At 46.1% G+C, this 72,089-nt stretch overlaps 1 protein-coding gene across 4 annotated transcripts; it reads left to right on the forward strand.

The window, feature by feature from the left end:
* Positions 1 to 7,733: 7,733 nt before the first annotated feature.
* LOC123061210 (protein LNK2) lies at positions 7,734 to 42,997 on the forward strand. 4 transcript variants are annotated; one of them, XM_044484190.1, is made up of 9 exons: positions 7,734 to 8,036; positions 26,759 to 27,128; positions 27,246 to 27,363; positions 27,440 to 27,563; positions 27,660 to 27,755; positions 37,360 to 38,067; positions 38,190 to 38,347; positions 42,409 to 42,551; positions 42,648 to 42,997. In XM_044484190.1, exons 1-9 carry the CDS (start codon positions 8,004 to 8,006, stop codon positions 42,731 to 42,733), a joined length of 1,836 nt encoding a protein of 611 aa, XP_044340125.1. In that variant the 5' UTR covers positions 7,734 to 8,003; the 3' UTR covers positions 42,734 to 42,997. The 4 variants fall into 4 exon arrangements, with proteins under 4 accessions (XP_044340125.1, XP_044340126.1, XP_044340127.1 ...); XM_044484191.1 differs by having other exon boundaries at positions 7,736 to 8,036; positions 27,458 to 27,563; XM_044484192.1 differs by lacking the exon at positions 27,660 to 27,755 and having other exon boundaries at positions 7,738 to 8,036.
* Positions 42,998 to 72,089: the final 29,092 nt, after the last annotated feature.

The following is a 72,089-nucleotide window of genomic DNA, read 5'->3' on the forward strand; positions in this document are numbered from 1 at the left end:
TCGAGAGGTGAAGATTGATATATAGGACGACAATATTCAGACACCGGAAGTGTTCCGGAGGGTACCGGGTACATATCGGGTCACCGGAAGGGTTCCGAGCACCCCCGGCAAAAGATATGGGCCTAATGGGCCAAGAGGGGAAACATAGCAACCAGCAAGGGCTGCTGCACCCCCCATAAGGGCCACACCAGAGGATAAGGAAAGAGGGGAAGAGAGAAGGAAGGGGAGGGATTCGGCCTCCCCTTCCTTCCCTCATCCCTCCTCCTTCCTCCCCCCTCCGGAAAATATGGTAAGGGGGCCGAATTGGATTAGGCCCCAAGTAGGATTCCTCCTACTTGGGGCACCCCGTGGCTGCTTCCCTCCCCCTCCCAGCTATATATACGTGGGGAGTGGGCGCCTAAAACACACAACAACATATGTTTGCCGTGTGCGGCGCCTCCCTCCACATATTACACCCTCGGTCATATTCTCGTAGTGCTTAGGCGAAGCCCTGCGCGGATCACTTCACCATCACCGTCACCACGCCATCGTGCTAACGAAACTCATCTACTTCCTCGACACCTTGCTGGATCAAGAGTTCGATGGACGTCATCAAGCTGAACGTGTGCAGAACTCGGAGGTGTCGTACGTCCGGTGCTTGATCGGTCGGAACAAGAAGAAGTTCAACTACATCAATCGCGTTTTCAAACGCTTCTGCTTTGGTCTACGAGGATACGTAGACACACTCTCCCCTTCTCGTTGCTATGCATCTCCTAGATAGATCTTGCATGAGCGCAAGATTTTTTTTGAAATTGCATGCTACGTTTCCCAACATTGCGCATACTATCATTTGAAGCACAAGAGCCAGGAGTTCATCATCAACACACCATCTATTACCTTTTGGAGAGTGGTGTCTCCTAGATTGCTTAGGTGTCACTTGGGAGCCTCCGACAAGATTGTGGAGTTGAACCAAGAAGTTTGGGCAAGGAGATCACCTACTTCGTGAAGATCTACCCGAGTGAGGCAAGTCCTTCATGGGCGATGCCCATGGTGGGATAGACAAGGTTGCTTCTTCATGGACCCTTCATGGGTGGAGCCCTCTGTGGACTTGCGCAACCGTTACCCTTCGTGGGTTGAAGTCTCCATCAACGTGGATGTACGATAGCACCACCTATCAGAACCACGCCAAAAATCTCTGAGTCTTCATTGCGTTTGCACACTCCAATACCATCCCTTTACTTTCTTGCAATTAGCATGCTTTACTCTTTCCGCTGCTCATACTCTTGTCATGCTTGCTTGAAATGTATTGTGAATGCTTAAACTTGTGCTAAAACTCCACCTCAACTAGAAGAACTTAAAAATTGTCACTTTTACTTGTTGATGGTCTAATCACCCCCTCTAGACCCCACTTCTCGATCCTTTCATGTTCACTGTTATTTTGGAACTCATTGTTTTGTTTATTCTTTACATAGATTTTTGAAGGCAAGAAACACAACGGTGATTGGCAAGAACATTAAACAGGATAATTACAGTACAACATGAGCATCTCCATTAAAAGGCACCACTTTTCTTTATCCAATGGTAGTTCTTAACAAAAGTGGGTGATAACTTTTACTATGTACAAATTGAGAACTTGTTTTCTTCATGCAATATAGCATTGTAGACACAAAGATGAACCTATTGTAATGCATTTTCCATTGTAGGACAATATGATTTTTGTGATCAATAAAGGTTCCTCTTTTCTTTACATATGTATTTTTACATGGTAACACCACTGGTCTATGTTTTCTATAGCAGGGGGTGGGGTATATGGTGGGTAGTCTGTTATGTTGCATATAGCTGGTAACAAACAGTGCAAGGGGTTGGTAATTTTGCACAGATTTTGATGGTAAGTCACTGTAATAGGCAGAATTATCAGAGAATTTTGCTGGTTTTGTTTCCATCATGGGGATGGATGGTAATTTTTGCACATATTGGGGGGGGGGGTAAGTCTTTGTAGTAAGCAGAATTTTTGAGAGATGTTGGATGATTTTCTTTCTTACGAGGGGTGGGGTGATGTTGCCTGGTGAGTTGTTCACCGGATCCCTGGTAATTCCCACCGTCTAGGCCTCTGGTTTGATGTATGCAGACTACTAGGCCTCTGGAGGAATGGTAGGTTTCTGGTGTTGATTTGAGCAGCTGGGTAGGGGGAAGGGGCAGGGTGGAGTGGGGGGGGAGAGGGTATACTTGCGTGGGAGGTAAGGGGGTAGGGGAAAGGTTGAGTGCGTTGTGGGGGGGGGTTGAGTGCGTTGGGCTTCTTTCTGTTGGGCCTGGTACGACGCTCGGCCTCGTGAGCGGGAGGGTGCTCGCCACGTAGGAGGGGGAGGATCGTATGGCAGATTTGCAATAGGGAAAATCCATCCTACCACCCAGTGGCAGTTACCCCACATATCTCATATACAACCATATTGTATTAAACATACTACTTTGTTATTATAAACATGTTCATATATATTATATATAACACATTCCAAAGTGAGTTACATGAAAAATTTGCAAGTTGACCCATGGTTTTATTATATTTGTGAAATACATATATATTTGTACGTAAAAAAACACATACTCAAAATACGATGCATACTACCTAAAAAATACTATATATGCTACCTAAACATTCTTATATACTACATACTACGCATACGTACTCTCCGATTTGATAGATACTACATACAATATACAAAACTAAAGTGGTGGTAACTACCACTAGTGGTAGATACAATTTGTCCTATATATATAGGGTCGCGCTATTCGTCATCCTGGGCGAGGAATAATTATTCTTCACCCGAGCTTTATTTTGACGTCAATGCACCGTGTTTTTAGGTTTCGTAAATTTTATCTTATTTCATACGTAAAAAGAGAACGTAAGAAATCACATACTCGTCGTAAAAAATATTTTATGATACTAAAATTACGAACGTAAAAACATACATAAAATGCGACATTTCTGGTCTTATAACCTATTTTTTTTGTTTTCTTATACTAAATTTTACGTAGTGAATCAATATGAATGTAACTATTTGTATTTCAAACGTAATTTATTTATGAAGCGATCGTAAGATTATCTCGGGTGAAAAATAAATTATTCTGCAACCTGGATGATAAATAGTATAAAGCCTACCTTGGACGCTTCACTTCATCCCCATATGTTGTGGATGTCTGCAAGCACCCATGCTTAGACCATATATAAGAAGGATATGAGGGTATTTGGGCAGTCCGCCACATCGAATTTGACTCACTCAGACCATTTTTGCTCTTTCTGTTTTTTTTTTTGAGGGACCATAAATTACCCCACTAACTATAGGGAGCTCCTGCTAGTTGGCGCTCGAACTCATGACGTGACCACCAGCAGGCTATTGCCGTTAGCACCGGATCCAGCTGTCTTCCTTGTCCGCTAAGTGGAAAAAAGATCTATTTGACCCTTTTTCCAGTACTACACAAATATATGTTATATACTCAGTATTAATTTAACTGAAAATAAATTCAGAAAATATTAAAACAACAAATTTTAAAACAGTTCAAAAATATGAAAAGGTTCGTCAAAAATGAAAAAAGTTTGTCGATTGTGAGAAAAAGTTCATCGATTTTCGAAAGAATTCATTGAATTTTAGAAAAATTCAAGATTTTGAAAAAAGTTCATGGATTTGAAAAAATGTTCTTTGAATTTGGAAAAACTTTCATCGAATTTGCAAAAAGTTCTTCAATTTTGAGAAAATGTTCATCAAATTTTAAAAAGTTCATATAATTTGAAGAAAATCATCCAATTTGGAAAAAGTTTATGAAATTTTAAAAACTTTATGAAATTTGAAAAAAATTCAAAAATTTTAAACGATTCATCATTTAAAAAAGACCTAAAAAGAACAAATTCGATGAAAAAAGAAGACGCATTTTAAAAATAAAAATGAAATAATAAAAACTAAATAAAACCACCTCGAAAATGACCAGCGAACTAGAAAAAAACCGTTTTGGGACTTCCCAAAACCAAAGGATTCCAGCGATTAAAGATACAAATAAAAATAAAAAAGCAAGTTACTAAGCACTAGTTATTTGTTGATGGCCTAATGGTAACTATGTTGGCCTCACTGCAAGTGATCGCGGATTCGAAATCCCGCAGATGCATTTTTTTAATGTTAAACCGAAAAAAGAAGATATACATGGCCGCCCAGCTCACAGCAGCTTCATGCGCCCGTTTGCAAAAATGACCTATAAAAGCAATTTTAATGAGTTGACCCAAACGAACGGCGCATTTGTCCGCTTTTTGTTCGTTTGAGTCGGTTGCCTATCCGGCGTCCGCCCAGTTTTGCATTTGGACCGGCAGTGCACCCAACGCGCTGACTCATTTCATGCTCGCATTCAACTTTTAAATAAAAATGGCCCGCTGTCGATCATGCCAGCGGCCATGTCTCATGTCGGCCTCATGCCAGCGCCGGCGTACAATGTCGGCTTCAGAAAATATCACCACAGTTTATACTGGCGCATTCGCTAGCCGGCCGGCACACATGCCGGCACACAAAAAATGATGCGACTTGAGTTCAACCACGCCATCGCGGCTCCCGTGGTCATGCCGACACACCTGCCGGCATACAAAAAAGATGGCCCTCGCCGCCATAGATCACTCGTCGTCGAACTTGAGCATGTCGGCATGCATCTTCTCGAACCATGGCCTCTGCCTTGGCGACACGGTGTTGAGATCCACCTTCATGATCTCTACCCCAGTCATCATACTCGCAAAGAGCCACTTCTTTCGCTTTGGTCTTGGCGTTGGCGGCCTCGATCTCTAGCATCTTGGCTTGCTTCTCCGCATCGAGCTCGAACATCTTGGCTTGCTTCTCGGCGTCAAGATCAAGCCTCCTCCTTTGAATCTCCATGAAAGCATCCATTTGCTCCGCCTTGAAACACCGGCGCTCCTCCTCCCTTGAGTCCTTCTTATTCATCATGCCGTCCATGCTTGCGATCAAGGCGTTGGTGGCCGCATCTCGCTTGTCCTTCTTCTTGGAGTTGGTCTTCCCCTGCGGCCATGCCAGCTCGCCCTCCCCAACATCCTCCACGACTTTCTTCCCCCCACATGCCTTGAGTGCGGCATATTGTGCCTTGAACTTCTCTTCGTCCTTGATGACCCGATAGCAATGGGAGAGTTTGAAGCACTTGCCATTGTGTTGAATCTTGAATGCCTCCCAAGCTTGAAATGCCTACAAAATGTTTCCATGCAAGCATATGGGCAAGTGATAGCAAATGAAGACGTAAAAGGATGATCTTGATGACACAAAAGAGAGCGGCTTGCTTGCTATCATACCATGTCTTGCATGCCGATGCCGCTCATGGGGCGGGCCTTGACGCTCTCAAGGGTGGCGCAAAACTTGTTGCACTCTTGTTGGATCACCCTCCACCGCTTGAAAATGGGGACCCACCCGCGCGTGCTCACAAATTGCTAAGGTGGAAACTTCTTGCGCTCATGAAATTCTCGGTGCACACGAGTCCAAAAGGTTGCATGCTTTTGCTCGGTGCCCGTCTTTGGGTCTTGTCCAATGTCTCGCCAACACTCGCAAAGAAGCTTGTCCTCGGCAGCTGTGTATACCTTCGTGCGCTTGCTCTTGCGCTTCGGCTTAGGACCGACGGCTTGGTTGGGGAGCTCGTCCTCAAACAAAGACTCCACTTCTATGTCGCACTCATCCTCTTCCTCTAGCCCATAGTTGTCCGAGAACTCGTGGTCGAGGGGGAAGCGGTCCAGGTCGATGTCGACCTGGTCACGCATGAAGGCCGCCTGATCGGGATCATAGCCAGCGGCCGACGTGAACGTCCCGCGACCGTCCTGGCTTTGTGTCTCCTCGGGATCGTAGCCAGCGCCCGGCACACCACCCTCGAAGATGAGGTTTTGCATGTAGTCCTCGTCGACGGCGGACGGCATTTCCTCGAACAGGTTACGGGCGTCCGGGAGCCCGCCGGCCGGCGTCTGCCACGCACGTTTCCTCATGTCGCCAGATGACGAGCCACCGACCACCGGGGTGGCGTTGAGGTCGATGGGCGCGGGCGTGGAAGGCGCGACCACGCTCACGTCGGGTGAGCACTCCCCGAAGAGGCGGGAGGCCTGCGGGATAGACGTGGAAGCCGGGGACCGGGTTGCAAGCCGACGCGTGGGGTGAGTCCGGCAGCACCATCCGAGGAAACGCCGATGAGCCGGTGTTGGCGGCGGCGACGGCGGCTTGGATGAGGCTGTGCTGGCAAGGGTTTACCCATAGCATGTAGAGCGCCTCCCTCGTTGCCGCCGCGACGCGGGCATTGGTGAACTCCTGCTGCGTGGCGGTGACAGCGGCGGCCGACATGGCGGCCTCATCCCTCGCGTCCGTGGCTTGCCTCCAGGGCTTCCTCTTGGCCGACTCCCTTGCCCGCTGTTCGGGCGTCAGCGCCTTCTTCGGCTTGGTCGCGACGGCGGTCTTGTGCGGGGCACGAGGCTTGCCTTTCTCGGAGAGGGCGACGGCGCCGGACGAGGCGAGGGAGGCGAGGCCGGTGGCGGCGTCGAGGTCGATGGCGTCCTCCATGGCTGGTTGGGGGTGGGGCGCGCGCGGGCGGAAGTGTTTTTGGGAAAAATGGAAGGAAATGGTGATGGCTGCCACCGATCGGCGGGCCCGGTGAGAGGAGTAGGCGCGCGCTCGTCCGTCTCGTATCCGTGCCGACGCAAATCCGGCTCAAAATTAGGCTGGGAATGGATCGCCTGCGGACGAAAAACGGACGCGCGTCCGTTTGGTCGACGCGTTGGGCCGCCACTTTTGTCCACGCCGACCCAAACGGTCGCGGGCGGACGAAATGGGTCACCCTGTTGGAGTTGCTCTAACGGGTGTCTACAACATTAATTTTTTTGAGCATCTCTACAGCATTGGCCCTGTTTGGATCTATAGGTTAGAGTTAGTTTGGGTTAGTTTGGACTCAACTAACCCAAATATATCCAAACAGGAGGGTTAGTTTGGGTTAGATGCATCTAACCCATCCAAAAAATCTAACCCATCCAAGAGGTGTTTATTTGGATTAGTTCTTCTTGGGACCACTAGAAACACATTTTTTTCTCGCTCTCCCTGCAGCAGACCCCCTCCCCCCACTTTCTCGAAGCTTCTCGTCCTCTTCCTTTCTCCCTCTCGCACCGTCCGTGAAGGCGCCTCGACGTATCGGCGCTCTATCTAACTCTGCCATTCAAGCACCTTTTTGGCTAGAGTTAGTTCAGGATTAATTCAGGGTTAGAATCTAACTCTAATTTCTAAGGCTAGTCGTAGTGGGAGTAATTTAGTAAGTAACATAGCGCTTTCTAAGAAAATTTTACTCACCCGGCATTTAGTTAATAAGAAGTGGTAACATAATATGTTACTATAACATAGCGCTTCTCAAGATAGGATGAGTCTACAAGCTAATAAATGAAGAACTCTATGACATTACTATTATCTTACTCTACAAATAACTTAAACTAGTGTCATATGCATGACACTAGTATAAACTACTTCTCACTATAACCAGCCTAACTAAGTTAGAGTATCCAAACAAGGCCATTAAATAGGAAGCGCCCTGATTGATGTGTCCCAATAATAATACGTACGAATATGGGCTCAAAGCGGACATTTTGCACGTCCGCGGGCCAAATTAGCCTATCGTGGTAAACCCCCGGGGCCAATCGGAGCGCGGCATTTGATCGAGCTCTCTCCGCCACTACCCGGATGCCGCTCCCTGCATACGTGGCGGTCCAAGCCCCACCCCACCGCTCGGCCATTTGCCGGCCACCACGCGTCTGCTGCTCCCTGGACTCGGACTCCGCTCGTCTCGGTTGAGAGAGAGAGAGAGAGAGAGCAGAGAAGACAGGGAGGGGGGAAGAGGCCGTCTGCGAATTTGAGGATTTTCCTCTCCCTCTCTCTCTTTTGTTCGTAGCCGTCTGGATATGCTACCGCTGGCACCCGGGAGATAGCACGAATCGGGCGCGGCCGCCGCTACCTGAGCTGGAGTGGAGGAGGATGTTTGATTGCAACGGCGAATCCCAGCAGCAGGTGCGCCGCCGCCTCCCTCTTCTCTGCTCTGTTCTAATTTGCGTTCTCCTCACACGGTTAGATCTGCTATGTGTTCACGACGTGTCATGTATGTTGCGTTCTAGGTTTAGATGTGGTGGTTTGAGAAGGGGTAGGAGATGCTTTCCATGGAGGTCTGAGCGTGGTTGCGCAGCAGAGCAAGTCATTTTGACATCTCTATGCTTTTTTTTTTGACGGGGGAGCAGTCATGGTTTACTACTAGTACTAGTTACGGATGTAGCCGGTAAGACTGCCTATTGCTTCGAGGAGTACTGGAATGCTGCGCCACGTGCTTGAGAGGGGAAAAATCACAACAAATATTTTGTACTAGCAGCTGGGGCGCGCCACCTGAGCGGTAGCTCGGCGGTGCCAGGTGGGAAAGCGCCCCTTCAGCTAGTTTGTTCATCTCTTGTTAGCACATACTGTTAGAGTTAGCATATACAAATGAGAGAAATCAACTATATGAACTTAATTATAAAGTCATTTGATGAACGTCAAATATCACTGATGCAAAAGTCATGGCAAAAAATAACGGTTCCAATTGAAGCAACACCCACGCTTGCCGAAAAAGGCTTTCGCCCCGCTTTATATATAAAGCACGATCCACAAGCAACACGATACAAACTCACGTCACCACCGCACACGACACACACCCAAGGCAAGATACAAAGGTGCCCAGCACCGCCACACCACCCTAACGACTACCAAGCCACTACACATGCGCGAGGATGAACCGCTTGGAGCCAACGGAGACCTCCAAGCCTCCGAGGAGAGGTGAGACGGAAAACGATGGGACAAGGACTCCAAGATGGTGCCTCCTAGAAGGGAACAACCACTGATAGCCGCCACCATCCGATCCCAAAGATTGAGTTTTCACCTGGAGCAACTCGAAGGAGTAAGGGCACCACGGAGCCTTCATGAAGGATACGGTGTCCACGGCCGCCGCCGCTGTCGGCCAATACAAGATTGGGCAAGTGATGTACCCCGGTACGCCCACCCCTCCGACGCATCCTAGCACCACCAACGACCACCCACCCGCGTGGCCATGGCCGCTCACCCGCACCCGAGGCGCAAGTTCTGCCCATGAACATCGTGCCTCCCGCCGCCAGGGCTGTCGCCCAGCATCCAGACACCCCCAAGACCATCCAAAGAGATCAACTTTGAGCCACGGGGACTGCCCCGACCGACGAAAACCGTAGCATACGCCCCGCCTTGAACGTCGTTGGAGCTGGGACGACACATACACGGACGGGGAAAGGGGGAGGTGGGGGAGCGGACGCATCCGGACCGGCACACCCCTGTGCCAGTGACGGGTGGCCCAAGCACGTCGGCGGCACCCATCCCTGTAGCCAACCTCCCCACCGGACACACCCCTGTGCCGCCCCACCGCAGTGGCTGACGCAGACCTGCGCAAAGCCACCGACACAGATCTGACCACCGGCAAGGAGGATCCCCACGGACCACCGCCGATCGCCAAGAATACTCACCTGGGAGCCCATCTGCGCTGCCGTCGTCCAGCCGGCGGAACGCCTGGAGCCCGACCAACACGCCCACCTACCACCGCCGCTGCGCCTCCACCATCACCAGCCGCGGCCACGACAGGGGCGGACGCCCGCAACTCGCGCCGCCTGGGCCCAGATCTGGCCGAGACGCCACTGGAACCCACCGCGCACCACCATCGCTGCAGCCCCTTCACACCGCTGCCCACAACCCGCGAGTCTGCCGCCGGCTGCTGCCGCCACCCGACCCGGAGGCCCGCGCCCACCAGATTGAGCGGGGGAAGGAGAGCACCCCGCCGCCGCCAGTACGTCGAGGCGGCGGCGAGGGGAGGGAGGAGGGGGCTGCTCGCGACGGCACTAGGGATCCCCCCCCCCCCCCCCCGGCGCTCACGGGAGGGGAGACGAGGACACCCACGCTTCCAAGAAGGCAAGACCATGATGCAATATGTATACAGGAGCTACCAACCTTTGAGCTGTCACCCGCCCCCGCCTTGAATCTGGGGCTTGTCGAGCCCCACTCCAATGGTCCTCTTACTCGTCGGCCCGACGCATAGGTACACCGTGCACTCCTTCCAACCTTGCTGCCTTCGCCGCACGCGCCGCCTTGAATATGAACACCAGCATGGCTGCCAGCGCCACCTTGTCAAGCCCCCCTCCGCCGGTCCTCTTCCTCTTCAGCCCGCTGACTGTGCCGGATCCCGTCCGGAGCACACCGTCCCTCCCGCTCCATCGCGCATAAAGATAGTTGAGGTACAGAACGAGGCACATCGCCGTGAATGCCGCCATGAGCTCCAGCGTCTTGCCGGAGCTGCAGTGGTGTACCGTGGCGGGTGAGCATGCCGATGAGATGACGAAGTCCACTGCAGCCGTTGATGTTGCTGCTTCCGACAACTTGATGTCGTTGTTAGCTTGTTACCTATAAATGGAAAATGAAATCTTAAGCAAATTATTTTGTGATTAATTCTAATGAATTGCTCAAACAGACATCTGTATAAATGGAGTGGAAAGCAACGACAAATTATAAGTTGAAATTTTAGAAGTATGAACCAGAACATACCTGCAAAATGTAAATGGGTTCCCTGGCACTGCACATTGATGAATGGATTGCAAGTTCTCTTTCATATTCTCAATCCTTACTTTGCAAAGCATCAGACAGTTGTATTAGTGCCGGTTCGAATTCTTTGTTGCAGTTAAATGATAAGTAGAGAGGAAGTTAACTTTGATTCATGACTGTTGACCTGAAAGTGACACCGACAAAGCTGAGTCTCCATGCAGAGAAACTAATGTGAACCTGAGACTGTAAAACAAATAGGATGAGTTGCCTGTAATTGATTGTCAACATAAAATAGTACTTTAACCAAACCACACATGGCAGTACATTATATCATTAAAGTGAAGTACATTGAAATTTTGTAAGCTACTATAAGGGTAGAGGATAAGCTCACATAAAAAACAGCAAGGTTATGAATTTCTTCAATCTCAACAAAGTAATTGGAATTCCAAACATATGAAGTCTTAGTTATCACACAGATTAGAGAATAGAATTGGGAAAGCACAAATGAAAAGAAAATATCTGAACCATCATGCAGTCAGATTGAGAATTTAGAACTAACTCACACGAGAGTGGCTCGTCAGCATTGCCGCAGAGAAAAAAATAGAAACACATGAGAATGGAGTTAATGAGCACATGGATCACAAGCAAGCTACTGAACAGATAAAACAAAGCGCAAGAGGAAGATAAGCGACAGAATGAGATGGAGAGAGTAGAATTGTGAAAGCGTCAAAAGAAAAGATCTGAACCATCATGCAATCATAAATAAAATCTTAGTTCTACATGGCCAAATCGATGAAAGAACAGAATACAGAAAATTTTATCCAATATATGAAAATTCAAAAATCACACTTTGACAATTTTACTGGTAATTAACAAACATGCGAGCACATAATCCCTTGTTTTATTTCGAAGAGGCAAAACATCTAGCATCAAGAGAGGTTTAATCATATAGTATAATGCCTAAACCAGCAGGTAAATGCAAATAAAAAGTGTGGTAGATATGTAGAAGCGTGGCAAAAATATGAAGCATGGCAAATATAAAAGCATGGCAAATAATATCAGTGAAGGAGTCCAACAATGCTCGTCATCAACAAGTCATGTTTTGGCTACTGGCCAGCTCAATCGACATGCATTAATTAACATGGATGTCATTTCAATTGGCATCATGAGGCTTGCTAAGTACAGGACCACATACCATTACAAACATCAGCACACAATATACAGAAAAAACATTACAAACGTCAGTGTAAAGTACCTGATCTGTTGTGACCTCAATTTCAGCAGATTCTCTTGAACTCTCACTCTGTGTACTGCTCCTCCTACAACAGAAAATGGCATGCAACATAACACTTGAGTTCATGTGGGGGTATTGGTTAATTCAACAAAAAATAAGATAGTAACATAGGGCAGCCAACTGATGTGCATAGTTGCAGCTACCTCTGCACAAATATAACTCTTGCATCATGTGCATAGTTGCAGCTACATTTTTTCATCATTTCACACCAAGCTAGCGAGCTCTTCACTAAAAATGAATGTAAACAAAACAAAATCATGCGCATGGTCACCACTCAAATGAATATTGACTTCTGCAGGAGCTTCACTAAATGAATGTAAGCAAAATGAATCTTAAAAAATAGTTGTGCAAATTATAACAGCTCCAAGACAGCTAGCAATCAATACTTTTTCTATGGATTTAGATATGGCAGAACTTGCAACAACTGCAAAATAAATATACAACAACTCATCTTCTCTGAACACAAAACAACACCGGCGTCAAGTCATACCAGTTACTGAATGAAGCTTTAGGGCATTATCAACCGGAGTAGCATTGACTGAGATCTGCCTCCGCTTGCGCTGCGATATGCCCAAAACCTGGCTCTGAACCAAAGTTGGTCCTCGAACGGATCCATAGCTGCTACGGGATCGCAGCAACTCCTTGCGTCACGCCAGGATGTGGTAGGTAGAGACAGAGTGGAATAGCTTGGAGAGGAAGAAGAAGCACGGAGGAAAGCTTGGGATTAGAGATAACAATATTTAGTTTACAGATCGATGTCTCCCTCTCCTCGAGCTAGGCTATATGTACTTATCATTACAGGCCACAGTGGGCCGGCCCATCAGGCCACTCACACACACACACACGGGTGGGCACAGCCCAGGTCGTTGCATGCCCCTCCTCTTAAGAAACAGGATGCCCTCGTACTGTTCATCATCTTGCCGTTGTCGCTGGTGCAAGCAGTGATGCGCACTCCCAGGTTGCCATCGAGAGAGGAAGGCCACGCCAGGCTATATCGAGAGAGGAAGGCTACGCCAGGCTATCTTGACTTGCGGCCGAGTATGTCCGCCTACCTGCACCAAACAAGACTGTAATACCTGAGCAGGATTGAGCGGTGTTGAGATCTGAAGAGCAGCCAGATCGATGGTGCTATCCTTTTGCACTGGAGGTTGTGCAGGTTTCAGCAGAGAAACGTGAACCACTGGATGTATCTTGCTGGACGCTGGAAGGGCGAGCCGGTAAGGGCATCTCCAGCCGCGCCCCCAGGAAGGCCTCCCCAGGCGTTTTTTTTGCGCCGGCGCCGAAAAAACGGCCCAGTCGCGCCCCCAGGAGCCCGATTTTTGCCGGCCTGGGCCGAAAACAGCGCCGGCGGACCCAGGCCGAACCCGGCGCGCTGGGGGGCGCCCAGGGGCGCCGGGGCGAACTGTTTTGGCGCGAAAAAGCCGCGGGCCAGCCGCGTCAGGGACACGGCGGCTCGTCTTCCCCCAACTGCCTCGGTTCCCACGAGGAATCAATGGCAAGGCTGCCGCCGGTGAGCCTTGCCATTGATTCCTCACGGGCGGCGCGTCACGGGACGGCGCGCCGACGCCTCCCCTCCCTCGCACGCGTACACACGAGCGCGGAGCGGCTATAAAAGCCGGCGGTCTCTCAGTCGCCTGTGCCCACACCAGACTCGCCCCTCGCCGCCGCCCAGCCCCTCTCTCTCCGTCTCCGTCTTCCTCTCCCGAGCGCCACCGGCAGCCCCTCTCTCTCCCTCTCTACCACCGCCGAGCCCGTCGCCATGGCAGAGCGCTTCTCCAGAGACGAGGCGGCGGCGAACGGCTTCGGCCGCCGTTCGCTCCGCGAACAGGAGTCCTGGCTCCTGTTCCAGGCGAACATCCCGGCGCCGCCAGACATGCGCGCCGGGCCGACGGGGTGGCGGCTCAGCGACGGGGGAGTGCCCGTTCCCCCGTTACCCGACGCCGTGGCGAAGCCCAGGTACTTCGCCGAGGAGGTCGAGGTCGCGCACGCCTCCCTGACCGACGACGAGCGCTCCCTCCCCCAGTACGCCGCCGGCAATCACGCGGCTTGGGCGGCGTACTTCCAGCGCCGCCAGCAGCAGCGCCTGGCCTCCACCAACGACGCGCCGGTGGTCGGCGGCGCGAAGAACAGCGAGGGGCGCCACCTGTGGTGGGGCGTCCCCGGCCGCACGCTGGATGGCGTGCTGGCGTACCTCGACGGCGGCAACAACCCGCCATTGACCTATCCTGCGACGGGGGCCGCCCCGTCGCAACACCGACGCGCATGGGCGCCAAGGAGGTTCGTCTCCTCGTCTTCCTCTCGCTCATCTTCCCACTCCTCCGGTTCTCCGGCGCTTCTCGGCGTCAAGGCCGAGCCCGCGGCGGAGACGCCAATCGGTCGGCGCACTCGCAGCGTCGGCATCGTCATCAACGAGGGCGGCCGGCGCGCCTCCTCCTCGTTGGCTCCTCCGCGCTTCGTCAAGCCAAAGATGGAGCCGGGGCTGGCGCTGGTGAAGACGGAGCCGGGGCTGGCGCCGGTGAAGGCGGAGTTCGACGACGACGACGCGGCCCTAGAATGGGCGCGCCAGGACTCCATTGCGATGGAGAAGGCGCGCCGGGAGAAGGAGAAGGAGCGCCAGCGCGCCGCCCTGCGCCGCTTCGAGGAGCGCCGACGCGGCCGCGATGAAGACGGGGTCGTCGTCTTATGCGACAGTGACGACGACGACGACGACGCGCCGCCGCCAGTCCGCCATGGCGACGCCGGGCAGGGGTCCAGCAGGGGCGCCCGCGTCAAGGAGGAGAAGGCCGACGACGACGATGGCGGCGACGGCGGCGACGACTTCAGCCCCTTTCTTTTTTAGATTAGGTTAATGTAATGAAAATGCGCGAATTTCACCGAAATTTGCCATGTTGGCCGAAATTTAACTAGTTTTTATCATAACTTCGCCGTACGGTCCTTCTTTTTTTATTTTAATATGCGCCTGGGGGCGGCCCTGGGGGCCGACGGCTGGGGACCGACTCGCCCCCAGGGCCACTTTTTGCGCCGGCTCACCCTCAGGCGGCGCTTTTAGACGCCCCCTAGGGGGCCAACGGCTGGAGATGCCCTAAGCCACTTCGCCCACTTTTTACTTCTGACTACTGATTGTTGCACATACGGCTGAAGTTTTAGGTATGCCCATTCCCCCACTGCAAACTGCCGATCTGACCGGTGTTTATCTTCCTATGCTTTCATGCGCTACTGAGCGTGCAATAGGTGCTCCCTGATCAGGCCTTGCATAAGGTTATGTTCAGCTAGCCACCCTGACAGATCAGATGACAGTGAGCTCTGGAGATTGGCAATGCCGAAGTGTTTGGGTTGGTATCCATAGAGAACTTGAAATGGTGTTTTGCCCAAAGCTGAGTGGTGGTTAGTATTGTACCAGTACTCTGCCTGGGGCAGCCAATAAGCCCATTTCTTTGGAGCAGAGTGTACCATGCACCGTAGAAATGTTTCCAGGCACTGTTGAGTTTCTCAGACTGACCATCAGTTTTTGGATGACTGGCAGAACTCATGTTCATCTTTGTGTCAGTTAATTTGCACAACTCCTGCCACAAAGTGCTTGTCAAAATAGGATCCCGATCAGTGACTATAACCATGGGAAGACCGTGGAGTTTATACACATTATCCAGGTAAACTTATGCTACTTGGAGAGCAGTGAGTGGAAGAGCCAGAGGTAGGAAATGGCCATACTTGCTAAATTTGTCAATGACCACCAGGATAGTGTCAAAATTCTTTCTCTTGGGTAGACCTCCAATAAAATCCATAGTAACCAAATTCCATGCTTCTTTAGGTACTGGCAGAGGGCTACCTCCAATAAAATCCATAGTAACCAAATTCCATGCTTCTTTAGGTACTGGGAGAGGGCTGAGCAAGCCAGGCTTTTTAATATGTTCAGCTTGTTGACACACAGTGCATTCTTTCACATAGCTTTGAATATCTCGCTTCATGACAGGCCAGGCAAACCGAGCTTTAATCCTTTGATAAGTACCTTGGAAACCCGAGTGACCTCCCACTCCACTAGCATATAAGGATAACATGATTGCTTTGTGGGCTTCGGTATTATGACCCAGCCACACTTTGTCTTTGTATCTGATGATACATTGATGTAACACATATCCCTTGTCATTTGAGCCAGAGAGAGCTAATTATTGGAGCAGTTGTTTGTCCTCCTCATATTGCTGATATCATTCAGATACCATAGTCAACCACTTAGGTGTGCAAAAGGAAATTGTATGCAGTTCACTAGGGAAAGGTGATCTTGAGAGAGCATCAGCTGCAGTATTTTCCTGCCCTTTCTTGTATAGTATAGTATATCTTAGTCCCAATAACTTCAACAACGTTTTCTGTTGCATAGGACTGCTGATTTTTTGATCTTGCAAGTGTGTCGGACTCCTGTGATCTGTTGCCAATGTAAATGGAGCATGCTGTAAATAACTTCTCCACTGCTAGTATGACAGCTAAACACTCTTTTTCATAGGTGGAGAGTGCTTGAGCTTTGGGGCCCAGGGCTTTGCTTAGATAGGAAATAGGGTGACCTTCTTGCATTAACACCGCCCTAATTCCATTGTTGCTGGCATCAGTTTCGATCACAAATGTTTTCTTGAAATCAAGCAGAGCCAGTACAGGGGCTTGAGCTAGGGCAGTTTTCAGACTCTGAAATGCAGCTTTTGTAGTAGGTGTCCAGGTGAACACTACATCCTTCTTTAGCAAATCAAAGAGACTCCTGCTGATAATGCCAGTGTTTGATGAACCTCCTATAATATCCAATAAGGCCTAAAAACCCCCTCACTTGCTTCGCATTTGTTGGTACTGGCCAATCTCTGACAGCTGAAATTTTAGTAGGGTCAGTTTGAACTCCAGCTCCACTGATCACATGACCAAGGTATTCCAGCTCCTGTTGGGCAAAGGAACACTTACTCAATTTGACATATAGTTGGTTTTCTTGCAGGATGGTGAAGACCTGTTCCAAGTGTTTTAAGTGCTCCTTCAAGGTTGCACTATAAATAAGAATATCATCCATAAAAACTAGTACACATTTTCTCAGTAACAGTGCAAACAGGATATTCATGGCAGCTTGAAAAGTTGCAGGGGCATTGGTTAACCCAAATGGCATTACTTTGAATTCATACAAGCCATGATGAGTTTTAAAGGCAGTTTTGTGTTCTTCCCCATCAACCAATCTGATCTGATGATAGCCAGCTCTCAAATCTAACCTATGTTTTTAAAGCGTCCCTAAGGCGACGCCTAGGCATCGAAGCGCTCCCCCTCCGCTTTGGAAAATCGACCGCTTTGGGCGCCTAGGCGTCCAAAGCGCCCGCCTAGGCGTCGCCTAGGCGCCAAAGCGCCCCCCCTCCCTAAGGCGGTAAGGCGTCGCCTTAAAAACATAGAATCTAACTTGGTGAAGTATTTTGCTCCTGCTAATTCATCTAGCAGTTCCTCTACAACAGGCATGTGATATTTATGTTGTACTGTGACTGAGTTGAGCATTCTATAATCTACACAGAATCTCCAGGTACCATCTTTCTTTTTGACCAACAACGCAGGTGAAGCAAAGGAGCTGGTGCTATGCTGTATAACTCCCTGGTTAAGCATAGTGGCCACTTGAGTTTCTATTTCTTGCTTTTGCATGGGGTTATACCTGTATGGTTTAACACTGACAGGTTTTGCTCCAGGTAACAAAGGTATTTGATGGTCAAACTCTCTATGGGGAGGGAGAGAGTCAGGAGCAGTGAACAGTTGCTGATGCTTGTCAATAAGTGGCTGAACTTCAGGTGGAATGCAGGTTTCTGTCATGGGTCTCTCTGCCATATGGCAGAGGTGGATTACTTGCTCAACTGCTCCAGTATTGAGGAGTCCTTGTAAGTGTTTCCCAGAAATGGCTGTGCAAGAATTGAGTTTATCTTTAACTCCTCTGAGTGTGATTCTTGCTCCTTGGTACTTAAACCTCATGACCTTCTTTCTCCGGTCAACCCACATATGACTCATTGTTTCTAGCCACTGCATTCCCAATATGATATCATAGGTGCCTAAGGGAAGCACTTTGAACTATGTATTGAAGGTGTTTCCCCGACAAAACCACTGTAGATTTGGCACTTGTGTATTGCAGGGCAGAGTGCCTCCATTTGCCACAGTCACAGTTGCTGCAGGGATTTCTTCAGTTGTGCACTTGAGTTCTTTCGCCAAATCAGCTCGAATGAAGTTGGTAGAACTGCCTGAATCCGCCAAGATTGGTAGCTGACGTTTTCCCACCATGCCTTGCAACTTAATACTCTCTTTAGAAGATGTTCCTGTAGCTGCTTGCACTGACAGTTTCATACAGTCGTCACTGTCTTTATCTGAAGGTTGAGAAACCACTTGTTCATTGTCAGACTCACTAGAAACCGATTCAGACGACTGCAGTGCGTCCCACAATTCTTCCATCACATGTAATTGCACCTTGTTGGGGCATTTGTGTCCAGGGCCATATTTTTCACCACACTTAAAACATTCCCCTCTCGCTCTACGCTGAGCTCGGAGTGTATCTACTTTGTCCGGCACTTTAGCTTGATCTTCTAATCGTTTGTCAGCTGGTGAGGCACCCATTATACCTTGATGCACATATGGTTTGGAACTGAACCGTGGCTCCCACTTCTTGCTGAATTTAGTTGTCTTCCACTAGGAGTGCCTCTTGTGTTTGTGCCAATGAGTAAGTCAAATCCACTGTGCTTGGCTGCAGCAGCTTCACAGGTGCTCTTATAGCTGGTTTGAGATCTTGAACAAAGCGGTTAATGAAGGTCTCATCATAAGACTGATTGTAAACCAACATCTTGTGCATGTGCTCCTCGAAGAGATGGGCATACTCATCCACTGTGTCAGTTTGTTTCAGTGCAAAGAATACATCAATATCTCTGGTGTATTTGTTTCTGTTGAATTTGGCGAACACTGCAACACACAAGGCTGCCCAACTGTCGACTGTGTGCATGGCTTCGTAAGTCTGAAGCCAACGAGCTGCATTGCCTGCAAAATGCATTGTTGCAAAATCGACCCATAATTTCTGCTGCACATTGTACATCCGGAAGTACTTTTCACACTGTTGTTTCCACCATTTGGGATCCACCCCATCGAACTTGGAACGCGTGGTTTGTATCTGTTGTGATGCGATCGGTGCCCGTAATCAGTGGAGTAATCTGGGTCCTCCTGATCATCCGAGAAATACTCACTGGCAGCGGGTCGGGTCTGAGATAGCTCACCGCTGTGTGGTTGGGGACGATTCTGACGAGGCCCCCGCAGATCTGTCGCCTGCGGCGCTGGCAGACTGCTCTGTCCTTCCATGCGCAGCGGCCCGGAGCGTTGCAGTGGCGGTGATGGTGGTGGCTGCACAGGGCCCGTTGCTGGTACTCTCTCCAACTGGTCCACCCGGCGTACCACTCCATCCAGCGCGCGCTTCATCTCTGCCATCGCTGCGTCGAGTGAGTTGTTGGTGATGAGGACGCGGCCGAGGGTGGCCTCGGTATGGCCCAGCGAGGCCGTGGTCGTCTGCGCAAGCGCATCGAACGCTTTGGCGGACGAGGATGCGTACTTGTTGAGAGAGTCCTGGAGCTCGTTCACCCGCTCCGATGTTGCAGCCCCCGCATCTAAGACCGCCTTGCTTTGCTGGATCGTGTCTTGCACCAATTTCTGCAGATCCGCCAGGGAGAGCTCCGCCGCCGCCATGCGCGCAGAGAGCGTCGGCTTGTTGGAGCGCGCCGTTGGTGCCGTTCGATCTGCTCGACCAGACGCAGGTACACCGAAGTGTTTTGCGCGGAATCACCCGAGGGGATCCGCACCTTTTGCCTAGACTTAGGACCTGATCGATGGATTGATCTGAAGATCGCGAGAATTTTTTGGATCAGAGGACACGGATCGATTTGGGCTCTGAGTACCAGATGCTATGGGATCGCAGCAACTCCTTGCGTCACGCCAGGATGTGGTAGGTAGAGACAGAGTGGAATAGCTTGGAGAGGAAGAAGAAGCACAGAGGAAAGCTTGGAATTAGAGATAACAATATTCAGTTTACAGATCGATGTCTCCCTCTCCTCGAGCTAGGCTATATGTAGTTATCATTACAGGCCACAGTGGGCCGGCCCATCGGGCCACTCACACACACACACACACGGGTGGGCACAGCCCAGGTCCTTGCAATAGCTGCCAGGCTTGGTCGATATCCTGGAAGGGAAGCACCCTCTGTATCCAGTTTCAGCAATCCACACATCTTCTCCTGGAATTAAGAAACACAATCAGATGAAAATGCCCTGTTTTTATAATCCATGTCACACACATCTTCTCACCAGTTAAGTAACTTCAATGGCCCCCTCACATACATCACATTAATCTTTGCTTCCACAATTCCACAAGCAACAGAGAAGAGAGACACAAATGATCTTCAGACTCAAACTACTCGCCACCATCTCCTTTGTGTTACTTCAGACTGTAAGCACACGCCTGACTACCTAAGATCTCATTTCCTCCATTTTCAACATCTACATTCTCACATCAGAAACAAATGTGCACCATCACTACATAGCTTGGTTAACTAAACTAAGCTGATCTTCGACAGGGTAAAACGAAAATGAATAATCTGAAAGCTATCACAGTTTACCCCGACGAAGTATGCAGGGCACCAAATGCCCTAAACTCGCTGCCCTCGGCCAGGCCTTGCGTGACGGCGCGAATGGGAGGGCTGGCCCCGCGAGACGGATAGATCCGACATCGCCGCCGCCCCTGTGAGTGGGACGAGGGGGATGGGAGGAGAGCAGAGTGTTCAAATCCTCTATACTCTTGCCGATGTTTATATGAATTGAGTTTCAACTTTCGAGGCTTTGTAGTCAGATTCAAACGCTTAGGTAACAGATGGTCAAAGGCCCAAACTTCTTGACCAAACTCCAGGGTGGAGTAAGTGATCAAAGGATTTTGCATAAAAGTGGCCGAGGATCTAAATAATGTACGTCAAGTTAAGTAATACAGTGTAAGCATTCAGATTAACTTCTCCTATAATACGAGTCATTTACACTGAAAAGTGATTCATTTTGGCTTAAGGATTTGTTGCCACGACATGATCCTCATATCTCCCTGCATTTTCCACTTGCAGCAAAATATGCCATCACACTGAGTAAAAGACTGGACACCTAAATCTTGAACAGTTTCGAATAATCACAACTAGATGCTCGTTGGTCTCTAAATTCAGACTGCACTGCAAGAAGAACCCGAGCCATAATCATGAAATACCTAATCAAACTGTCCCCAACATTTGCCCAAGATTGAGCATGTATTACTCTAAACCATCCCCAAGATTTCAACAAACTTAAGAGATCGCAGTTCCACACCCTGAACAAGAAAATAATCACAGTTCCATACTCCAAATCACAAGCCAGCAAGCAAGAAGATTCAGGCTATACCTTTTCCTTTCTCGGGAGCATGTCCTTGGCGTACGACGATTCCACCTGCTTGAGAAGAAACCAAGAAACGCTCAAGAACACACTCCAGTAACTCCAAGAAACAACATCATGAACGCCCATCACCTGCTCCTCCTCATCGTCCTCCATGATAACCGCCCACTGCTGTCGCAGGATATGGTGGAACTCCAGTTCCTAGTTGAACGACCCCATCGCGTCCCTCGGCACCATCCCCCTCCTCCTTGCCGTGGAGCTTGACCCAAGGCGAAGGGGAAGGCGAAGTTGAGGATGCTGCCCGCGGAGGTTGGGGAAAAAGGTGTCGGAAAGGGAACGGCGGCCAGCCTGCCCTTCCCGTCGACCCACGCCGCAGCGGAGCTTGACCCATCGGCGCCTCCTCCGGTGTAGTCGTGGGAGGGGGTGGAGGAACTGCTGCTGCCCGTGGAGCTCGGAGGAGAAGGAATCGCGACGAGCTCCTTGCCCTTCCTGGGGTCCACCACCGTGGCCGGGCTCGACCCATCGGTGCTGCCTCCGGCCTGCTCGAGGTGGAGGGGCGTCGCATGGGGAGGTGGCGGCGCGAGGAGAATAATCGAGGGGGGAGAGAAGGTGGCGGCGTCAAGCGAGAAAGGGGGGGTGGGGCGTGCGGAGGGGACCTGGCTAGGTCTTGCCCGACTGCTTTCGATCTCCTATACCCGTCTTGTTTTTTTTTTCCTATCGCTAGCACAGTAAACAGACACGTGTACCCCGCGGTTACTCGCCCTTTGCGCGACACCTAATGTGTTTGATGTGTGTAGTGTTGCTGCAATCTGGCTATCTGAAAATGACCCCATTTTAGCACCAGTTTTCATACCTACCTGAAAATGACCCGATTTTAAGCTTTGTATGGTTTTCCACCTCTCATGGTAGCTGAGTCTACACTACCTGACTCCATTTGTGAGGACAGTGAGAACTTATTACAAAACAGAGAGCTAGCAATGGAAGTGATCAAGAAAAAATTGCTGAAAGCTCAAGACAGAATGAAGTACCTTGCTGATAAGAGAACTGACAGGCAATTCCAAGTGGGTGACATGGCCTATCTCAAGCTTCAACCTTACAAGCACACCTCACTCAGTCTCCATAAACACCTGAAACTCCATTCCAAATTTTATGGTCCCTTCAGAGTGCTGCTATAAATTCGGAACACTACATATAAATTGCTCCTTCCAGAAGGGTGTCAACTACATCATACCTTCCATGTCAGGCAGCTCAATAAGCATGTCAGCCCTCATGTCATACCAACTCGTCATTTGCCTCTAGTGGATGAGAATGGACTGATCAAAATGGAGCCAGAAAAGGTACTGGAAAGGAAATTGATTCCCAGACCACAGGGGAACATCAGTATTCCTGTTGTATGTTTGCTAGTCAAATGAGCGAACAAGTCGATCAAAGCAGCAACATGGGAGGACTCAACATTTATACAAAAGTTTTTTCCCTCCTTTCAGCCTTGAGGACAAGCATTGTCCCAATTGGGGGGGTATTCTCAGGTTCGAGACTGAATCAACTGAAGAATAGTGACACTTCTACTGTCTCCGCGTGATGCTCTTGAGGTCGCGCTCAACGTTCATCCTTGATCGTAGGGCTCACATCGCTTGATACCGGTTCGCTTGTTTATGTTCATTGTCAGCCGTTGATCGAAGATCAGACGCTACACCACCTCTCTCGCATCATTGTTCAGCATCTGGCAACGCCGACTGGTTGCCTTTGTTTTCTGTTTTAGCTTTTCATCTGCTTACGACTGTAATGGCTATAAAGCCACCATTTCTTTGCGTTTGAGACCAACTTTATATAATTGTGTAATTGGGTTGTAACCGTAACCGCCTGTGGCGTGCTACAGTGCCCTAATTTCCTACTCCTTCCGTCCCAAAATAAGTGTCTCAAGCTTAGTACAAAGTTGAGACACTTATTTTGAGACGTAGGGAGTATTTCGCAATAGAAACCCTAGTAACTCGAGCCAATTTGCACTAAAATCTTCGAAGTTTCTTCTTTCACAATATAATCTAGTCAGTAGCTAGCCATACCCTAATAGAGAGAGAGAGAGAGAGAGAGAGAGAGAGAGAGAGAGAGAGAGAGAGAGATAGAAGTGGGTGGAAAGAATAGGAAGACCAAAAAGGGATTTGCTACAGTCTTCTTCGATGCCTCACTCTACGCTTTTGACTTAAGTACTGGTTACATTCGCTAGTCCTGAACCCCACACGCAGGTGATCACTATTGTTTGAGAGAGAGATAGAGGCAGGTGGGATGAGCAGGAAGAACAGAAGGGCATTGAGAGAAGTGCATATTTCAACCCCAAGCTCATGCCCTAGTCTAATTTACAACCGCAAACTCCAATACCGTCTAGACTAGGGCATGAGTTCGGGGTTGAAATATGCACTTCTCTCAAGGGGCAGTCTTCTCCGATGTCTCACTCCTCTACTCAATCGGCTTAAGTACTTGTTACATTAGTGTCCTAGTTGATTAAGCAACTTCGTTAGGAAAGAGTCCAGTCAGTTTAGAGATCGTATTAGAGTTTGAGTAGATTTACTGGCTTGTTTTGAACTGGACTACATGTTCTTTATTCTCCCTGAATATTCGTGGTCTTTTATGCATTTTGAGAATATTAATATTTCATCAAATTACAAATTTAAATAGAGGCAGGTGATAGAGTTTGCGATTTGCTAAATTTTATGATGTGAGACTAAAAAACAGTAACAACATAGTCCCAAACAAGTTGGGGTAGGCTAGAGGTGAAACCCATAAGATCTCGCGACCAACTCATTGTTCTGGCATATGGATAGCAAGCTTCCATGCACCCCTGTCCATGGCAAGCTCTTTGGTGATATTCCAATCCTTCAGGTATCTCTTTACGGACTCCTCCCATGTCAAGTTCGATCTACCCCGACCTCTCTTGACATTATCAGCACACTTTAGCTGTCCGCTGTGCACTGGAGCTTCTGGAGGCCTGCGTTGAATATGCCCAAACCATCTCAGATGATGTTGGACAAGCTTCTCTTCAATCGGTGCTACCCCAACTCTATCTCGTATATCATCATTCCGGACTCGGTCCTTCCTTGTGTGGCCACACATCCATCTCAACATGCTCATCTCCACCACACGTAACTGTTGAACATGTTGCCTTTTAGTCGGCCAACACTCAGTGCCATACTACATTGTGGGTCGAACCGCCGTCCTATAGAACTTGCCTTTTAGTTTTTGTGGCACTTTCTTGTCACAGAGAATGCCAGAAGCTTGGTGCCACTTCATCTATCTGGCTTTGATTCGATGGTTCACATCTTCATCAATACACCCATCCTTCTGCATTATTGACCCCAAATATCAAAAGGTGTCCTTGTGAGGCACCATCTGCCCATCAAGGCTAACCTCCTCCTTGTGCCTAGTAGTACTGAAACCGCACTGCATGTACTTGGTTTTAGTTCTTCTAAGCCTAAAACCTTTCGATTCCAAGGTTTGTCTCCATAACTCTAACTTCCTATGACCCCCATCCGAGTATCGTTGACTAGCACCACATCATCCGCAAAGAGCATACACCATGGGATATCTCCTTGTATATCCCTTGTGACCTCATCTATCACCAAAGCAAAAAAGATAAGGCCTCAAAGATGACCCCTGGTGCAGTCCTATTTTAGTCGGGAAGTCATCAGTGTCGCCATCACTTGTTCGAACACTTGTCTCAACATTATTGTACATGTCCTTAATGAGGGTAATGTACTTTGCTGGGACTTTGTATTTTCTCCAAGGCCCACCTCATGACATTCCGTGGTATCTTAACATAGGCCTTCTCCAAGTCAATGAGCACCATATGCATGTCCTTTTGCTCCATGTATCTTTCCATAAGTTGTCGTACCAAGAAAATGGCTTCCGTGGTCGACCACCTAGGCATGAAACCAAACTGATTTTTGGTCACACTTGTCATTCTTCTTAAGGGGTGCTCAATGACTCTCTCCCATAGCTTCATTGTATGGCTCATCAGGTTAATTCCACGGTAATTAGTACAACTCTGAACACCCCCTTGTTCTTGAAGATTGGTACTAATATACTCCATCTCCATCCTTCTGGCATTTGTTTGCCTGAAAAATGAGGTTGGAATGCTTAGTTAGCCATACTATCGCTATATCCCCGAGGCCTCTCCACACCTCAATGGGGATACAATCAGGGCCCATCGCCTTTCCTCCTTTCATCCCTTTTAAAGCCTCCTTGACCTCAGACTCCTGGATTCGCCGCACAAAACGCTTGCTGGTATCATCAAAGGAGTCGTCTAGTTCAATGGTAGAACTATCATTCTCCCCATTGAACAACTTATGTTGAGGGACAACACTCTCTCCAGGTATCACCTTACCGTCTAGGCACGCACGCCTATCTTCTCTTCTCGAGAGGATGAAATAAATCTGACTAGAGTGTCGATCACTACCAAAAGTCACTAGATGTGATCCTCTCTTTTTAAAGAGGGTGTTAGCTATGATCATGTCGTAGGCTAGAGCGAAGCTTAAGACATCTTCTCCTTCTTGATTCCTGATGCCATAGCCAAAGCCCCCATGCATCCCTTCAAAACCTATGTTAGATGTACCCACGTGGCCATTGAGGTCTCCTCCTATGAAGAGCTTCTCGCCAATCGTACACTTCTAACCATGTCCTCCAGGCCTCCCAGTACTCCCTCTTGGTGTTCTCATTGTGGCCTACTTGCGGGGCATACGCGCTGATAACATTGAGAACTAAGTCCCCAACTACCAGCTTGACCAGGATAATCCGGTCCCCACGTCTACCACTCCATACTTGAGGCTCTTGTTGATCAAGATGCCTACGCCATTTTTGTTTGCAACCGTCCTCGTGTACCACAGCTTGAAGCCGGTATCCTCCACCTCCTTCGCCTTCTGTCCCCTCCATTTGGTTTCTTCGACGCAAAGGATATCAACACCTCTCCGCACCGTTGCATCAACTAGCTCCCGAAGCTTCCCTGTTAGGGACCCTACATTCCAACTACCTAAGCACTCCTAGACTCGGCTAGCTTCCTTATCCTCCGCACTCGTCGAGTCAAATGTGAAGACCCTTGCTCATTTTCCACTACATCTGGGCGTCGATGTAGCGCGCCACTAAGGATGCGACGACCCGATCCTCGCTCACTTGCCACCATATCCAGATCAAGATATGGCGCGCCATCGAGGGGATGATGGCCGGCCCTTGCCCATTCGACACAACACCCGGGTTCCGATGTGACGTGTCGCTGAGTGGGTTACGCCTCTTTTGGGTTTTATCTCCATAAGAGTGGCTGTGTTTTGACGTTGTCTCGCCAAGCCTATCACAACCCTCCTCAGTATGATGCGCAAATTAATTTTGATTAGCGACGCAGAGACACTGCTACTTTTTATCCAGGTGATTTATTCTTTGGTTTTGAAATGCAGGTAGGGGATGGAATCTGGGCTGAACTCAGGGAGAATGAAGACCATATAACACCTTGCCCCAAGGATACGAAGGATAGTAGATCAATCTGTGTTCGAGACCAGAAGAAGAATGATGATGAAGCAGCTAGTGTTGTGGGCCTTACTGAATGTACTTCAGGGGGTCAAACTGAACATCCTGGTTTGGAAAAGCAGGCTGCCACTGAGGCTAGTGGACATTATTCAGCTGCACAACATGACATAGAATCCTTGCCTGACCTGCCTCTCCTGAGCACTACATTTGACAGAAACTACAATGACGATAATATAGCATCAACATATTTGGATTTCAATTCTGCATCTAGTTTACAAAAAGTTACCAGAAGCGTGTCAGGTTTGTTTCATTATTTAACATTTCTACATTCAAACATGCCACACATGTAGGAAAAAAAAAGGTAAAGACACAATACTTTCAGAGCAAATTATATATCTTTCGTTAGCCCATATACAGTGCAGCTGGATGGTGAACCTGAAGTGTTTGGCAACGGGCATGAAGAAAAGAGCAACAACTTTCTCGACTGTGACTGGGGCAATATTGGAGATTTTGATGATTTTGACTACTTGTTTAGGTAAGGTTGGAAATCAAATGAAACAATAAGTATGGATAGTTGGTACGATACTATTACCGGTTTAATAAACTTATAGCTTGATGTGGTTCTGCAGCAACACTGAAGCCTTATTTGGAAATGAGATGATTTTTAATGGCAGTGATTTCCTTGTTACGAGTTCAGATGTGGTTGACGGTACTGTACAATCAATCCCCTTTCCGGTATGTATATGTAGTACTAGGATCTTTTATTGCTAATTTTCATTTCCTCTGTAGCATTGAGCTCTTTTTTATCAATGCGACTTGATTGTTTTACAGCGTGTACCATTAAATAAGCAACCATCTTCTGATTGTGGATCTTCTTCGGTTCTGATTAATTGTATTCCCAGTAAAATAGCCAAACAAGAAATCAAGGTACATGGCTAAATGCATTGACATGCCTAGCAACCACCTCTTGGTTGCTCTTGTATATACGATAGGATTTTTGGGGGGTAGTAGATGTTACAGACAGGTATTGGGGGCAGCACTATAGCCGCAGGCCCGGACCTGCCACACAGTCCGTAACCACAATACCAACAGGCGGGCCTTAGGCAGGCACATGGCTAATCCTTGACGGCCAAGAAGTCCAAGTTTATCCCTAGGAAATATATTTCTATTAGGAAGTTCTCTTTACTTCCCAAACGGTTAGGATCTGGTTTGCTTTCCAAGTTTTGTGATCTCTGATCTATATAAAGAGAGGATAGTTTGTATTAGGATTATCAGTCAAGAAATAGAGAAAATTGCCCCAAACTGAAAGTTCAGAGCCTCCAGCGTCACGGCAGGGGACGAGCCGCTACATGCGCCTACGGGCGAACCTCACTATCCCCTCCGATCAGATCCCAGTTTCCACCTCCCAACTCCACGCACATAACATCTTGGTATCAAAGAGGACCTTCCTCGGCCACCCACCACGAACAGCCACCATGGGCGAACCCATCACCACCGAAAACCTAGAATCTGTGTTAACCAATCCGGGGGACCTCAAAGCACTACCCGAGATGCGATCTGATGTTGCAGCATTGAAGGAACAACTAGCGGCTGCTAGGGTGTCCATTGACCTTCTGGAGAAGGGAGGATCCAGCAAGGCACAGAGCAAAGATGAAGATGAGATTGACAACACAGCTGCTGCTGCTGCACTGGCTGCACCGTTTGCCTACCGGGAGGCTCCAAAGTTCCACAAGCTGGAATTCCCTACCTATAACAGGGAGGGCGACCTGTTGCCTTGGTTGAACCGTGTCGAGCGCTTCTTCAAGGGTCACCAGACGGAGGACAAGGAAAAGGTGTGGATGGCCTCCTATCACCTAACCGATGATGCTGCACTATGGTACAGCCGGCTGGAGATGATGCATGGCGAACCACCATGGCCAAAGTTTGTCAAATACCCGCACCGCAGTTTTGGGCCAACGATCAGGACTAGTCGGCTGGCGGAAATTAAACACAACAACAACAAAACCTTTAGTCCCAAACAAGTTGGGTAGGCTGGAGGTGAAATCCATAAGATCTTGCAACCAACTCATGGCTCTGGTACATGGATAGCAAGCTTCCATGCACCCCTGTCCATAGCTAGCTCTTTGGTGATACTTCACTCCTTGAGGTCTCTCTTAACGGACTCCTCCCATGTCAAATTCGGTCTACCCCGCCCTCTCTTGACATTCTCCGCACGCTTTAGCCGTCCGCTATGCACTGGAGCTTCTGGAGGCCTGCGTTGAATATGCCCAAACCATCTCAGGCGATGTTGGACAAGCTTCTCTTCAGTTGGTGCTACCCCAACTCTATCTCATATATCATCATTCCGGACTCGATCCTTCCTTGTGTGGCCACACATCCATCTCAACATTCACATCTCTGCCACACCTAACTGTTGAACATGTCGCCTTTTAGTCGGCCAACACTCAGCTCCATACAACATTGCGGGTCGAACCGCCGTCCTGTAGAACTTGCCTTTTAGCTTTTGTGGCACTCTCTTGTCACAGAGAATGCCAGAAGCTTGGCGCCACTTCATCCATCTGGCTTTGATTCGATGGTTCACATCTTCATCAATACCCCCATCCTCCTGCAGCATTGACCCCAAATACCGAAAGGTGTCCTTCTGGGGTACCACTGGCCATCAAGGCTAACCTCCTCCTCACACCTAGTAGTACTGAAACCGCACATCATGTACTCGGTTTTAGTTCTACTAAGCCTAAACCCTTTCGATTCCAAGGTTTGTCTCCATAACTTCCTATTTACCCCCGTCCGACTATCGTTAACTAGCACCACATCATCCGTAAAAAGCATACACCATGGGATATCTCCTTGTATACCCCTTGTGACCTCATCCATCACCAATGCAAAAAGATAAGGGCTCAAAGCCGACCCCTGATGTAGTCCTATCTTAATCGGGAAGTCATCAGTGTTGACATCACTTGTTCAAACACTTGTCACTACATTATCGTACATGTCCTTGATGAGGGTAATGTACTTTGCTGGGACTTCGTGTTTCTCCAAGGCCCACCACATGACATTCCGCGGTATCTTATCATAGGCCTTCTCCAAGTCAATGAACACCATATGCAAGTCCTTCTTTTGCTCCCTCTATCTCTCCATAAGTTGTCGTACCAAGAAAATGGCTTCCATGGTCGACCTCCTAGGCATGAAACCAAACTGATTTTTGGTCACGCTCGTCATTCTTCTTAAGCGGTGCTCAATGACTCTCTCCCATAGCTTCATTGTATGGCTCATCAGCTTAATTCCACGGTAATTAGTACAACTCTGAACATCCCCTTGTTCTTGAAGATTGGTACTAATATACTCCGTCTCCATTCTTCTGGCATCTTGTTTGCCCGAAAAAGGAGGTTGAAAAGCTTGGTTAGCCATACTATCGCTATGTCCCCGAGACCTTTCCACACCTTAATGGGGATACAATCAGGCCCATCGCCTTGGTTCCTTTCATCCTTTTTAAAGCCTCCTTAACCTCAGACTCCTGGATTCGCCGCACAAAACGCATGCTGGTCTCATCAAAGGAGTCGTCCAGTTCAATGGTAGAACTCTCATTCTCCCCATTAAACAGCTTGTTGAAGTACTCCCGCCATCTATGCTTAATCTCCTCGTCCTTCACCAAGAGTTGGCCTGCTTCGTCCTTGATGCATTTGACTTGGCCAATATCCCTCGTCTTCCTCTCTCGGATCTTGGCCATCTTATAGATGTCCCTTTCGCCTTCCTTCATGCCTAACCGTTGGTAGAGGTCCTCATATGCCCGACCCCTTGCTTCACCAACAGCTTGCTTTGCGGCCTTCTTCGCCATCTTGTACTTCTCTATGTTGTCTGCACTCCTATCCAGGTATAGGCGTCTGAAGCAATCTTTCTTCTCTTTAATCGCCTTCTGGACATCATCATTCCACCACCAGGTATCCTTATCTTCGCTTCTCCTTCCCTTGGACACTCCAAACTCCTCCAAGGCCACCTTACGAATGCAATTCGCCATCTTCATCCACACATTGTCCGCATCCCCTCCTTTCTCCCAAGGGCCCTCCTTAATGACCCTCTCCTTGAACGCCTGAGCTACCTCCCCCTTGAGCTTCCACCACTTTGTTCTAGCGACTTTGGCACGCTTATCCCGCTGGACATGAATCCGAAAGCGGAAGTCAGCAACCACCAGCTTATGCTGGGGTACAACACTCTCCAGGTATCACCTCACAGTCTAGGCACGCACGCCTATCTTCTCTTCTCGAGAGGATGAAATCAATTTGGCTAGAGTGTTGGCCACTACTAAAAGTCACCAGATGTGATTCTCTCTTTCTAAAGAGGGTGTTAGCTACAATCATGTTGTAGGCTAGAGCAAAGCTTAAGACATTTTCTCCTTCTTGATTCCTGATGCCATAGCCAAAGCCCCCATGCGCCCCTTCAAAACCTGTGTTGGACGTACCCACATGGCCATTGAGGTCTCCTCCTATGAAGAGCTTCTCACCAATTGGTACATTCCTAACCATGTCTTCCAGGCCTTCCCTGAACTCCCTCTTGGTGTTCTCATTGTGGCCTACTTGCGGGGCATACGCGCTGATAACATTGAGAACCAAGTCCTCACTTACCAGCTTGACCAGGATAATCCGGTCCCCACGTCTCTTGACATCTACCACTCCATACTTGAGGCTCTTGTTGATCAAGATGCCTACGCCATTTCTGTTTGTAGCCGTCCCCGTGTACCACAACTTAAAGCCGGTATCCTCCACCTCCTCCGCCTTCTGTCCTCTCCATTTGGTTTCTTGGACGCAAAGGATATCAACAGCTCTCCTCACCAAGGAAGGAGAGGTAATCTTGGAGCAAGACCGCCACAACAACATGTTGTTCAACGTGCTTCAAGAAGGCCAATTTATGTTGAAGCTTCTGGAGGTGAAGAATATGATGATGCCCTTGAAGAACCAAATCTCTACGCATATCGGAGAGCACCCAACCCTACATATGCAAGAGATACATAGAAGGTGAAAGCTGAGATCCCAAGTTTTAATGGAAATGTTGACATTGAAGGGTGCCTAGATTGGTTATATGAAGTGGAGACTTTCTTTGAGGTCATGGAGGTTCCGGAAGATCGTAGAGTTCCTTTGGTCGCATACAAGCTGAAAGGAGGAGCCGGTGCATGGTGGCATCGCGTTCAAGAGGAGCGCAGGCTGAGAGGAGAACCTCGTGTTAGAACTTGGCAACAAATGAAAGGCCTCTTGAAAGGGAGATTTTTGCCCGTTGATTATGACCAGATCCTATTTATCCAATTTCAAAATTGTGCTCAAGGAAATATGACTGTTTCAGATTACACGGAGGAGTTTCTAAGGCTACAAGTGAGGTGCAACCTTGCTGAAACTGAAGAGCAACAAGTTGCAAGGTACATCAATGGTCTCAATGATGCTATTCAAGATCGATTGATGATGCAACAAATCTGGTCCGTTGATCAAGCACAAGCTCTAGCCTTAAAGGCCGAGAGGTTTGTGAGGATGAGAAAGACAACTAAGGCTCCATATCCTCATACCGAAGGCTCATCTAGGAACCAACCTAATAGAGTGGAAGAAAAGACCACTCCACCAAAGACAAAACAGCCCATCCCGAAGCAAATTAGAGGCAAGGGTACGGCAAATGAAGGCCCAAAGTGCTATAAATGTGGTAAAGAGGGACACATATCCAACGGTTGCCCACTAAGGAAATTTGTTAATTGCCCACTAAGGAAATTTGTTAACACGATTATCCATGATGGTGAAAGCGATGAGGAAGAATACGAATCTGAAGATGTAGACGGACAAGAGGTTTGTCAAGAAGAAGGTGAAGAGGTGGTATGTGTGATCCAGCGTGTCCTATGTTCCACACCACAACTCGATGACACACAACGGAAGAAAATATTTGAGAGCAAATGCACGATGAATGGCAAGGTATGCAAACTAGTGATTGATAGTTGCAGCTGCGAGAATCTTATCTCCTAGAAGTTGGTGGACCATTTAAAGCTTGAAACCCATGATCATCCAAATCCCTACACTATTGGATGGATCAAGAAAGGAGTGAATATGAGGATCACCAAACAATGCAACCTGCCACTTTCTTTGGGTAAGCATTATCGCTCAAATGTGTTGTGTGATGTGGTTGACATGGATGCCAGCCATGTTCTTCTTGGGAGGCCTTGGCAATTTGATGTGGATATACACACAAGGGCAAGGAAAATTCTTACTCTTTCATTTGGAACAAGAGAAAGATCATTATCCTACCAAACAAAACCGAAGGTAATACCTCTAAGGAGGAGGGGAAAACTATGTTAACTATCTCCCATACCTCTCATGAGTTTATGGAAGACTTGAAGGAGGCAGATTTGTGTGCTGCACTTGTTGTAAAGGGAGAAGAGCACCTGACTGTTGAAATTCCAGCAAAGGTACGTGGTTTATTGGTAGAATTTCAGAACATACTTGGGGAGCCACATGGTTTGCCACCGATGAGAGGAATTCAACATAGAATTGACTTAATTCCGGGAGCAAGTCTTCCTAGTCTTCCACACTATCGAATGAGCCCAAAGGAGCATGATATATTGAAGGAGAAAGTGGAGGAATTGTTGCAAAAGGGGCACATTCGAGAAAGTATTAGCCCATGTGCTGTACCAGCCCTGCTCGCGCCTAAGAAAGATGGATCTTGGCGCATGTGTACGGACAGTAGAGCCGTTAACAAGATCACTGTAAGGTATAGATTCCTTATTCCCCGTCTGGATGATATGTTGGATCAGCTTAGTGGAGTAAGAGTGTTCACAAAACTAGATTTGAGAAGTGGATATCATCAAATCCGTATAAGACCCGGGGATGAATGGAAAACCGCCTTCAAGACAAAGGAAGGGTTGTTTGAATGGCTAGTCATGCCATTTGGACTCTCAAATGCACCAAGTACCTTTATGCACTTAAGGAATCAAGTCCTTAGACCCTTCTTATCCCACTTTGTTGTGGTCTATTTCGATGACATCTTGATCTATAGCAGGGATGAGGATGAACACTTTAATCACATTCGGAAGGTGCTAGAAGTACTAAGGGAAAATGAGCTCTACGTCAACTTGAAGAAATGTGTTTTCCTGCAAACACAACTTCTTTTCCTAGGATTCGTCATAACATGTGATGGCATTCGTGTTGATGATTCTAAGGTTGAAGCAATCCGAGAATGGCCAACTCCTAAGACCATTTCTGAGGTAAGAAGCTTTCATGGCCTTGCAACTTTCTATAGGCGATTTGTGAAGAATTTCAGCACTATCATGGCACCAATTACCGAGTGTTTGAAGAAAGGAAAGTTCCAATGGACAGAAGCAGCTGAAGCTAGTTTCAATGAGATTAAACAAAAGCTATCACAAGCTCCTGTCTTGGTACTACCTGATTTCAACAAGACTTTTGAGTTGGAGTGTGATGCAAGTGGAGTAGGCATTGGAGCTGTCCTATCTCAAGAAAGGAAGCACATTGCTTTTTTTAGTGAGAAGTTAAGTGAAGCTAGACAGAAATGGAGTACCTATCAGCAAGAATTATACGCCGTTTTCAGAGCGTTGAAAACTTGGGAAGTCTATTTGCTGCCTAAAGAGTTCATTGTTTATAGCGACCATCAATCCTTGAAGCATTTTAGAAATCAAAAGCATGTTGACCGCATGCTAGCAAGATGGGCAGCATATCTGGAGAGGTTTAACTATCTCATCATGCATAAATCTGGAATAACTAACAGAGTGGCCGATGCTTTGAGTCGTCGTGCATGCCTCTTGACTTCTTTTGAAGCTGAACTTCCGGGCATGGATCAAATAAAGGAGTTTTATGAGGGTGACGAAGACTTTGGCCATGTTTGGGTAAAGCACGCAAGGGGCCAACCATTAGGTGATGACTATTTGATGCAAGATGGATATCTCTTCAAAAATGATCGTTTGTGCATTCCAAGAAGTTCTCTACGTGACAAGCTGGTTAGAGAGCTCCATTCAAGTGATCTTAGTGGCCATGTTGGACAGGACAAGATTGTTGCTAGCCTGGAAGCTCGCTACTTTTGGCCACAACTAAAGAGAGATGCTGGAAAGTTTGTTCAGCGATGCCCTATATGTCAAACCTACAAAGGCCAAGTCCAAAACACAGGGTTATACATGCCTTTGCCTGTTCCTGTCGCTCCATGGGAGGACATCTCTATGGACTTCGTCTTGGGCTTGCCAAGAACAAGACGAGGGAGTGATGTTGTGTTTGTGGTCGTGGACATATTCTCTAAGATGGCTCATTTCATTCCATGCGGCAAGACAACGGATGCTCATCATGTGGCAAACCTATTCTTTCGAGAAGTGGTCAGACTTCATGGAGTTCCAAGATGGACAAACGGAAGTGGTGAACAAGTTTTTGGGTAAACTGATCCGTTGCATTTGTGGAGAAAGAAAGGGGCAATGGGATTTGGCTTTATCTCTTGCAGAGTTCTCCTACAATAACTCCAAGCATAGATCCACAGGAAGGAGCCCTTTTTCCATTGTCTACACTAAAGTTCCAACACATGTGGTGGACCTGGTGAAGCTGCCATCAAGGGGAAACTCAAAATCAGCATTGTCCTTTGCTGATAATTACACCGAGTTATTTGAAGAGATTCGCGGCGCTTTGGAAGCACAAAATCAGAAATATAAACAACTTGCTGATTGCAAAAAGAGGCCAAAATCATTCCAAGTCGGTGATAAAGTGATAGTCTACCTCCGAAAAGAGAGGCTGCCTTTAGGTGTTAAAGGGAAACTTAGGCAGCGAAGGTATGGGCCCTTCTCTATCGTGAGGAAGATAAATGATAATGCTTATGTGATAGATCTTCCAAGTGACATGGGTATCTCCAACACTTTCAATGTTGCGGACTTGACTCTCTACCATCCAGAAGAAGCGCTCTATGAAGATAACTCGAGGGCGAGTTCCAAACAACCAGGGGAGAATGATGAGGAACACTAGATGAGAAGAAAGAAAACACATGCCAGATCTGTTTGGCTACTTCTAGATGCTTCCACTCTAGTGTAGTATTTCTTTTCTTTTCTTTTCTATCCTACCTACTGTTTTCTAGAGTCTTCTAGTTGTGAGTAGCTATGAGTAGAATGGTGAAACTTACATAATGTTTTCTAGAGTATTCCAGCTATAATTAGAAGTATGTGAAGGCTTCCCAAAGCCTTATAAATAGAGGTCCTCACCTCCACTTTGTACCCAGACTATGTACCCCTACCTATAATAGAACTTGTTGTTCTTATCTAAGATCTTGGAGTAGATCTTGTGCCCTAGGAGTTCTGGATTGAACTCTTGCTGCCCTATCAGCCTACATTCGCCTCTAGAGCGATATCTAGCACAACACTTGTGTTGTACACATTGTAGCAGCAAGGTGGAGTTGCTCCTTCACAACCTTTGTGCTGCTTCACCGAAGCCCATGCCGCTTACGAATTTTAGAAGGAAAAAGAAAAACGAAACATTTTTTTCTATCGTACGTTTATTTACCACTTACGGGTGGCGTTGGTGGGTAATTCTTGACAACTTTGAGGGTAATTTCGATGACGGTGAGCGGGCAGAAGCAATAGCCGCTTTATTATTAGCCGCTTTATTATTAAATAGGGAAAGATATAATTACCTGGTTAATGCTGACATTGATATTAGGCATGCTTTTAATTAGTGGAGGGTGTTAAACATGTTTAATGCTAAAAATGTTTAACGCAAAACACAAGAGCAGCGTAGACCGTTGGATAGATGCGGTTGAACAGGTGAGATTTGTCGGTTCTCCGCAACTCGCTCTTTTTATATTGGTATAGATATTGAAGGTGGTAGCTAGCCATGTGATGCATATGCTCATCTTTATGAATGAATTCATCACCATCTTTCATGATGATCTGGAATATTGTTTTCTTCACATGGTTGCTATCCTTTGTAAACATATAAATTAACACATAGTATAAGAGTGTCAATTGTCCAGTATAGTGATTTTTAAACACGTATTCACTTCATAGTTATCATTTACTTTTCACTTGCAATTTAGAGATCTTTTGAACTGGCCTGAATGGAGCTGATGGTCATATCCTGATAAATTTGGCTATACCAATCTGATATCTGTTATCCAGCCTAAGGCTCCAATAGTTGATGTTCACCAGAAAAGTAACAACAACAACAACAAAGCCTTTAGTCCCAAACAAGTTGGGGTAGGCTAGAGGTGAAACTCATAAGATCTCGCGACCAACTCATGGCTCTGGCACATGGATAGCAAGTTTCCACACACCTCTGAACAAAAGATGCTACTTGTAATGTATGCTGTTTTTCTATACATGTATTCAGTTGATCCTCTCTGGATTCATCCTGTATGACATTTCCCCCCCTCCTATTGGGAACTGTCTTCACTACTATAATTGCCGTTTTGATAGCCTAGAATTTATATGTAGTTTAAAATTGGTCAAAACAATAGGTACTTGGTTACATCTTGTTTCAGTGAGTGACCTGGCTTGTTACAACCCAGTATAAATGTGACACTTTTGTAGGGAGATGTAGAGAAGAGACCAATGAAATCACAAAGAAAACCAGATGAAGGAAGCAAAAGTAAAACATCCAACAATACAAGTGGTTTCTCCCAGAAGCAAGGACACCAGCAACCAGACAGTTTGCATTCATTGTCCGAACCTCCTGTCCAGCATTTTCAGACTCGTCAATATGCACTGCTCCACGATAGCAAGAATATGGAGCTATTTCAAGATGCTATTCAGCTTGTATTCCCTGGCTATGGATATCCTGCATATCCGTGTCCTACCATTCCGGCGGTGTCAAATATTCAGGCTGAAGGCCATCAGACAAACCCAAAGGCTGCATGTTACCAAACTTCAGTAGATCCTCTGAAGCAATCAAGTTCCACAGAAAAGCCACAAGATATGCCATCAAGGGCACTGATGATGACACCCCAGGAAAAGATTGAAAAGCTTAGGCTCCGGCAACAACAACATGCCCTGAGAGCTATTCAACAACAGCAGCAGCAATTTCGTCAAGAGGGTTCGGGCAGGGACACTTTGGTACCTCGAGCATACTCCCGAAGGAAGAAGAACTCAGATTCATTAGGGAGTTCAGGTATCATAGACGAAAATGCACCAGAGCAGACTTCAGCTTGTCGTAAAGAGATTCATAAGAATTCTGGAATTCCTGATGATCCCTTTATAGAGGAAAAAATATATTATGAGCTTAAAGATGCCCTTGGGAAGGTCATTTCTTTATTCTTTCTGTAAAACGTTATTGATGTTCATGTGTTGAGTGAAACACTTTTCAGTTGCAGGATTTGGTCTTATGAAAATGAAATTGACTAAATATTTTATTCCTTGTGCAGCTGGATGCCAGAACTCGACTCTGCATTCGAGACAGTCTGCTTCGATTGGCTCATAGTTCCTCACAGAGACAAATTGCTGGTGACAGAACTAGCAGTAACAAGACTAAAAGAGATGAAGATGAAGTTTCAGAAAATGACGCATCCAACAGGAGAAAAAGGTATATTGCTTAATGCCAAAGTGGGTTAGTACTCCCTCCATTCCAGGAAAAGAGTGTATATAACCCCACAACTATCACATTTTGGACAGATAACCCCCTCACGTCCAAAACCGGGATCTTAATTGCCTCAACTATCCAAAACCAGGCAAATCACCCCCTTCAAACTGTTTTGGCAGGTGGTTTTGCCCACATGGCACGCTGACCAGATTTTTTTGTTTGACTTACACTGCCATCTCATCTCATGACTCACATGTCAGTGTAATCAATTGTTTCTTTAGAAAACCTGTTTTTCTTTCCTCAAGACACATCAATGGAGCTGCACATGTCCGCATCTCCGGCGACTCTGTCGTGTGCTCCCCTGACGAGGCCGTGGCGCATGCCGGTGAGGAAAACTAGCAGCAGGGTACTCGATCGTCCATCTCCTCAAGAGTCAAGACACGCGTTTAGCAGATACGGCCCCTAGTCCCTGACTCCAGGGAGCTTGCCATCCCGCCGCTACACAATCCGAGTAGGCCAGCGTGGGTGTCCACCTGATACTGCCGTCGGCGTATTCCTATTACGTGCACCTCCACACAGCGCTATGGCGGAAGTGTTGTGCTGCCGCCTTCCCCATAGTCAGCATGCATGGTGGCCCCGATGTCCGTGGGAATGCCGAGGGCCGAGGTGCATGACCGCTTGCTGCGCGCGTCGGGATGACAAGTGTCGGCGACTTTGGGCGCCGCTAAATCCTACTCCCTCTGTGAACTAATATAAGAGTGTTTAGATTACTATATTAGTGATCTAAATGCTCTTATATTAGTTTACAGAGGGAGTATCAAGCAGGCCGCAAGTGTCGGGATGACAATACCCACACAATTGTCATGAAGTTTTCTGCAAAGAAGAAGCGGCAGGGTCCCCAACGCGCTGCTTGTCCGGAGATGCTAAATCCTATCAAGCAGGCCGCAAGTGTCGGGATGACAATACCCACACAATTGTCATGAAGTTTTCTGCAAAGAAGAAGCGGCAGGGTCCCCAACGCGCTGCTCGTCCGGAGATGTTGTGGCGATGGCGACGCGCTGCAACACCACCTCTGCGTCGCCCTGCGCAGGTACTGTGGGGGCGTTCGAGCGGGCACCTCTGAAGACTCTTGTGCCGTGGAGCAGTGACTATCCTACTCCCTCGGCCATGGCATTCAGGAACTCCACCTCCGAACGAGCACATGCCATGATGACATGATCTGCACGTCTCTCGTCCTGCTCCTTCTCACGTCCATCTCATGTCCCTGGAGACGCAGGCCATGAGCAACATCATCACTTTTTTCTCTGGCTCCATACAACGGCCGAACTGATGCACGTGGCCTGTGACCGGACAACGGACATCATGGGGAAACGAGCTCCTAATGTTGTTCTGCAACACGAAACCTCCCATGGGATGGACGCAGGTGGAGCCCGAAAACAATGGCTCGTGCGGGATGGAGTGACGCGTCCTGCTGTGGATAGTTTCCGCTGCTGTCACAACGGTCGGCAGCCTCAATCGCGCCTCCGTGCCTGGACATGGCGCCCCCTCCTTCGATTCACTACGCCTCCGGCAAGCTCTCGACGCGCTCCCAGCTCAGCGCATGGCCTCACCCAGTGCAGCAGACCTTTTCCATGTCTCCTCGCTGCCACGTTTGCAGAACCACCATCAAAAACCACTTACCAGGGCATGAGGGGATGATTTGCCTGGTTTTGGATAGTTGAGGGGATTAAAATCCCGGTTTTGGAAGTGAGGGGGTGAATAAGGTGCACACACATTTCAAGAATCAAGTTTGACCATCAGTTTAACCAACAAAATGTGGGTTATGTGCGCCAACATTTTTATTTTCATTAGTATAATTTTGAAGTCACATAACTTACAGTGTTGGTCTAGTTGATGGTCAAAGTTAAATCTTGAAATGTGTGCTGGTATGTAGGGGCTATTGGTGACTCCACTGTGATTCTAGATCTAACATCTAGCTCAAGCAGACTTGCCCTGACAGATTGTATAGCTAGGCATGTATATATGCCCTGATAGATTGTATAGCTAGGCAGACTTGCTGTACTGTGTTTATAAAATTGGGGTCCCATTTATTATTTTATGTAGTTCATACACAATATGTGTTATTCTGCTGAAGAAAAAGGGGAAAGAAAATAAAATAAAAGAAGGGCAAAGAAGGCTCGAAACATGCCATGATAGTTGTTGCTTCAATTAAGTTCAACTTCAACTATAATGATTTTAGTTTTGTTTGAAATACCAAATTTGACCAACATATCAGAATTGCTTAGCTTGAAAAAATGCAAAGAAAAGAAGACTTGTATATCAATGCCCAAAAATATCAAAATTGTTGGGGTTTGTGTAAAAAAAGAAATTAAACTAGTTAAATAGGAAATCTTATCATGTTTCTTGAAGTAACATATATTTTGTAAAAGATATACATTTCATTGGTTCTTACTTAGCTCTAGGAAATCCTTGGTTACAAGTGTTCCTTTGGCATGGACATTTTGATGATAGGGACACTTTGGTGTGCTTGAGGCAACAGGCAAATATTCCCCTGAAATTTGGAAGCTCTAGGTTTTTTTTTTCGAGAAAACGCAAAGACTTTGCGTTTCTTTTCATTGAAAAGTGGGGAACAGGTTACACGCCTCCTAGGAGGTGGTTGGCAGTTTATTTTACAATGATCTTAGTGGACATCCCAGGTGCTAGGGGTCACCAATCGGAGGCTTGAAGCCCCGGCCCGAACCCATAAGGCAGCCTCTGCTTTAATTCTCTCTGTTAGCAGGTGCACTGATGGTTGATCCCCTTCGAATACACATCCGTTTCGTTGTTTCCAGATCATCCATCCCGTCAAGAGCGTTGCAGATGCCAGTCCCTTGCGGAGTGGCTTGGGGGTTAGTGCCTTGGCAGCAAGCCACCATTCGGAGATGGAAGCTTTTGCAATGAAAACAACATATAAAACTCTGGACAATTTCGAAATCAGGCCAAGCGTCTTAATACATATGCAAAAAAATTCATTATTGGCCCACCATTGAGTGGAGTGAAATCCAACAAAAAAATCAGTAACTAAAAGAATAAAAAAAGCTTTTATTGAGTCATTTAAATTATAGAAGAATTCCTGAACCCAAGAATTCAAAATGACAAGTTCCTCTTTACCCAGAAAAAAAGACCCGGTCAGGTGGTCTGCACGTCATCCTTAGCCAGGCAAGGGTGTCGTGCCATACCTGCCTCGAGAAGGGGCATGTGACAAGAAGGTGTTGCATCGTCTCTGGTTCCTGGTCACAAAGGACGCAGCAGGGGTGGTGCTGCAGGCCACGGCGTTGTAGTCTTTCGGCAGTCCAGCATCTGTCCAGGTTGGCTAGCCAATGAAAAAACTTCACTTTTGGCGGAGCCCAGGTCTTCCAGATCAGTGTCAAGGCGCTGCAGCTGGTTGATCCCTGGAAAGTGGCAAGGTAGCATGATTGGGCAGTGTACCTCCCGCTCGCGCTCCATCTCCAGACAAGCTGGTCCGGCTCTTCCGAGAGGGTAGTGTGTTGGATCGCATGCCATAGAAGGAGATGTTGGCCAATCTCATGAACGCCCAGGTTGCCATGGATATCACGAGCCCAAGCATGGTCGTGCAGCCCGTCGGCAACGCAACGGATCTTTCGGCGTCGCTTGGGGATGCAGGCGTAAAGGTGGTATTTACTGGTGTAGTTGGAACATGCATCGTTGTTGGCTGATACAAGAAGATTCAGAAAAGGGACTGCCACGTAAATAAATACAACCATGTCCACATGTAAGATGCTCTGGAATTCCTTCATAACCCTAGCAAGTAATTGAAAGGATCTGAACTTCACATGCTCCTAGGTCAAGCCTAAGGTCATGTCGTGTGTGTCTTCTTTTGTGGCATGTAAACAGCAAGCTGCCTTTTGTGCATTTTTTGTACTTCCTCTGTCCCATAATATAAGAGCGTTTTTAACACTACACTGTTGTCAAAAACGCTCTTATATTATGGGACGGAGGGAGTAGTTAATAGTACTTTTTTCTGCGAGTATTCACAATGGCTCATCCTTGTATCTGGATATCAGATCTCTGGTGAAGGAAGCAGAAACAGACACCAATCCAGTTGATCGAATTGTAGCCCATTTGCTGTTTCATAGACCATGTTCGACGGTTGCAACACTTGCAAAGGAAGAAATCGCATCCTCGACTCTGATGTCACTTGAAGCTGGTGAATATGTTATTATCTATATCTCTAGACTACTAGCATGAGATCTACGTGTAGAACAAACAAACATGATGGCTTGAATATTGCAATATTTTGCAGATTCCAAGATGCCTGGGGCCATGCCTGGGCGACCATCAGGAGATCAACAGACTGCGCAGGAAATGGCAATTCAGCCTTCAGTGTAACGGATGTGTATTCAGAGTTTACTCAAATGATAGTAAAATAGGAATTCTGTATTTGCATTTTGATACGCCCATTTCCCCTGGATGGTTGGTTTTTCTCCATAGAGTACGCAGATGGAGACCAACGTGACATCCGAATGGTACCCTACTTCTATAGACAGCGGCCGCAGCGTCCCGCAGGTCTTTGTACTGTATTTTATAGCACGTTTGCCGTTTTCAGGCTTTTTGACCCCTTTGCATCAGATCCAGCAAGAATTGCATGCACTAGACCAATGTGGACTTGTCGAGATGAGAGTGAGACTGGAATCGTGTATAGAGCTCTAAGACAGCTGCTCTGTACTTATTTTTGGGGGTAAAATACGCCCGCGCTAAAGTTCACTTATGTCATTGTATTTTCGAAGGTGCAAGTTACGGTCATTTTGGTCGATGAACTTATTTCGTACTCTCTGTAAACAAATATAAGATGTTTTTCAAATCTGTATGTGAAACAAAAACGTCTTATATATGTGCATAGAGGCAGTGCCAATTTGGCTGTATTAATTGAGGCGGCATGCATCCACTGGATTTGATCACTCACGTACCAATCGGGCTGAATTTTGTTGAAGTTATATTTTTTTTTTCAGTTTTCCTTTTTTACGTAATGAAATTAATGTCCGGGTTGGTAAGTTTTTTTGAAGCCCAAGCTGTAAAACAATCATTCTACGGTATTTTAATACTTTTTATTAATATAAATATTTACGAAGTTTTACAAGACAAAACAAAAAAGAGAAAACAAAGCCATTGGCTCAACCTATTCCAGCCCTAGGAAACTCTAATGAAAAGAGTTGCTAACTAGGCAAGACAATCAAAGATCTAGCTCTTGAACTCTGTCGAGTACTTATTCTTGATCGTGTGAGTTAATAATAGAAGATCAGACTTAAGGAGGTATCTCCAAGAGGCAACACTTGGGTATTCATGATTCAAAATCCAGGAGTTTCTTTGCATCCAAATGTGCCCACACCCATCATGATGATGTCCCTATAGTGCATTTGGTCACTGCTTTGAATCCTGCTATGAGTTTGATATGCTTTTCCACCAACAAGAGCCCACATATCTATTAGAGAGTGACTTACCTTCAAAGTATGTTTCCCGAATTAATTTAATCCAGGGCAAATCTTCAGAATTGAAAATTTTATGAAGGTGCTTCATCAACAAACACTTGTTATGAGTTGCAAGATCCAGAACCCCAAACCTCCTTGCTCTTTAGAAAGACAGACTTTGTCCCAAACAATTAAAGAGTGCCCTTACCTCCCATCCCACATTTTCTCCAAAAACAATGCCTGAGATATGTATTGAGCCAAGAAACCACTCCAACAGGGAGAGAGAGTGAGCTCGTGAAGAAAATTGGGAGACTTGAAAAAATTGATTTTACTAGCACTAGTTTCTCTCCATATGGTAGCATATTTGAGCAACCAGTCAATCTTCTCTCCACTCTTTGCAAAAGGGGCACAAAATCCTAGCTTCAGTTTGGATAGAGATAGTGGTAATCCTGTTGGGAAACGTTGCATGGAAAACAATTTTTTTTTCTACGCACACGCAAGATCTATCCATGGAGATGCATAGCAACGATAGGGAAGAGTGTGTCTAAGTACCCTCGTAGACCATAAGCGAAAGCGTTTGACAAGGCGGTTGATGTAGTCGAACTTCTTCGCGTTCCAACTGATTGAGTACCGAACGTACGATACCTCCGCGTTCAGCACACAGTCACGTCGATGACGTTCTCCGCCTTCTTGATCCAGAAAGACGACGAGGTAGTGGATGAGTTTCAGCAGCACGACGGCATGGGGGTGGTGATGGTGAAGCTATCTCCGCAGGGCTTCACCTAAGCACTACGAAAATATGACCGAGAGTGTAAACGGTGGAGGGGGCGCTGCACACGGCTAAGCAATTGTTCAGGGTGTGCTAGGCGCCCCCTCCCACATATATATAGGTGGGGGGAGGGAGGGAGCAGCCAGGAGGTGCCCCCAATTACGTCGAATCCTACTTGGGGTCTCCTCCCAAGTGGCGCCCCTGCCATGTTTAGGTGCGGGGGAAAGGCAGGGGAGGGAGGCGCCCCCCCCCCTTTCCTTTCTCCCATGAGAAGGGGAAGGCAGGAGGGGCTAGCCCTCCCCCTTTCCTTCCCTAGGGCCGGCCGGCCAGGGAGAGGGGCGCACCAGCCCCCTATGGGCTGGTCTGTCCCTCCATTGGCCCATTAGGCCCATACACCTACCGGGGGTGCCCGGAACCCCTTCCGGTGACCCGATGACTACCCGGTGCATCCCGAAACTTTTCCGGTGTCGTGTCCGAATACCATCGTCCTATATATCAATCTTTACCTCTCGACCATTTAGATACTCTTCGTCGTGTCCGTGATCTCATCCAGGACTCCGAACAACATTCGATCACCAAATCATATAACTCATATAACACTATATCGTCAGCGAACGTTAAGTGTGCGGACCCTACGGGTTCGAGAACTATGTAGACATGATCGAGACACCTCTCCGATCAATAACCAATAGCGAAATCTGGATGCCCATATTGGCTCCTACATATTCTACGAAGATCTTTATCGGTCGAACCTTATGACAACAAACGCAATTCCCTTTGTCCATCGGTATGTTACTTGCCCGAGATTCGATCGTCGATATCTTCATACCTAGTTCAATATCGTTACCGACAAGTCTCTTTACTCATTTCGTAATACATCATCTTGCAACTAACTCATTAGTCACTTTGCTTACAAGGCTTCTTATGATGTGTATTACCTAGAGGGCCCAGAGATACCTCTCCGATACTCGGAGTGACAAATCCTGATCTTGATCTATGCCAACTCAACAAGCACCTTCGGAGATACCTGTAGAGCATCTTTATGATCATCCAGTTACGCTGTGACATTTGATAGCACACAAGGTATTCCTCCGGTATCCGGGAGTTGCATAATCTCGTAGTCTAAGGAACATGCATTTGACATTGAGAAAGCAATAGCAATAAATTGAACGATCAATATTCTAAGCTAACAGATGGGTTTTGTCCATCACATCATTCTCCTAATGATGTGATCCCGTTATCAAATGTGATGTGATCCCGTTATCAAATGACAACACATGTCTATGGTTAGGGAACCTTAACCATCTTTGATCAACGAGCTAGTCTAGTAGAGGCTTACTAGGGACACGATATTTGTTTATGTATTCACACATGTATTTAAGTTTCTGATCAATACAATTCTAGCATAAATAATAAACCTTTATCATGAATAAGGAAATATAAAATAACATCTTTATTATTGCCTCTAGGGCATATTTCCTTCAAATCCTAGACATGTGGAAGGCATGGAACCAACAAAGCAACCCAAAATAGGAGCAGGTTCAAGCATTTTTGTGTGAGGGGTGTTAATGGGAACTATGATGGACTTGTCATAGTTAACTCCCAACCAGTATAAGAAGAGAAATGCATAATAATTTTTGATCTGAATAAACTAAGTCACAAAAGTAAACATCAGAATGATAGTTTTCATCAGCATGTTGAATGACAAGAAAATCAAAATAAGAGTTGTTGTTAACTAGAGCTTCAGTCGGTCTATTTTGCATAGTCTCATTGAGAACAAATTGTAGCAAATCAGCAGCTATAACAAAAATCAAAGGACAAAGAGGATCACCCAGTCTCACTCCTCTTTTGCAAAGAAATTTCTTCCCTAGGTTTCCATTCAAGAAAACTGAAGAAAACCCAGTGGAGTAAATCATGTCAATCCAAAGCATCCATCTTGGCCTAAAACCTCTACCAGCAAGTATCTCCTTGATGGTATGATGTTCAAGAATGTCAAAATCCTTTTCAAAATCGAGCTTTAAGATCACAATCTCCTTATGGGGCTGATGACATTGATGTATAAATTCATAAGCCCATGCAAATTGTCTTGGATATACATATTCCTCAAGAAGCCATATTGATTTATGTGCACTAGTTGCAAAATAACTCTTTGTAATATATTGGTAAGTAGCTGTGTGATGGGGCAATTGAGCAGTGATATTGGCCTGAATCACTAGCTCTCACAAGGGCATCTTCCTTTGAGATGAGAGTGATAAATGAGGAGTTGATGCTTTTAGTGTTAGTATGACAGTGGAAGCAATTTTCAATAAGTCTAGGAAATAAGGTGCAATAATATCCCAGTAAAAGTTAATAAAATCAGTGTTGAAGGCCATCTGGCCAAGGAGCTTTATCTGAAGGCAACACTTTAATAACAACATATATTTGTTCTTCGAAAAAGGCACCTCTAGATTTACCAGAGATCATCTCTGTGAAGAATCAAGGAGTCCAAGTTGAGTAAATTAAAAGTAGGCATAGAGGAATGCAATCTTTGCTTGAAAGCTCTAAAGATAATTACAACTTTTAGCTTGATGGTCTTTCAATTCGTGATAAGTGTCAAACCCATGGGGAGAAAATAGGAAGATACTATCTACCCCACAACTATGTTTTTATCTATGTAGCTACGTTCAGTCCCAAACCATAGTTTGGAAATAGTCTATTCTATCGGTTGCTAGAAAATCGATAATAAAAGGTTTTCTTTAACAAGACCGCAAACTAGGACATAAACTAAACTAAACTAGGACATAAAGTAAAAGGGGTTGTAACTATATGATTGAATAGAGGGAAAGGAGATTTCTAGGCTTTAGGTCACACTAGTACGTAGTATTACCCCCAAGGATCTCATGGACGCATATTACCCCCAAGGAGATTTCTAGGCTTTAGGTTGCACTAGGACACAAAGATGAATGCATCATTGATGTCATCAACATATTGAATCTTACAAATTACATGAGAAAGGAGGGAGATGGAGATGTTGGCTGGCGCGCATGGCCTAGGGGCCTGCTTATGTGCTATGCAGATCTTTGTCTATAGATCATGGCCGACAAGACCTAACCATGATGCAAGATTGAGCACTTGCTAGAGCGTTGGCATGCTCACTACGGTCGCAAGTATGGACGATCGCGACCACGCCACTACATCATTCGATGGGAAGATGTACTCAGAGGGGCCGACCATGCATTAAATGAAGGAGGTGGGTTAACAACCATAGCCTACCGCAACCTATGTATTGGTGGTCATCATGATGACAGCATGCAATGCAGTTTGCGTCAACCTGCATGATAAGGCTCTGCACCCATCAAGTGGATGGAGGTGATGACTCAGGGCACCCCTTTGACTGAACAACAACGACGCCTTGTTGTCTCATAGGCATGGGGGTCACGGAGGACAATAGTACTCGAGTGCTTAGGTGCCTGCTCATGTCAGGCGACCAATTGACTAACAACACCCCAAGTCAAAGATTAGGTAAGTGACTAATTATGTCCGACTTCACTGTACCTCATTTTTGCGAGAGGACCGCGACCGTAGGGAGGACAAGTCTTTTTGTAACAAGAGATAACACAAGCAATAGAGGAGAGAATAGAGGGTTCTTGGGTCAGTACACTTTGATCACTTAGCAATCCCCAAACACTCCTCAAACAAGGCAAGCACTTGTAATATTCATCATATCTACAACAAAAAATTTAGGAGAACTATTTGAAGGATGTTTCTCATGAGTGATATAAATTATCCCCAAAGAGAACAAACCCATCTAAGATCATGATGTTAAGCTACACGATCATAGGATGCTTCTGTGTGCCGGGCATAAAAGGACATGACAACCACAACCCTACATAAGCACGAGACAGGTAGGTAGCAGAGAGGGGAACCGATTGCAGGGAAACACATTGTGAACCGAGTAGATCACTGGATGGCCAATGGGCGGGATAGCCAGTTGTGGCCCCGTCAAACAGACCTTCACACAAATGCACAAATCGGCAATGCAAAGCAACGACAATGGGCGACGAGGTTTAGCCGTTTGGAAAGTGCTGGCAGGTGGGCGCTCAACTTATGACGTGTCAATTTTCTATGAGCCCTCAATTCTAAACCTAGTGTGTCCCATGTAGTGCTCTTCACCCCACTCGTCTAGTACTGGCTAATTTTTTCTGGCCCCACACATTGGTGATCCCATTGGTTGCTTGGACCGTTCCTGCCGCCCTTGCTGTTCTACGTTGCTGGGAAAGTTGCCGACTGGATTGTTGGCCTCGCCCTTTGTATGTCATGTTGTCTACTAGAGAAGCGCTTTCCTGGATTTCTACATAGAAATGTTAAATTCTATTGGAATCAAGGGACATGCAAAGAATCAACCCCCTGAGCAGCAAAACAAATAACCAAGCATGTGGTGCATGCACTCACAAGGACACATTACTTGAGCGGACACAACGACGGATAGAGGCCATGTAGCCAGGCGCGTAGGAGAGTAGAAAGATCCTATCATACGGGAGGTGGTAATGGACCCGTCCATCTCTGAACGAAATGAACAATCCATAGAAAATGATGCCGCCCCTATCGGGCATCATTGAAGGTCAAGCATGGAGTAAGGTGTTGGAAATATGCCATAGAGGCAATAATAAAATGGTTATTATCATGTTTCCTTGTTCATGATAAATGTTTATTATTCATGCTAGAATTGTATTGGCTGGAAACTTAAATACATGTGTGGATACACAAATAACACAGTGTCCCTAGTGATTCTCTACTAGACTAGCTCGTTGATCAAAGATGGTTAAGGTTTCCTAACCATAAACATGAATTGTCATTTGATAAAGGGATCACATCATTAGGATAATGATGTGATGGACCGACCCAACCATAAGCTTAGCATCAGATTGTGTCACTTAGTTATTTGCCATAGCTTTCTTCATGTCAAGTATCAATTCCTTAGACCATGAGATCATGCCACTCCCAGATACGGGAGGAATATTTTGTGTGCTATCAAACATCAGTTTTTAATTAGGTGATCATAAAGGTGCTCTACTCCGAAGGTATTTGTTGGGTTGCGTGGATCGAGACTAGGATTTGTCACTCCGTGTGATGGAGAGATATCTCTGGGCCCTCTCGCTAATACAACATCACAAGAAGCTGGCAAAGCAAGTGACAAATGAGTTTAGTCACGGAAATATTGTATTATGAAACGAGTAAAGATATTTGCTGGTAACGAGATTGAACTAGGTATGGAGATACCAATGATCCAATCTTGGGCAAATAACATATCACTAGACAAAGGGAATTGTATATAGGATTAACTAAATCCTCGAGATTGTGGTTCAACCGATAAAGATCTTCGTTGAATACGTGGGAATCAATATGGGCATCCAGGTTCCGCTAATTATTATTGATCAGAGAGGAGTCTCGGTCATGTCTGCATGTTCCTGAACCCATAGGGTCGCACACTTAACCTTTAGTAGCTCTAGGGGAGCATTGAGATATTAATACGATGAAGTCCAAAAGGTTGTATGGAGTCCCAGATGGGATCTGGGACATCACGAGGGGCTCTAGAATGGTCCAGAAATAAATATTCAAAAATGAAAAGTTATTATCGGGGTTCCGGAAAAAGTTCGCCTTTTTCCAATGTTGTACCGGGAAGCTTCCAGAAGGTTCCGGAGGGTTCTAGAAGTCCATGAAGGGTTCCACCACATCCCTTAGGCCATCATCGGTTATAGGGGGCGTCCTAGCCTTATACGGCCAGTCGCACCAGCCCCTACATGGCCCATGCACCTGGGAAGGCAAACCCTAGGGGTGGAGGCACCTCCACCTGGCTTGGAGGGCACTCCACCCCCCAGCCACCGCCCCCTCTCCTTGGGGGAGAGGACAAGGGTTGGGCGGCCCTCTCGTACCCCTATATAAATAGGGGAGGGAAATATGGGGTTGGCTACACAAAACCCTTGTCTCATCTCCCTCCCGTTACTCCTCCTCCATGTTCTGTCAGCGCTTGGTGAAGCCCTACCGGTGTTCCGCTGCCACCACCACCACCACGCCGTCGTTCTGGTTTCAATCTCATCTACCACTTCTCCCTCGCTTGCTGGGTAAAGAAGGAGAAGACTTCACCGAGCCGAATGTGTGCTAAACTCGGAGGTGCCACACGTGCGGTGCTTGGATCAGATTGGATCGCGACGCGAGTACGACTACGTCCACCATGATCTTTATATCATCAACACTTTAGGTCTACAATGGTATGTAGATACACACTCCCCTCTGGTTGCTTGCATCTCCATCAATAAATCTTTGGGTGTTTCGTAGGAATTTTTTGTTCCATGCAATGTTCCCCATCAGTGGCATCATGGGCTAGGTCTATGCGTAGATGGTATGCACGAGTATAACACAAATTGGTTGTGGGCATTGATGTTCAGATTTCTTACCTCCCTTCTCTTATTTCGATTTGGCAGTATTGTGGGATGAAGCGGCACGGACTAACTTTACTTGTCCATGCACAAGAGACCGGTTCCATGATTGACATGTAACTTGTATTACATAAAGTGGCTGGCGGGTGTTTTTCTTTCCTACTTTAGTTGAATTTGATTTGACAATGGTGGTCCTTGTTGTCGGATCGAAAGTATGTATAGAGAGCGGGGGGGGGGGGGGATGATTAGACTACTTGACTGAATAAAAATCTATCCTTTTCCCAATTTTAGTTGTGGGTAGATTTTAGCAATTACCATAAGTCAAGCAATCAACCTACACGTGCAATTCTAAGAGTATAGCAGCGGAAAGTAAAACATTGCATATGAAGGTAAAGGTAAGGGTTTGGAGAAGGCAAACGCAATGGAGACATAGAGTTTTTTGTGTGGTTCCGATAGGTGGTGCTATCATACGTCCACGTTGATGGAGACTTCAATCCACGAAGGGTAATGGCTGCGAGAGTCCACGGAGGTCTCCAACCATGAAGGGTCCACGAATAAGCAACCTTGTCTATCCCACCATGGCCATCGCCCATGAAGGACTTGCCTCACTCGGGTAGATCTTCACGAAGTAGGCGATCTCCTTACCCTTACAAACTTCTTGGTTCAACTCCACATCTTGACGGAGGCTCCCAAGCGACACCTAACCAATCTAGGAGGCACCACTCTCCAAAAGGTAATAGATGGTGTGTTGATGATGAACTCCTTGCTCTTGTGCTTCAAATGATAGTCTCCCCAACACTCAACTCTCTCTCAGTTTTGGCTATGGTGGAAAGATGATTTGAGTGGAAAGCAACTTGGGGAAGGCTAGAAATCAAGGTTCAAATGGTAGGAATGGAATATCTTGATCTCAACACATGAGTAGGTGGTTTTCTCTCAAAAAATGTATGGTGCAAGTGTAGGCACGTTCTGATGGCTCTGTCACAAATGGAGTGGAGGGATATATAAATAGCCTCCACACAAAATCCAACCGTCACACACATTTGACTCATCTCGGTGGGACCAAATGGTTAAACTCGGTGGCATTGATCAGTTTAAAAATGTGAACATTAGGAATCTCGGTGGGACCGACTGGAACAACTCAGTGGGACCGATGTGCTAGCTCTTATGGCAAACATCATCTCGGTGGCGCCGATTGCATCAACTCGGTGAGACCAAAGTGAAGCAATAAGCAACAGAGAATCTGTCAAGCCAACTCGGTGAGACCGATTGCATAACTCGGTGAGACCGGAATAAATGCAACAAGTAACATACTGTTGGCAAGGCCATCTCGGTGAGACCGAGATCCGTATCGGTGAGACCGAACTGTTATGGTTTCTGGCTGTGGCTATGTCATATGAACTCGGTGGCTCCGGGTAGAAATAATCGGTGGGGCCGAGTTGGAGTTTAGGGTTTTGACATATTTGGATGGAGAAAGTGGCGGAGGGTTTTGGAGCAATATCACTAAGCATTTGAGCAAGCAAGCCATTAAGCAACACCTCATCCCCTTTTATTGGTATGGCTTTCCTATGGACTCAATGTGATCTTGGATCACAAAAATAAAGATGAAGAGTCTTGAGCTTTTTCCAATATTTGTCCTTAGCATTTTGTGGGGTCCACATCTCTAGTCCATGCCATGCCATTCATTGAACTTCCTGAAATATTTATCTTGAATGGATATTAGTTCAATGAGTTATATGTTTTTATGGATTACCAAAACCACATGGGGATTAGTTGCAGTTTCAATTCCCCCCTTTTCATAATTGATGACAACATATAGATCAAAGCTTCGACAAATGATAAAATGAGTGAAATACATCATCACTTGGAGAAGTATGTGATAAGCAAGAGCTCCCCCTAAATTTGTGCATTATTTAAAATTCGCGTTTGAATGCAAATGCACAATCGATTAGGATCATGGGTGAATCTTCCATGTCACATACATCTTGGTGGAGCGCAAAAAATGATAAGAGTGAAATAACATGCACACATCACCAAATACATAAGTGAATGATCATACACAAGAAATTATAGAGATAAGCATGAATCACACATTAAGCGTAGTACGATCAATCACACAACCACACAAAGTATCAAGCATAAAACAATAAGTAGCACAAACCAAATGGACAAAGTAGCAACTGGCAATAAAAACCACCGAGCAAAAGAACGAGACACTCTCTCTCGAAGCCTATGATCTATACATTTTCTCCCCCTTTGGCAACAAGTTACCAAAAAGCTTGAAAAAGTATAGTGCTATACGACACTCTAGGCACAATCTCCGGGAGCTCCTGAAGGGGTCTTTTGGCTTGTTGCTCATGTGTGCGTACATGGCGTTGAGAGAACTTCGTCCGCACATGCTTCGGCTGATGTTTGCTGAGCTGGTGGTGTTGATACTGGGGGTGACACTATAGCAGTGGCAACAGGTGCAGAGTGGGTAGTCCTAGTGTCTGCTACTGGCACAGCTGAAGACCTAGGTACCCTTGGCATTGTATGAAACCTCTCAGTGGTAGTGTCCTCATTGCCATCTTCAGCATCATCTCTCAGCTTCTCCACAATAGACAGTATCTCTATGACCTTGACATCAAGATTGTACATTTTGTCCTCCACTATCTGCGCTAGGCTCTCCTAGTTCTTGGATCAGTTGGCCAGACTTTGCTCAATCGTCAGTGTTGCTTCTAGCAAATATTTTAACTGGTCTTGCTTTGATTTGAGATTGACTATTGAAGCATTGGGTACATTTTCTGCTTTTGCTGCCTCTGCCTTCTCTTGAGCCTCAACTAAAGTTGGATGTGAAGCATCCATCACCACTTAATTATCTTCAAATTTTGGCTGAAGAGGAATGTGCCCTCTGTCAAGTAGATATGCGTGTACCAACTTTGCAGTTGATAAGCATCTGGATGTGTGGTGCATATCCACATGACCTCTTCTGGTCAGTAGCTATCCTTTTGATTGTCTCAACAACCAGGCTCATGACTTTGAACTTCCGTGGAACATCAAACATGTGGATCAGGTTGATGGAGTGGCCATGAATCATCATCTCATCTCCAGATTTGGGCAACAAGGTGTGTCTCAAAATGTAGTTTGTGGTGGCCAAACTAGCAAACAAATAGTATATGGTTCCAAACTTGTGTGTGTCTACATCCTTGTCAGGAATGCTCTTGTACATGTGTGCCATAATGTTGTGATCCATCTTGGGCTTCCCGTAGACATCGCCATTTTCATCTTCTTCCGGGGCATTGATGAGAGCAACCTGCTCAGAATAGATGACTCGTATCTTGTGCCCTCAGTCATTCACACAATTCTACCATCCGGATAAAAGTGTGTTGTGGAGTAGAACTGCATCACCATCTCATCATTCCATTTTGTAAGCTTTTGTCCAACAAAAGCATCAACTCTTGTAAGCCTGAAGCTCTCATGAACATGGGGGAAGTAATCTTCATTTGCATCTATGTACTTCCGGTCCACCCATTTCATGTTGCTTATGATGGGCTTCTTGTCAAGCAACACTGTCTCATAAAATTCTTGCTGTTCTCGGGTATGGAAACGATAGTCACAAGCTGTTCTCCTCCTCACTAAGTATGGATCCACTTTCCTCCATTCTCTCAGTCCTTTGTCTTCCTAAGGTTCATGTTTTCAGCAGCTGGATGTCCATCATCATGATCTGGAATATCTGGCTTCAACTTTCTGAGCACTCTTCATCCTCTTGAACTTCTAGCGTTGGGGCCATTTTCTTTTCAGCAGTTGGGATGTTCCTAGTTGATATCTTGGAAGCAGGAACTGGAGCTTTGGACTTGGGCTTTGAGGGGTTGGTGAACTTCATAGCATCAGACATCAATTTCTGAGTCTTGGCAGGAGGTGCAACTGGCTCCTCTTCCTCCTCTTCTTCATCATCCACCATCATAGATGGTCTGCCAATCATTCTGGCAATGGTCTTCCTAGCTCTCTTATTCTTCCCAACAGCAGCCTCATCATAATATGATTGTTCAAGAGTGAAAGTCATAGTCTCTTGTGTAGATTTTCTGGCTTTAGACATTGGAACTCTCTTTGCAGGGGCTTTCTTCTTGAGACCTGGCTTGGTAGAAGCTGTAGTGCCATATTCTTTCTTTAACACTTTCTTCTTTGTTGAAGTGACCTCTTCTTCAACCACAAAATCCTCATCCTCACTTTCTAAGGTTCGCTTCTTCCTTGTTCTTGTGGCAGCTTTAGGCAGATTGCTTGGAGTGCTTCTGCTGCCCTCATCATAGCTTCCACTAGGGCTTGTGCTCTCACTGAGATTAACCTCTTCCTCTGACTTGTTCTAGCTGTCACTTGCATCAGACATCTTGCGAAGCAGACACCGTGAATACTTAGGATGGGTAGAGTGGATGAGCATCACAAAAAGCAGATGGTTTTTCAAACAAATTTGAATCAAAACTTTAGTTTTAGTTTTCTGCAGAAAGCATTTCGGAGCTACCGATATGAACATCTCAGTGACACCGAAGCACACACAGAGCCTAAGCACACAAAATCGGTCAGACTGAGTTGTGGTTCGGTGGCTCCGAGATGCTAGGGTTTCACAGAGATTCTACTATCATTTTCACCGATTAGTACATTTCGGTGGCACCGAGTTGTACTTAGTGCAATGGCCAGAGCCAGTCGCTGGGACTGAAAGTTTCATTTCGGTCGGTCCGAGATGAGTTCGGCAGAAACCTAACCCTAAATTTTTTCTTCGAATCTAAACTATTGGAGCTTTTTTGTGGATAGAAGGATTTCAAATGTGGCAAGATACATGACATTATCCTTGTGCTTAGAACCGGAAGGGGATATCACGAGGAGATCGAATCTTACCCTAGTTCAGTGGCAATTCTCTACGACAGCAACAACGGTGGAGATTCCCGTTGACGGTGACGGAGACCTCCGGCGAAGGCGCACATGCAAAGATGACGACGATCCGGAGACCAAGGGGTGGCAGCAATGGGGTGCGGGCATGAGTGGTTTGAAGTGATTTTCAACCATACGGGTCCGCTGAATATATACCCATGTGCTATCGGTGGCATCGAATGGAATGGTTCGTTGGCGCCGAGATGCAAAACTGTGTGCAGTTCTTGCAACTCGGTGGGGCCGAGTAATTCTAATAGGTATCACTGAGATGAAAACCTAGACCAGTCTAGTGCTTCCAGTGGGACCGAGTTTGAGTGAGCTAGTCTAACCAAAATGCACAAGAATGTTTTGGAAAGCAGCCCTTGACGGATCGGTGGCTCTGAGTGCTCCTCACCCGGGGGGTCCAAAAAATACTTGTTCAATTTTGTGATGTAGCATGAATGGAGTTTGAGATGAGAAGAGCATAGTTAGCTAGAGAAGGTTCTTAGGCATTCTTGTCTATCCATTTGGCCAATAAAAACCAAGGCAATCAAAACAACAAATGGATGTCCTCGAATGGAGTAAATATGCAACCAACATGCCCACACAATAAGATAGCAAATGAAACATGTGTCAAAGCATGCACAAACAATTCTAGCATCTATCAAGCAATTGGTGATGACTAGGTCATCTATCTATGAGTATATTGACTAAGGAGTCAAATGAGAACATTTGATCGTAGGTCATACTCATCGTTTAAGCACATGTGGGGTTACCACTTTTACATGGAGCATTAATGTGTTCACACCATTAGAGTTGCTTTAGCTCAATTTTAGAGCAAAGCTCCCCTAGATGTGATATCACCCTAAGAGGGATGAACTAACCTTGGGTTTTGTTGGTGATGACTTCATGTAGATAGTGAAGATGTGGACACTACAAAAAAAAGACACATCCGTGACATTTTGGGCCGAACAATTTTTTCTGTCATGCTTATGACACTTCTATGAGGATAATTGTGACAAAACCCGGTATCATCATAGTTGTGGTGGGCTCCTACTTCTATGACAAAAAATCATGACAGAAAATGGGCTTTTCGTCCTGGGCGGGCCGGAGACGCAGTTGCATGACATTCTTTGGGCCGTCCATGATGGAAAAAACCATGGTAGAAGCGAGGGCGAGGAAAATATCGGGGAGTTCCCGGTTATGGTGGGTGGTCGGGGATGAGTGATGTGCGTTTCTCTCGTACACATACACGCGTTGGTGCGAGGCGTTGGGCTCTAACTGAACTCGAGCGATTGCACTGCAGGCTACGCGTTACTGAACCCGAGCGATCGATCCCTGGCTGTTAACTGAACCCGATCGAGCGATTCCTTCCCTATTACTGCTAACTGAAGCCGATCAAACCTGCTTCCTCTTGACGAACAATGCGTGTTGTTGGGGGTTGGATGAACAGTTCTCAATGGGGGTTGGATGAACAGGACCCCGTGGTAGTAGAGGCCATTGCCGCTAGATGAACAGGATCCCGATCCATCAAGCCGGTTGGGGGATGAACAGTATCCCGTGGAGGGGTGGTTGAACAGGACCCCGTGGAAAGGGCTAGTTGTAGCCGGTGGAGGAGCGGTGGAGGGTGGATGAAGAGGAGCCCGTGGATAAACAGTAGCTGGTGGAGGCAGGAGGGAGACGTCGTGGATGAACAGTTGCAGGTGGAGGCCAGAGGAGGTCGACGATGGAGATGAAAAGTAGCCCGTGGAGTCCCGTTTTGCGGTACGCCACACCCCTCTCGATGAACATGACCCCTGTTTCGACCGTAGGGCTCCAACACAAGTCCGTTTCCTCTGTTTTGCGGTACGCCACACCCCTCTCGATCAACAGGACCCCGTTTCGAGCGTAGGAGATCAAAGAGAAGTCCATTTCCCCTGTTTTGCGGTACGCCACACCCCTCCCGATGAACAGGATCCCGTTTCGACAGTAGGTAGTCGAACACAAGGTCGTTTCCTCCATTCGGCTGTATGACAGGCCTCGTTTCGGCTGTTCCATCCAAGCCGGTTGTCTCCCGATGAACATGACGCATTCTGTTGCCTCCCAATGAACACGACGATGCAGTTTCTCCATTCCGACCTAGCTGGTTGGCTGCCGATGAACATGACGCCGTCGCTGCCTCTCCATGTACACGAGCCCTAGCCGTACGTATGCGCGAGTAGGCGTTTGAGACCCCGCCTGTATGTACGTACGTGGCCATATTTTCTTTCTTGCATCCTGGTTGTATGTACGTGTATATGCTATGTGCGCACCTCTACTATGACACGTGTGCGCCTTTACTATGGCACGTGCCCTTCCTTACTTGGCCATGGTTCATCGCTACAGCCTGCAGACAGACCGATCGACCAGTATGTATGTACACGTTCACGACCAGAATGAAAACGCTACATACGCTTTGACCAGGTGGGTCCCGACTGTCAGGGAGGATAAGGAAGCACTTCCTTGCGTTCAAAGATGTAGCTGGTGGGTCCCAACAGTTAGGGGGGAAACACTTTTTTTGTGAAATATGTTGGCCCGTCTGATGGGTCCCTACTGTCAGGTGGTGGAATCATTATTTTACACGTAATAAGGAGGCACTTCCTTGCTGCGGCCCTGCACCCAGCTGTCAGCCTCTCCATGTACAGTACTCTTCCGATGGAAGTCGTTCCTTAAGCACATTTACCATGCCGCACCGAGAGCACCAAGGTAGTGGACAACGGCGAGGCCTAGAAAGGGGACGACGCGGAGCCGGGGAAGATGCGGCAGTGGATGCCCACACGGAGAGGAGTACGAGGGTTGACTGGTTCGGCTGCGGTGTGAGGCTGCCATCACCGCAGAATAACAGGGGGTGTGGGTGCGTAGAGGGATGGCCTGGCCAACAGTGGGAGTAGTAGGGGGCGGTGAGGCCTCTGTGGTAGCACAGTCGGCCACGGGAGGCAGGAGCAGGCGGCACGACCGATGCTGGTTTGGGCAGCTGGAGCAAGAAGAGCAGAGGTTGAAGAAGCACTACGGCTGTTGGATGGACATTGTACGGTCACTGGAGCTAGAATTGTTCATATTGACTAAGTTGACAAAGCCCTCCGTCCGCGTCACTTAGTAGGCCCACAAGTCAGCCTCCCACTATGGTGGGTCCAAGCTAGCAGGGGGAGTATTCATTTTTTTGTGCGTAACAAGGAGGCACTTCCTTGTGTGGAAAGATATAGCTGGTGGGTCCAAGCTGTTAGTGGGAGGAACGTTTGTTTCACGAAATACAAAGGCCCTTTCGGTGGGCTCAGCTGTCAGGTGGAGGAATCATTATTTTGCGCGTAATAAGGAGGCACTTTCTTGTGTGGGTCCCTACTATTAGCCTCTTCTGATGGCTGTTGTTTGTTGACCATGTTGACCATGCCGCGCCGAGAGCACAAACACGATGGATGAGAGCGAGGCCCAGGAAGGGAACGAACTGGAGCCGGCGAAGCCACATCAGCGGATACCCATGCTGAGGGGAGTACGAGCGCTGACTCGTCGGCTCGGGGTGAGGCTGATGTCACTGGAAAATAACAGGATGTGCGGATGGGTAGAGGGATGGCCTGGCGGCAACACATCCGACCATGGGAGGAGGGAGCAGGCAGTCCCGCCGACGCTGGTTTGGGTGGCTAGAGTAGGAAGATGAGAGATTGAAGAAGCACGACGGCCATTGGATGGACATCGAACAGTCACTGCTCTGTGTTGACTAAGTTGACAAAGCCTTGCGCATGCGTCAAATTTTTTTTAGGACAGCATCATCGTCAACCTAGTAGGCCCAGAAGTCAGCCTCCAAATCTGTGGAAACCAACATACAACCCATTAGCCATTATTTTCAATAATTTACAACCAATTTGCTAATTCTTAAGGATATTTTGAAGCCCGTATTCTTTTTATTAGCATTACAGATCATATATTCTGGGCACTGCTAAAAAATTCAACGAAATTTTGCATATTTCTGTGGGGTTCGAACTCTTTTAATCACGAAATTTTGAGTCACGTTTAAAATAATTTTTAAAAAATTATATCAAAATAAAATTCTAAAAAATTCTCCGCAAAAAATGAATGAAATTTAAAATCTTAACTAGCAAGATGCCCGTGCGTTGCACGGAACATGAAGATGCATTTGTATGAGTAGTTTATTTTGTGGGAGAAAAGGGTGAACGAGGGAAGGCCGTATCTGCAAATGTGGAGAGGAGTGCAGGTAAATTGTCATAATTTCCTTCTTGTCCGTTATATATAGATCGAACGACCTATATTGTAGGATGGCAGGCACACCATCATCACCAACACTCCTTTTTATAAGAGTAGAGAAATCCAGAAAAATGATATTTTAATGTAATTGCCAGTTGGCTTTGTTTTAAAAATTAACATCCCATTTCTTACAACTTATAGTCCATTTTTTGGGGAAGCCCATTTCTTACTACTCACATCCCTCCTTGTCTTGAAAGATTTGCAGCCCAGCAGGGCTGAGAAAAGAAAGTAGGCCTTGGTTGGGTATTCTTCAAAAAGGGGAACTAGGCTAGCCATTTTCAGAAAGAAAAAGGATATCAAATGGGCTCGTCATGTGCTTAAATAAAAGCGTAAGCGTGCGCTAGACAGGCCACAGGCCCCGCACAACCGCAGTTGAGCTCCGTCTCTAAAACTAAAAAAACAACTAGGCGAGCTGCTGGGTCCCTAGTGTTATCCACTCATTGTGTAATTTTCTCGTTTATTGACTACATTGACAATGGTGTGGGACATAGTTGTCAAACAATTAGGAGGAAGTATTTTTTTGGCTTGTAATAACGAGGCACCTGCTTGCGTAATGCAATGATCCTGGTGGGTGATACGTCTCCAACGTATCTATAATTTTTGTTTGTTACATGCTGTTATAATATCAATCTTGGATGTTTTATAATCATTTTATATCATTTTTTCGTACTAACCTATTGACATAGTGCCAAGTGCCAGCTGATGTTTTTTCCATGTTTTCTACATCGCAGAAAATCAATATCAAACGGAGTCCAAATGCCACGAAACTTTACGAATAATTTTTATGGGCCAGAAGGAACACAACAAGCCCTGGCTGCGCCTGGGAGGTGCCCCGAGGGGAGCACAACACACTAGGGCGCGCCAGGAGGCCCAAGCGTGCCCTGGTGGGTTGTGCCCACCTCGGGTCCCCCCAGACCGCCTCTTTGCTCTATAAATACCCCAATATTCCCAAAACCCTAGGGGAGTTGACGAAATATTGATCCAACCGCCATAGAGTACAGAACCACCAAATCCAATCTAGACACCATCTTGGATGGGATTCACCACCTCCATTGGTGCCTCTCCGATGATGCGTGAGTAGTTCTTTGTAGACCTTCGGATCCGTAATTAGTAGCTATATGGATTCCTCTCTCTCTTGATTCTCAATACAATGGTCTCTTGGAGATCCATATGATGTAACTCTTTTGCGGTGTGTTTGTTGGGATCGGTGAACTTTGAGTTTATGATCAGATCTATCTTTTTATATCTATCAAAGTATTTGAGTTTCTTTGATCTCTTTTATGCATGATTGCTTATAGCCTCACATTTCTTCTTCGATATTTGGGTTTTGTTTGGCCAACTTGATCTATTTATCTTGCAATGGGACGAGGTGCTTTGTAGTGGGTTTGATCTTACGGTGCTTGATCCCAGTGACAAAAGGGGAACCGACACGTATGTATCGTTGCTACTAAGGATAAAACGATGGGGTCTATATCTACATAGATAGATCTTGTATAAATCATGTCACCGTTCTTATTGCATTACTCTGTTTCTCCATGAACTTAATACACTAGATGCATGCTGGATAGCGGTCGATGTGTGGAGTAATAGTAGTAGATGCAGGCAGGTGTCAATCTACTAATCTTGGACGTGATGCCTATGTAATGATCATTGCCTGGATATCGTCATGATTATTTGAAGTTCTATCAATTGCCCAACAGTAATTTCTTCATCCACCGTTTGCTATTTTTCTCGAGAGAAGCCACTAGTGAAACCTACGACCCTCGAGTCTCTTTCTCATATTATTTGCCTTTGCGATCTATTTTCCTTTGCCTTTATTTTCAGATCTATTAATCCAAAAACCCAAAATACTTTGCTGCAATTTATTCTCATTTATTTATTTGGCGTTCGATCTATCAATCTACTACAAATTTACCTCATGTCCGTTTGCCTATCTTGAGGTGTCGTACCCCGGAAGGGATTGACAACCCCTTTAACATGTCGGGTTGCGAGAAGTTGTTATTTGTGTCCATGTGCTGTTTACGTTTGTGTTGCTTGGTTCTCCTAGTGGTTCGATGACCTTGGTTTCACATCTGAGGGAAATACCTACCATCGCTGTGCTGCATCATCCCTTCCTCTTCGGGGAAAAACTGACGTTGCTTCAAGCGACATCAAAAGGAATTCCTGGCGCCATTGCCGGGGACGATCTTCAACATATACCAGGTTCCTAATCACAAATCTAATCTCCTTGCAATTTACATTATTTGCCATTTGCCTCTCGTTTTCCTCTCCCCCACTTCACAAAAAATTTCCGTTTTATTCGCCCCTCTTTTTCCGTTTGCCGTTTTCTTGCCGGATCTATCCTTTGCTTGCAATCAAGAGTGATTTCGGTATGGAACCAACTAATGATGGCCTAACTCCTAAGATTGGACGTACAGACAATCTAGATGCTAAAACTTTTATCTTGGGGCAAGGGAATATTATGGGAAAAGAATGTATCCAAGAAGTTTTCAATTGTGTTGGGAATCTATGTCTTGATGATGCTCCTATACTTAAAACTACCAGATCCTATGCGGATGCTATTTCAGCACTAGTTCTGAAACTTGAAAGTAAATTTATTCGCACTCATCCTACTTTGCAAAGATTGTCTTTCGAGCCTCCCATTATAAATAATCCTAGGTCTAAAAAGTTGTCCACTCTCGTTCTTATGAATGAGTTTGACTACGTAATACGGGAAGCTAGGGAAATCTTTGATTTTTATGGTATGAATCATGCAAAACCTGTGATAGATGAAATTCTTTACAATAGTGACTATGCTTTAAGACATTTTCTTGGGGATAATAAAATCTTTGATGAGAATCTCAGAAAGGAAGTCCCCGTTCTAGATATAATCCAACAAGTTTTCAATAATGTTAATCAACATTACTCTTGGATTGTTGCGGGAAATCAAAGAGGTTATGGTGAACACCAACTTAGGAATGCTAAGGTTTCTATGGATAATATGTTTTATGTTGTATTTACAAAACCCCATGATGAAAGCACCTCTAAGAAGGTTAAGAAGAAAGATTACAAAACCTAGATCCTTGCTTTATGCCTAGCTAAGGGCGTAAAACAATAGCGCATGTTGGGAGGCAGCCCAATGAATAAAATTTAATTTTGCTTTTTTGCTTCCTATTTTTGAGTGTTAGCACAATTATGCTACTGTTATGATTGCGTTTTTGTGTTTTAATTAGTGTTCGTGCCAAGTAAAGCCTTTAGTATCTTCTTGGGTGATAGCTGTTTGATCTTCCTAAAAAATAGAAACTTTTGCGCTCACGAAAATAATTTTCATTTTTTTACCATAGAGCGATAAAATACCGATTCTAATTGCAGTTGATCAATATACAAATTTCTCAGGTCGTCCTAATTTTTCATAATTTTTGGAGTTATAGAAGTATTCGAAATAGTTAGATTGCTACAGACTGTTTTGATTTGACAAATTCTGTTTTCTTTGTGTGGTGTGCTTATTTTGACGGCTCTATGGTTTTCTTTGATGAGTTTTTGCCATAGAAAATTTGGAATACAGTAGATATAATGCAAGAACAAAATATGAATTGGTTTGATACATCACTTATAGTAGTGATTGATTATTCTTATACTAACAGATCTCACGAAGGTTTTGTTGAGTTTTGTGTGATTGAAGTTTTCAAGTTTTGGGTTATCTTACGATGGATGAAGGAATAAGGAGTAGAAGAGCCTAAGATTGGGGATGCCCCGACATCCCAAGCTATTATCCAAAAATGAGCAACCAACTAAGCTTGGGGATGCCCCTGAGTGGCATCCCCTCTTTCTTCTAACGACCATCGGTATTTTACTCGAAGCTATATTTTTGTTCATCACATACTATGTGTTTTGCTTGGAGCGTATTGTATGATATGAGTCTTTTCTTGTTTTATTTTGTCTTGATCCCTTGCTGGACACACCTATTTGAGAGAGCCAAAATTATGTCATGACTTGTTAGAATTGCTCTCTATGCTTCACTTAATTTTTTATGAGCTATGGACTCGCTCTAGTGCTTCACTTATATCTTTTTGAGCACGGTGTGCTTTAGTATTTTTGAAGAAATGCTCTCTTGCTTCACTTAGATTTATTTGAGAGCTAGTAAAATTTTCAAGAAATTCTCTCTTGCTTCACTTAAATTAATTTGAGAGAAAGAAATATTATGCTCATGATCTTCACTTATATTTGTTTGAGCTTATGAAAAGCAACACATGAAAATTAGTCCCAGAGTGACAGATATCCGAGAAGGATATAATAAAAACTTTCATGAAGATCATTGGAAAAAATAAACTTGATTCTTAGTAATAGTTTTGAGATATGATGATGTCATTTGTGAGTCATCTTAATGAGTAATTATACTTTAGTAAGAATATTGGTGTTAAGGTTTGTGATTCTCTATGCATGCATGAAAGTCAATAGTTATGCAATGAAATTATATCCTACTTGTGGTGCATTATTCGGTGTTATTTATGCTTAATGCTCGCTTATGAGATTATTCGTTTCTTGGATTGGTCGCTTCTCAATCTTTTGCTAGCCTTCATTTTGCACTAAGTATGATCACTACTTGTGCATCCAAAAACCTTTAAACCGGTTTTGCCACACGAGTCCACTATATCTACCTATATGCGGTATTCTTTTATTGTTCTAAGCAAATTTGCATGTGCCATCTCTAATTTTCAAAAATAAACTTCTCTTTTGTGTGTTCGTTTCACTCGCGGAGCGGTGAGGGGTGGCTAATATTTTCCATGCTAGATGTGTTATTCTCAAGATGAGTGTTTATTCACTTGTCATTGCACGAGAGTAAGGCAAATGTATTAGGGATGCCCAGTCTCGAAATGAAAAAATGAATTTACTTTATATTGTCAAATAATAAATTCCTTGGAAAGTGTTGGTATGGAGGGCAACCGTGGGTACGGCTAGTCATGGAAAGTGAAAGTATGGTGGAAAAAGGAATAAGCTTTATTTTCTGTTTGGGAACCGCCTATGATATATCTAAGCATGGAAAGTATTGGGAACTCTAAGTCGTTTTCGTTGGTGGGATGGATACACCTCCCAAAATGTTTTTATCTCTAAGTTTTTCGCTTTTGAGCTCTGTCGCCTCTACAAATCCCTACTTCCTTTTGCGAAGGGCCCTTCTTTTACTTTATGCAATTTTTATTTTTGAATTTGAGTCTCCATCTTCTCTTATAAAAGCACCAACTAGGAGGCAATATGATCATACTTGAGTATTGGGTGTGTGACAGCCCGAGACCTATGCGCTAGGTGTCTTCTAGTTATTCGCCGTCGTTGCCATGTCATTTGCTTGCGCGTTACTCTTTGCCATGTCATCATCTGCATTTCATCTGCATGTCTTTCAGAACTTGCATCCGTCCGGGTCTCTCAGTTCTCTCCATTGTCCATTCTAAGCCCAGACACACTCGCACGCGCCCGCGGCACCTCCAAAATATTATTTTATAAGTGGCATAACAATGTTCTCGGAATGGGATGAAAGTTGGCGTGCGGTCTTGTTCTAGTGTAGGTAGACCGCCTGCCAAATTTTGTCGCATTCGTAGTCCGTTTGATAGCCCAACCGTTAAACATATAGCGACATTATAGCTGGTCAAATGTCGGACATTTTTGGTCTCCGGAAACAGTCGCCGGGCCTCTCTCTCTTCTCTCCCGCAGCCCACGGCCTTCTCCACAGCCCACCTACAGCCCACTAGACCCATCCTAAACCCCCCTCCGTTCTGGACCATCGGATCAAGATCCGATGCCCGAAAACGGATGGAAACCCCCCTAACCCTAGCCATTTCCCTATATAAACACCTCCCATCCATTTTCGGGCAAACCCTAACGTCCTCTTCCTCCGCGCCATCGGACACGTCCGCCCCCGCCTCCTGGCAAATCCCACCTCGCCGCGTCGCCCGCGCCTGCCCCACCGCCACGCGGCCCGCTCGGGCCCGAGGACGGCCCACCCCGGGCCGCGTCCGGGCTCCGCGCCTCCCACGCGCCTCCGCCGCCCGCTCCGCCCCGCCGCACCTCGCCGTCGCCGCCAGCCTGCACCGTCGCCGCCGCACACCACCCGTGCCTGTGCCGCCTCCGCCGGCCGCGCCGCGTCGTCCCACGGCCCCTCCCCACCTCCTCGCCGGAAGCCGCTGTCGCGGAGCTCACTGGAGCTCTTCTATCGCCGGATCCGGGGAAGGTGGACCAGATCCACCAGTCCCCGATCCAAACGGTCCGACCCCTTCCCGGATCTCGTCGTCCCCGCACCTCCCCCTCCTCTTTTCCCGAGAGGTTGATTTCGTCTGTCCCTGAGATTTTACGTTATGTGTGCATATTCATCATGTCATAACTTTGTGCATGTTGCTCCGAATTGAGTGTATGATATGTCGAATTGTTCGTCTCTGAATGCTCTACATGCTAGCATCATTTGCTTGGATGTTACTGTTAATCTTGATGCCTTAATCATTGTGGCAAGAGTGCTAAATGATGTTATCTGCTGGAACTGTTGTGACTTGCTGATTTGTCTTTTTATAGCATTTTGTGTGTTTATCTTTTGAGCATCATGTCAACATGTCTTAGGAGGATAGTCATGCCATCTTTACAGTGGTGAAATCCATGTATTTTTATGAGCCCTGTGGTGACTAGCACAAGCATGCAAAGTAGGCTACTTGTTGTTGCTGATTTCAGTGACTTGATGATTTCTGCTAAGTCTGAACCTTCTACATTAAGTTGCCATGTTAACTTGATGCTACAAGTGAATCCATGCATAATCCGGAGATGCTCAGTAAGGATGTTTTGTAGATCTTGTTATGCTCTATCAATGCACGCCATTGTTCACATTTATGGCCTGCTGTAGCTTGTTGTTATCATGCTCTCAAGTTGCTAAATAATGTTGCTGTCAGCCTGTTATCAGTAAGTTCATTCTTGCCATGTGAATAGCTAGTGATCTATGCATCCTATGACCATGTTCTTGACACGAGTAGTTGCACAAATATGCCTTGTTGCTGTTGGTTACATTCACATGCCATGAAATGCTTTGTGGTGAGTTTTACAAGCTCACAAACATATCTACTTGTCGTTGTTTCTGCCATGTTTACTAAATTCCATCAAGTCTGTGAATCTGTTATCATTTGCATTCTTCCACTTTTTCTAGTAGTAGCTCATTGTTCATGTTTTGTAGTGCTCTAACTGTACATGCTTGCCATGCCCTTTGATGCCATGAAATGTTCCTGTAGTATATACTTTTGTTGTCTCAAAGTATGCATCATGAATCTGTTTTCAGCATTTGTTTTTCACAGAGTCCGAGAATCTGTTATGACTTGCTTACTTGTCTCAATGACTGCCATTGATCTAGAGATTATATGGGGTTGCTTAGTAATCATGTTTTGCCATGCTTAACCTTTACTTTGATGCCATGCTTTTGGTTGCTATGTTCTTGCACTGTAGCATCATCGTTTCATGCCTCCAACATGTCAACATGTTAGTTCTGCTCACATGTATGCCCTGTTTTTACTAAGTCGTAATCTGTGTTATAAAGTTGCCTTTTGCATTGATCATAATGGATTAATCCTGATGCCTATGAACTTGAACCTTGATGACGCATGTAATCTGTACTTGAAGTGCATGTCATCGTTATGCCCATATGTTTCCTGTAGCATGTTGTTTGCTTGATTGCAAAGTGCTTAGTTGCTGTTTTGGGCAGATTGTGTTTGAAACTTGTATTGAGTGTATGTGTTGAACCGTTGCTTTGTTTGGAGCATGCTCTATATGAAACTTGCTTAGAATTGCATGTAGCTTCATGTTACCTTGTTGCATCCATGTTTTGGAGTGTTTGTGATTGTGTTTTGCTTGTGTTTGCATCAATGCCATGTTTAACTTGTTTTGCTCATATCTTCTAGGCCGTAGCTCTGAATTAAACGAACTTTATATGTAACTTGACTAGAAAACCACGTAGATCATTTTGGTGCACTTTAACTTTCTGTTTAACAACTTCAACGTAATGTGTTATTCAGATCTGGACCAATTTCGAAATTTGCATATAGGGAGTTTCCGGAATTGTTATATGTTGTTTCCGGCCTCATTTAAATTTGCTTTGATGTGGTGTTCTTTTATGCATCATCTCTTGCCATGAGTAGCATCATGTATCCTTGTCATGCATCATATTTGGTTGAGCATCATGTCGTGTTTATGTGTTGGGTGTTTACCATGTTGTTTGCTTCTTTCCGGTTGTGCTCCCTCTTGATAGTTCCTGTTTCATTGCGATTGTGAGGATTCGCTTGACTACGTGGGATCGTCTTCTTCATGGACTTGTTCTTCTTCCTAGCAGGATTTCAGGAAAGATGACCGTTACCCTGGATACCATTACTATCTTTGCTATGCTAGTTGTTTTGATGCTATCGCTATGTCACGCTACCTACCACTTGTTTATCAAGCCTCCCAAATTGCCATGACAGCCTCTAACCTTTTCACCCTTCCTAGAAAACCGTTGTTTGGCTACATTACCGCTTTGCTCAGCCCCTCTTATAGCGTTGCTAGTTGCAGGTGCAGTTGCAGGTTGTTCCATGTTGGGACATGGATACCATGGATATCACGGGATATCACAATATCTCTTATTTAATTAATGCATCTATATAATTGGTAAAGGGTGGAAGGCTCGGCCTTTTTCCTGGTGTTTTGTTCCACTCTTGCCGCCCTAGTTTCCATCATACCGGTGTTATGTTCCTTGATTTTGCGTCCCTAACATGGTGAGGGTTTATGGGCCCCTCTTGACAGTTTACTTTGAATAAAACTCTTCCAGCAAGGCCCAACATTGGTTTTAACATTTGCCATAATAATATTGAACTAAATAATTAATCGACATAGGGCGTCATGAACCCGAGGATTCTTTCTACATAAACAGGGGGGCCAGTGCTGATGGTGTTGGTCCCAAACGGGTAGACTGCGGGGCCACCACAGGGCAACCCGAGGATATGGTTTTACTCGTAGGATGTCCCATCCGGACGTGGCCTGAGACGAGATACGCGCGGCTACTATCAGGGTGTCGGCACGTCGGGAGGTCTTGCTGGATTTGTCTTACCATTGTCGAAATGTCTTGTGCACCGGGATTCCGAGTCTGATCGGAGGGTCCCGCGATGGAGGATTGTCTCCGCGGATTGTGAGCTTGTCATGGGCTAAGTTGGGATACCCCTGCAGGGTTTAAACTTTCAAGAGCCGTTCCTGCGGTTATGTGGAAGATGGGAATTTGTTAATGTCCGGTTGTAGTGAACTTGAAGTAAACTCAATTAAAATACACCAACCGCGTGCGTAGCCGCGACAGTCTCTTTTTGAGTGAGTCGAGAAGAGAACACGGTTGGGTTATGTTTGAACGTAAGTAGTTCAGGATCACTTATTGATCATTATTAGTTTGCGACCATTTGCATAGGTTCTCATCTTACTCTTGTACTCGTAAGTTAGCCACCGCTTAGTCGCTTGCTGCAACCTCACCACTTATCCCTTCCGTACCCATTAAGCTTTGCTAGTCTTGATACCCATGGTTATGGGATTGCTGAGTCGTCGTGGCTCACAGATTACTACACCAACAGTTGCAGGTACAGGTAATGCGATGTTCATGACGTGTGAGCGATGTTTGCTTGTTTTAAAGTTCTTCTTCTTCGTTGATCTTGGGTTTGGTTCCTGGTCGGCAGCCTGGGCTATCATGGTGGATGTCGTTTGAGCTTCTGTTTGTGTTTCATCCATAGTCGGATGTTGTTCTCCTGTATGATGTTTGATGTATTCTTGCGGCATTTGTATGTCTTGTATGTATCCCCAACTATTATGTAATGGTACGATGTAATGATATCCACCTTGCAAAAGCGTGTCAATATGCGGTTCTATCCTTGGTGGGACCTTCGAGTTCCTTTAGGATAGAGTCGCATATTGGGCGTGACAGGGTGTACCTAATATGCGAGTGTGTTTCATGAATGGATCAATGGTTGAGCATGATGGGCTAGGGATAGCTTATTTTAGCGTTGATATTTTGAAAAACATGGTTGTTTGTTGATATGCTTGAGTATCTAAATCATCATGTAAAAACTATACTATTGCTTTGAACAATATAAAAGTCCAAATGTCCATGCTATAAAGAAAGAAATATGATATGATATGTTAGGCAGCATTCCACATCAAAAATTCTGTTTTTATCACTTCCCTACTCGAGGACGAGTAGGAGTTAAGCTCGGGGATGCTGATACGTCTCCAACGTATCTATAATTTTTGATTGTTCCATGCTTTTATATTATCAATCTTGGATGTTTTATAATCATTTATAGTCATTTTTTGGTACTAACCTATTGACATAGTGCCAAGTGCCAGTTGCTATTTTTCCATGTTTTTTACATCGCAGAAAATCAATATCAAATGGAGTCCAAATGCCACGAAATTTTCCAGAGAATTTTCATGGGCCAGAAGGAACACAACGGGCCCTGGCTGCGCCTGGGCGGTGCCCCAAGGGGAGCACAACCCACCACGGTGCGGTAGGAGGCCCAGGCGCGCCCTGGTGGGTTTTGCCCACCTCGGGTGCCCCCCCGGACCACCTCTTTGCTCTATAAATACCCCAATAGTCCAGAACCACCAGATCCAATCTAGACACCATCTCGGATGGGGTTCACCACCTCCATTGGTGGCTCTCCGATGATGCGTGAGTAGTTCTTTGTAGACCTTCGGGTCCGTAGTTACTAGCTAGATGGCTTACCCTCTCTCTCTATCTCTCTCTTGATTCTCAATACAATGGTCTCTTGGAGATCCATATGATGTAACTCTTTTGCGGTGTGTTTGTTGGGATCGATGAACTTTGAGTTTATGATCAGATCTATCTTTTTATATCCATGATTGCTTATAGCCTGGTATTTCTTCTCCGATATTTGGGTTTTGTTTGGCCAAGTTGATCTATTTATCTTGCAATGGGAAGAGGTGCTTTGTAGTGGGTTCGATCTTACGATGCTTGATCCCAGTGACAAAAGGGGAACCGACACGTATGTATCGTTGCTAATAAGGATAAAATGATGGGGTCTATCTCTACATAGATAGATCTTGTCTACATCATGTCATCGTTCTTATTGCATTACTCCGTTTCTCCATGAACTTAATACACTAGATGCATGCTGGATATCGGTCGATGTGTGGAGTAATAGTAATAGATGCAGGCAAGAGTCGGTCTACTAATCTTGGACGTGATGCCTTTGTAATGATCATTGCCTGGATATCATCATGAGTATTTGAAGTTCTATTAATTGCCCAACAGTAATTTGGTCATCCACCATTTGCTATTTTTCTCGAGAGAAGCCACTAGTGAAACCTACGACCCCCGGGTCTCTTTCTCATATTATTTGCCTGTGCTATCTATTTCCCTTTGCCTTTATTTTCAGATCTATTAATCCAAAAACCCAAAAATACTTTGCTGCAATTTATTCTCATTTATTTATTTGGCATTCGATCTATCAATCTACTACAAATGTACGTTCGTTTGCCTATCTTGAGGTGCCGTACCCCGGAAGGGATTGACAACTCCTTTAACACGTCGGGTTGCGAGAAGTTGTTGTTTGTGTGCAGGTGCTGTTTACATTGTGTTGCTTGGTTCTTCTACTGGTTCTATAACTTTGGCTCCACATCTGAGAGAAATACCTACCGCCGCTGCGTTGCATCATCCCTTCCTCTTTGGGGCAAAACCGACGTAACTTCAAGCGACATCAGTGGGCCCCTACTATCAGCCTCTCCACGTACAGTCATCTCCTGATTCCTCTCAGTTGTCGACCATGTTGACAACGCCAGACGGCGGCAGGCACAACGAGCGAACCAAGGCGAAGAACAACGGCGAGGCCTCAGACGGGAACAAACAGGAGCCGTGGAAGATGCGGCAGTGTAGTGGCAGGCGGAGGGGAGTACGAGGGCAACAACATGCAACTCAA

This window comes from Triticum aestivum, chromosome 3A, assembly GCF_018294505.1.
Source record: "Triticum aestivum cultivar Chinese Spring chromosome 3A, IWGSC CS RefSeq v2.1, whole genome shotgun sequence".
NCBI lineage: Eukaryota > Viridiplantae > Streptophyta > Magnoliopsida > Poales > Poaceae > Triticum > Triticum aestivum.

What these genes read in the sequence shown, in the direction of transcription:
- LOC123061210 (XM_044484190.1), top strand. Translation starts at nt 8,004, where the DNA reads ATGTTTGATTGCAACGGCGAATCCCAGCAGCAG. An exon ending in ACGGCGAATCCCAGCAGCAG is followed by an intron (nt 8,037 to 26,758) that starts GTGCGCCGCCGC and finishes TTTGAAATGCAG; the next exon opens with GTAGGGGATGGAATCTGGGC. An exon ending in TACAATCAATCCCCTTTCCG is followed by an intron (nt 27,564 to 27,659) that starts GTATGTATATGT and finishes ATTGTTTTACAG; the next exon opens with CGTGTACCATTAAATAAGCA.